The following is a 72,089-nucleotide window of genomic DNA, read 5'->3' on the forward strand; positions in this document are numbered from 1 at the left end:
TTTTTCATGTATTAACACTTTGTACCATGAACCTGTCTGGAGGTACCCCTATATTTTTCCTTTTTGACCTCCTGGGAATTTCAATAAATTCTACAGTTTTATTTTCTTCATCACTACTAGATTGATGTTCTCTTTTTACTCCAGTCATGGAACTAGTCGCTTCATCTGTTTGATTACTAGTGCTAGGTACTTCGTCTGCCTGCCCCCTCTGACTTCTTATTGGAACTTCAAAAGTCTCAGTTTGTTCCTGGTCTTGTGCTATTTCTGGCACATTAGTTTCAGAAATTGATCTTACTTCTCTTTCAATATTAATCTCTTCTTAGTTATTTTCCTCTTGCATGTTATCTACTGGCAAACATACTTCATTACCTTTCTCTATATCCTTTGGGGCTGTCCTGTAATGGTCAATAAACACTTTATTATTTTGGTGAATATGCTCCCAACCCGAGTGTTTCTCAAAGTTAGCATTTCTAGATACTATTACTTTGTTGAAATCTGCATAAAACCTGTACCCTTTGGATTTCTCTTCATACCCAATGAACCTCAATCTCTGCCACTTCTTTTGCCCCTTTCTACGCAACTGACTTGGAATTAAGACATTAGCATAACTTCCAAAAATTCTTAAATATTTTAGATTTGGCCTTCTTTTGTATAACATACAAAATGGTGTTTCATTTACACATGAACTCCATGTTCTATTTATAACATGCGTGGCAGTTAAAATAGCTTCGGCCCACAATCTTCTAGGTGCTTTGGCATCATCCAACATACTATCCATCATTACCTTTAATACTCCTATCTTTCTCTCTGCTACTCCATTTTCAGCAGGAGAATAAGGATTAGTTTTCTGATGACAAATGCCTTTTTCTTTTAACCATTGTTGAAACTGATTACTCATAAATTCACCTCCTCTGTCTGTTCTTATGCAACCTAGCTTAAAAGAAAATGTTCTCTCTATCATTGCCAGCCACTCTTTAAACTTGGCAAAAACTTGTCTGTTCTTATGCAACCTAGCTTAAAAGAAAATGTTCTCTCTATCATTGCCAGCCACTCTTTAAACTTGGCAAAAACTTGATGCTTAGATTTCAATAATATACAATAACAAAACCTTGTAAAATCATCAACAATTACAAAAATGTACTTTGCACCTCCCTCACTTGGAGAAAATGGTCCTGCCAGGTCAGAGTGTATAAGTTCAAATGGCCTTGTGGTAGTTTTAAAACTCCTTTTAGCTATAGGATGTTTTTTTAACTTAGATCTTGAATAAACTGCACAATCCAAAAACTTATTACACTGTTTTAAACTTAAATCTGTAACTGAAGCCAATTTCTGTAAATAAGGAAAACTACAATGCCCAAGTACACGGTGCATGTAGTGCACACAATCCTGGTGTAAAGGCTTGTTTCCCGTTCTAGATAAACTTAACACATTTTCCTTGTCACTTAAAACATAAACTTTGTTCATTAATTTCCCCTCAGCACATAATTTGCCATCGTTCACTACCTCACAACCTTTATCATCCAGGCTTATTTTATAACCTTGCAAACAAAGGCTAGCTGCGCTCACTAGGCAGTACTCTAAATTTGGAACTAATAATACCTCATGAAAACCTTTTCCCAAACTTGGGATAAATGCAGTCCCTTGCATGCTGCATTTGGCTAAAGTTCCATCAGCTAATATAACATGTTCAACTTTAGCTTTACAAGTATTACTTAATAGCTCTATATCATTTACACAATGCTCAGCACTACCAGAATCTAACAACCAAGTCCCTTTGCTCAGTCCCTTAAATTTACTCAAAGTATTTACATTTGAGTATGCTCCTCTTGAGAAGTCCAAACTCTTCCTTTGTTTGAAGCCTCGCCTCTTTTCCTCTTCTTTCTTCTTTCTTCTTTGTGGACAGTCTTTAACCAAATGTTTGGTGCTTTCACATTCAAAACACCTTCTTACAAAAAAAAATGATGCAGCCTTCTCACCAACGTTTTTAACACAAACCTTTCCCTTTTCATGCTCAGCTGATGTTCTTGAACAAATTCCAAACGCTTTTCTTGTTCAATCAGTCTGGCTGAAACATAGTCCAAAGTTAAGTCCTCTTCAGGCACATTTTGCATTGCATAAACAAAATTATCCCAACTTTGGTCTAACGATGACAACAAAATAAATGCCTTGTGGGTCTCAGTAAAAGTCATTTGCCTGTCTTCCAGCTCTACAAACAAATTTCTCAGTTTTTGCAAATGCTCAGAAATACTGTCTCCCCTTTTTAACTTTAAATTATAAAGACGTCTTGTCAAAATAATTTTAATTCCAGGTGTTTCCGACTGATAAACACTCTTCAGACGTTCCCAACATTCTCTCGCTGTTGTAGCATTTCTCAGATAAGTGAGCTGGTTATCTTCAACAGAAAGAATAATATTTGCTTTACACTTTTCATCATTTCTGAGTTCTGCTGCATTCGCCCCAGCTGCCGGAGGATTCTCAACAACATTCCACAAGTTTTCTCTAATGAGAAAATACTTTAGTTTCACTGCCCACGACAAGTAGTTTGAAGAATTTAGTCTCTCCAGTGGCAAACCACCACTTCCGCTCAGAGACATGTTTTCAAAAATCTTTCTTTCAACAAATACAACCTTGACAGTCTTTAGGAGTTCTGGGTTTTAGAGTCCTTCAGGTTCTCCTAAACAACAGGACTGGTGCTGGTTCTTCTGGTGATTCTGGGCCTGATGGTCCTGGGCCCATAACCCATGTCGCAGCTAGCCAATTGGGTTCCAAACTCTCAACCCCTTCTGCGGAAGTTGCACCCTCGTCCAGGGAGAAAAACTCCAAAACAAACTGTCCTTTGGTAAAGAAAGATTTATATAAACAACACATACTAAACATAGTCCTTTGCTTTTATCAGCAGCAAACACAAAGCTTTCTTATCTTCAAGCTTTAACCTCTGTGGTTTCTGGACTCTCCGTCTTCAAACCTCTCTTCGGTTCCACTTCAGTAGCTCTTCAGCAGCAATACCATCTTTGCCACCATCACAGCACACACTACAACACTGCACTTTACAACACTTTAACAACACTAACATAAGACTTACTCAGACTCTATTAATAGCCCTCAATCTAAAGCAGGTGTCTTAATTGCTGCTGGTCAAACACAGATGGGACATGATTCCTGCAAACACTTATTCATTTTCACTTAAGAAATGACCCAAATAATATAAAACTCTGACAAAATCCACTTACTCTTGATGTGGTCTTGATTCCTATTTCTATCCCCAGTAAGATAATTCTTACCTGAAGGTTGTTCAAAACCTGAACAATCATATTCCTGACGCTAGATTCCTTCTGGTTTTGTATGCCTTCGTTTACAGAGTGGTAAACACGATAGCATCGCTTCAGCAACAAAACAGTCATTATTCCAATGACTGTGTTATTGTGCTCCTAATCCTCTGTTTAAAAATCAACAGAAAAAGTTATAGTGATATAAAGAGGAGGAATATCATTTAAAGATAATACCTGGGAGGAGGGGGGGGGATCTTTGGATTGATTGGTGGCTTTGCATTTGATTCCCTCACCTCCTCCTTTCCCCTCAGTTTGATATGCTAAGTCAGTATTGAAAAACATAATTGGAATCCCATTGGCACTTGAAACAATTACAAGTGCCTTCAAAAGAGGGTGTACTTTTCCCTGCCATGCCTCTTTGGCTCCTATTGTTTAGATTACGTTATGAATAATTCAACCGGAACACTTGAGCTGCTGCACTGGGAGCACACCTGAGTTCACAACCAGAGGAAAGACGAGTAAAACTCGCTTTTTCCAAAGAAAAATTAGAAATGAAGTTGGCTTATATGCAAATCCTGAGATGCGTGAATAGGACGGAAGACCCAGCCAGGAGTTGCCATTTTCAGTCCTTTTCTCCAGAACCAATTTGGAGATAGATTTGCATTGTATCCGTCATTTTGCACACTTGGTTGATTTCAGATGTGCTCACTTTAGATTGTGTTTGACTACATCTGGGGTTTACACAATGATGGATTGCGCTGAAAGATGTAAGGAGGCATTTAATAGCAATCGTGTTAGCCGGTTTAGCTTGTGCAGTCAAATGAAAGCATGCTGTTCTCCCAGGGTAATACAATAAGAGATGTAGTCAACGGGGCATGGATACATACATGTTTGCGCCATCAACCAATGCCTCTTAACTGGCTGGCGTTTCTTTACTTTGATTCCTACCTTTTTTAAAAGGAAAGCAAAAACAGCCTCTCAGAGGTCTTGCAGCTGGTAAAGGTGGCTGTGAAGAAAGACTTCTTGACATCTTCAAAACATAGAGGGAAAATGCATCTGTTAGCCAGCAAAAGAAGGCAAAAGAAACTAAGTTGGTGCTTATGAAGCCTGGGGAAGATTCTGAATTTAATGGCCATTACAAAGTGGGACATAACTTTCGAATCAGGATAGATCTGTGGAGGAAATGTATCATCTTTAATGGCATGAGTGCATTTTCTTTCAGAGGACAGAAGTGAACTGTCTGTTTTCTATTTTCTCTAACAGGGGAAATGACTTTGCTTTCTCCCGTGGGAAAGAACATTGATTTAGCTTTCAGAAAGCAAATCTCTAATTTTCGGAAATGTGCACCCACAAACATTCATTTTACAGCCCTTTCTTTCAGAAGCCCAAGCCACATCAAATTCCAGTGTTCCTTCATTACTTCATAGTTCACTTTTCACGGATTTATAAATCATAAAAAATTACAATTTTCAGCCTAAGGAAGGGAGGAAGGAAAAGGTAAAGGTTTCCCCTGACTTTAAGTCCAGTTGTGTCCAACTCTGGAGGTTGGTGCTCATCTCCATTTCTAAGCCAAAGAGCCAGCGTTGTCCATAGACACCTCCAGGTCATGTGGCTGGCATGACTGCATGGAGCGCCGTTAGGAAGAAAGGAAGGAGAAGCCAAAGGGAGAGAAAAGGAGCCCAAGTGGCAATGGGAGGCGAAGGAGGCAATTTATCAACACACGATAAGGGGAGTAATCTTCATTGATTAATGCCAGATGGACATCTGTGTGAACATCCATTAGATGACACTATGGGACATGAAGTTTGTGGGAAGGCATGTGTTCAGAGCCAAGAATGACAATTTTCTTCAGTGCTACAGATTTTTTTTTTAAAGATACAACATAGGTCAGGGTGAATAAAAATAGATTGTTGCTCTAGCAACAAGTCCTCTGCTGTTGTTCAGGATGCTTGGGACTGTTACTAACCTGGACAAACCTTCCTAGGTAGGAACGCCTTCGAGTAAGCAAATGGAACATTATCCTACAAACTCCTATTCAGCTGCAAAAGAGAGAAAGAGAGAGCATTTACGATTTATCCAATTTTATTCCAACTACCTCGTGTTAATGAATCAAGATTACATCTCAGGGAGGAGAACTCTGACAGTTTATGTCACAAAGCTTTGCAATCAAATCCAAACAATTAAGTAATTTTCCATTGACTAAGAAATCACAGCCAAAGTGCATGCTAGGGAGAGAGAAAAAAGATTTCACATCTCCAGGTTGGTTGTTTTTGACTTTGTGCCTAACATTATGAAGACAAAACTCTCCTTTGTTTAATGCACATACTGTATATATTCATGTATGTCTAGATACTTTAGTAAACAAAACAAATCCAAAAATCCTGGGTCAACTTCTACATGAGTTAATGGAGTACTGAACCTTAAATATCATCCAAAAAGGGAATATCCCATTCTCTGTGAAAATTGTGAAAGGCAAGTTTGTCCCAGGGAAACTAAAAGAAGCACTGATTTTATCTATGCTCTCCATCATGGCATTGTTTCTGGCCATTTTGAATGGCTGTGGTGGCGCAATGGGTTACACTCTTGTGCTGCTGAACTGCTGACCTGAAGCTGTTTGAAAACATGCAAATGTGAGTAGATAAATAGGTACTGCTTTGGCAGGAAAAAGCAGAGAGACGCTCCAAGCAATCTTGCCGGCCACATGACCAGGAGGTGACAATGCAGGCTCTTTGTCTTGAAAATGGAGAAAAAAGCCCCTCCCAGAGCCAGAGATGAGCACCGCCTCCAGCTGCCAAAAATGAAAGGAGAAGCCTTGCCTTTGTTTGTGTTTGTATGTCTCATGTGATTTTAAAGGCACTGAATGTTTGCGTATGTATGTAAATGCTGTAATCCACTCTGAGGCCCCTAAGGGAGAAGGATGGAATATAAATAAAGTGTATTATTATTGGGTTGTTGTAAGTTTTCTGGGCTGTATGGCCATGTTCCAGAAGCATTTTCTCCTGACACCTCTGAGGATGCCTGCCATAGATGTGGGTGAAATGACAGGAGAGAATGCTTCTGGAACATGGCCATACAGCCTGGAAAACTCACAACAACCCAGTGATTCCTACCATGAAAGCCTTTAACAATACATTTTATTATCATTATCATTATTATTAATAATAATTGGAAAAACAGTGGCATCTAAAGGAGGCTGGTCCATGGGTCATATTAAAAGCCATCACAACCTGATCTCAGCTTATATAGGAGAGTGACATACATGAATATAAATTGTCTATTAAAAGAAATTTAGGTCCAGCCTCAATATATGCAGACAAAAAAACAGTTGATAACCATATACTGTATGGTATACAGGACTGCTACTTGTTTGCATTGTAAAATACACAACACACATAACTGGAGCAGCACCGACAGGTCTGCAAACTCACACAAAACCCATTCTTTTTCCATGTGGAGGATGATGTTTCACCACTGAAGTTGAACAACAACCCAAAGAAACTTGTTTGAGGGAGAGAAGCAAAATGCTTGAATGGTGCATTAAGGCAAAAATAATAATAAAGTATTAGTAAAATAATGGTCAGCAGTAGTGCAGGAAGGTGGGATTTGAGAATATGTGGAATTATGATTGCAGGATCATGAATTGCTGAATTGGCACAATTGCTAATGAGGGTGCTCAATGCAGCATGTACCAATATCAACAATAACGTAACAGTAACAGTATAGAAGGTTTGTATGATAAAGTCCTGAACCATGAAGCAATATACACAATATACAATGTGTCCCTCAACTGATATGTGCAAATTGTCTTGACTAGCACCCAAGATGATTTTGTGTATGATTTCCAGACCTGCACAGTCAATCCCATGAAGGTGTGTTAAACGAAGCTAGGGAAGCAGCTTTAAGACATAATCATAGGCTATTTGTTATCATGTAACTCTCCTAAGACTTTGATGTTATCCACCTAAATCAATTGATTCAAGGCAACCGCATACTAACATAATCCATTAGCATTCCCATAGGGTACATGAAGACTAACATTTTAATTGCTGCTGGCTAAAGTATCTTATAGCATCAATGGAGACATGTTAGACCAAATTAAGACATAACGACTCTCTACTAGCTACCTCTCGTATCTCTTTTATTTAAAAAAAATTAAAATGTGGTTTTTAGTGGGGTAGTTTTCATTATTAATGAGATAATCCTTTCTAAATGCACAATAGAAATGTCTGTGACAATAAAATCTACTATTTACTGGCCATAAATGTAATGTCCCATCAGAGTCCTTTGTTCGCATTATGTCAATTTCTTTGATGACCCTTTATTACCATTATCAATATCTCTATTTTCTGGAGATTTGCTTGAGAATACTTTCTCTACAAACGGCTTTGCGCAGAGCCACTACACCCCCTAATGCCCAAAAAGAGAACGCATGGCATCTTCAGCACAACACTTTCCTGAAATGCAGTCATGTCTGTCAATAACTTCTACCACTGTTATATTGGCAAGAGACAAGTTGTCAGGACACAGACTCCTCTTAAAGGGCCACACACAATGAGTAAAGATAACAAACGTTTATTAAATGATATTCTGAACCTAGGAACACTTAACTTCACTGTTCCTGGAAAAGGTAAATGTCTTTGCTTCAAGAAAAGGCAAAAATGCAGGAACAGAAAATAATCCGGATTATCCTGCCTGATAATCCGGCTCAACTCCAGCCAAGAGTTCACTGAAACTAAAGTCACGCCAAACTATGGCACAGAAAGCCAGGAAAGGGCCAAACGCACACCCATAGCGAGAGCAGGCGACACTGTTGTCCAAAAGCCAAGCCAAATCCAGAAACCAAAGGAGAGCCAACCTGGAGTAGGAAGTCACCGTAAAAAGTCAAGCCGAATTCAGGAACCAACCGGAGTAGCGATGCCGTTGTCAGGAGCCAAGCCGAATTCAGGAGCCGAAGGGGGAGCCAGGAAACTCCAAGCCAGGAACCAGAGAAGCTGTCGTCAAGAGCCGAACCGAATCCAGGAACACGAAGCTGTACAGCCAGTACCCAAGCCCAAGAGGAGAAAAGGCAGCGACAACCCAATGTCCAAAACAACACCTTGCCTTCTGCAAGGAGTCTGTACTTCCAACTCCACTTTTAACTTACACATCGTTATCTGACGATGATGAGGCCTCCACCCTGTCATCATTATCCGCAGCTGATCTTGATCTCATACATGAACATCGCCCATCATCCCTCCATCTTTGTTCAAGACTTAGATCTCCCCATGTCCCTGGTGTATCAGTAGTTTGCCAATCCCCTGATGCATTCCCAGGAACTGGCTCTGCACACACATTTACTTGAGTCCAATCTGCAGCACTTTCCATCTCACTCCCAGACCCATCATCCCCAGAAAAACCCTCAAATGTTTCATCTTCCGTGGGAGCAGTGAGTAGATCCCGGATCTTCTTCCTTTCCCTTTCCTCATCTGACTCTTGCTCCCAAGTTGACCTTTTAGTTCCTCTACTGTCTGTTAACCTATCTTCTTCCAGCATTGACTCCTCATCACTAGAGAACCCTTCAACCGTTTCATCCTCAGAAGGAGCCATAAGTATTTCCCAGACCCGCTTTGCTTGCTGTTCCTCATCAAACACCTGCTCACCATTAGCCCTTTTCCTCCTGCTAGCAGTTCTACTAGTAGTAGTATTATTGCCTCCTGGCCCAACTACAACAAAAGTTATGTTGTTTTTAAGTTGTTTGAGGCTTCATATTTGAAAAGAAGGCTTCAAATAATAACTAATAATAATAATAATAATAATAATAATAATAATGCTTTATTTATATCCCACTCCCTCTCCCCGAAGGGACTTGGAGTGGCTTGCAAAATAAATTGTGCCCCCCCAGGGGTAAGAAGAGTGGCATAGAAATGCAACAAACAAATAAATGAATAAATAAATAAATAACTGTTTTGAGTTATGGAGGTTTTTCTGATTTTGAGATATCTGTATTTCCTTATACATGCATAATGGATATCTTGGAGATGGTATCCAGGTCTAAACAAGAATTTGGTTATGTTTCATATATACCTTTATACACATACCCTGAAGGTAATTTTATACATTACATTAAATAATTTGGAGCAAGAAGCAAAGTTTGCATACTTTAAACCAGGGGTTCTCAAACATTTTCAGCTGTGGAGCGGCTCAGTATATTTCATGGAGCCCCAAGGGCTCTGCGGAGCACACTTTGAGAACTGCTGCTTTAAACCACCAGAAAGCCAAGTTGTCTCAACCAACCCTGTGGACAATTTTGGATTTTTGGAGGATTTTGGATTTCAGAATTCTAGATAAGAGATGTTCAACCTGTAATTTCCTTCAACTTTCAAGATATTTCCCCAAGGTATACCAGCAGTCAATTAATGATTATTGATAAAGAACCCTCATTAATCATAATGAGATTTCCTTGAGGTTTGAAATATTCAAAACCTGGCTTTCCAACGTGGTATGGTCTACTTTGTAGTCTTTTTCTCATGCTGCTACATTGCAAAATGAATAGACTCCGCCTCATTTTCATCCCAGTCTTCCACCATTAAGGGTTACGGGGAGATAGCACCTCCAAGACAAAGAAGCTGCAACATGTTCAACCTACATCTTTTGGAATAAATGCAACCAGAGCGGTCATTCTGATCAAAACAGTAACTAAATGCAACAACATTCCAAATGGTCATTGGCTGAACTCCCAACCTAAAGATGTAATTTCTCACTTCTATATAATTGAAGCAAATGGCAGAGAGTAATACATTTGGACAACAACCACCATGTAGATAATCTCAAGAAGACCATATTCTTTGTATATGTGATGGGTGGCTACTAACCATATAACGACAGATCACCTTTTTCTTAATAGTAGGAAATGTAATTAGGTTTCCAGCTGTAAGAGGAATCATATTTTCAGTGTGCTTTCAGGCTGCTCTGCGGGTGATAGATTGTTTAATCTGTATAATCAGTTACTTTCAAGGGTTGCTTCAAATTAGCCCTCTCTCCTTTTTTTAATAACTCTCTGTGTCTGTGATTTCTTACAGAAGGATTCTCCACCAATGGGAAGATGTTTACAATTTTTTTGCAGCCAGCACGGTCAATTTGGATTTCTCATTTCCTTATATCTCTTTGTCTTCCGTAATTGTTTTCTCCAGATTATTCTGCTGCTGCCAGTTAACATGGTGAACTTCTCCCTAAATTTCTCTTCACACTTTCATCTTCAGGGAATAGGCTGTCTGTCCATCATGGATTTGGCAAAGGATTGTGCTTGATTTGCTGTTGGAAGAAACAGCAGCAAGGATGTAAGATGAGAAGATAAAATGTAATAAGGATTGTACCTGCAGTTTGCTTGAAATGAGTTTTGATAGAGGCCACATTCAAAATATAACATCTTATGTTAGTAAGTTCAAATTCTGTTTGTTTGTTTTTAAAGGCCTAAATTAGCCTGGGTGAACCCAAACATTTGTCCCTTAAAGGAGGAAGTAGAAAACTTGGGATATTTTCCAAGTTGTAGAGAAAGTGGGATTAACTAATGATGCAATCTACACTGTAGAATTAATGCAGTTTGACAACACCTTATCTTCCATGTCTCAATGCCATGGAATCCTTACAGTTGGAGTTCTGCAGTGTCTTTAGCCTTCTCTACCAAAGAGTGCTAGCGCTTCACCAAATTGCAACTCCCAGGATGCTATAGCACTGAGCCATGGTAGTTAAAGTGCTATCAAAGTGCATTAATTCTTCAGTGTAGATGCACCTTGAAGCTGTCTCTGAGCATATCTACATGACCACTTAGTCCAGTTTAGAACCAGTTTGACAGAAATCATATAATGCAGACCCATATAATGCAATTCAATACCGTTAAACTGCATTATACGAATCTACACCAATATAATGCATTCCCTACTTTGCTTAGTACACTTTACTGGCCTTAATTCATGCTGCACTGTGTATTGGCAGCATTGTTTTGTAGCTGCTGTAGTTTCAAGTCATCTGAAGCTGCATTTAATGGTCAAGGAGCCACAGTGGCGCAATGGGTTAAACCCTTGGGCTGACTGAACTGCTGACCCGAAGGTTGCTGGTTCAAATCCACAAGATAGGGTCTGTCAGCCCCAGCTTGCAGGGACATGGGAGAAGCATCCAGCTAACACATCCGGGCGTCCCCTGGGCAACGCCTCTGTAGACAGCCAATTCTCTCACACTGAAAGCAACTTGCAGTATGTTCTCAAGTCGCTTTTGACACGAAAAAAAATTAAATGGTCAGGGTAAATGCTGTCAAAACAGTTGGATAATATAGGCTTTCGGTACTACCTTGAGGGACTTTGGGGATCCATGCTTCTATTGTTGCATATGTTGTATTCATTTGGGATGTGTTAACTATAATCTTTCCCACCTTTTGGAATTCAAGTAAATATGAAACCCTGTTACATTCAGGATTTCGTTGGTAGTGCAACATAATTGTGTTTTGCTCATTGAAACTGGAAGGTTGTGTGGGTTTATACGTGTATTTACAATCCGTTTCACCGTTTGGGGGTATAATTTAGTTCTCATGCCATTTGATATTTTTTCTTTCTAAATGGGAAATAGAATACTTGAAGTCTTGAATCTAATAAGCAGTATTCTACATGGGGGATGTGATTCTTTGGTACAGTTATAGTTATTGCCTTGAAATACTCACCGATGTGATTCATGCTTGCTTATCCTATATTTCAAGGAGAGAATTTTGCTAAATTATGATCTCTTTTTTCTTTGTGAAATATTTTAATCTGTGTTGGTAAATTTGTCAATAAATTTGGATGATCCACTTGTAGTTCCTTCAGAGCTCATCTCTATGCATCATTAGTCTCTGTTGAATCATTTATCATCAGGATACCGCTTGCCATATACTGTTAGGCGTCTTGTTATCAGTTTGGATTTTTTCCCATTTGCCAGATACGAACTTTTCACAAGTTATTCTCTGCACATGTAGCTGGTAATATACTATCTTGGAGTGAGTGTCACTTACATCTGAGTATACATGAATTGGATTGCTCAGTATTGTGCGTGCTTTTGAGGCAGATGAGATAGCTGATCAAATAAAAATACTCAGAATATTTTCCATGAAATATTCCAGACCAGCTTTTGAATCCTTGTTCAAAGGTAGGGAATAGATATGTTCCCATGCCCAAAGATGCAGACAGACAGTGAGAGATACAAGGCACCTTTAAAAACTTCCAAGTCTATTATTGAAATATTGTAATTAAAAATTATTAGAGGTGTGCAAAATGCCAAAAATTCATTTCATTTTTAAGTGCAAAATTAGGGTCATCCCGTCCCATCCCGTCGCCCCCCCCCCCCGCCCCCTCCCCGTTTCATTTCTAAAGGATTTCTAAACAATTGTAAGGAGCCCATTTAATTTCTAATACAAAGTTCAGAAAAATTTGTTATTTTTTTAATGTTATTTTCTCCCACATTATAGAACTGTTGGGATGAAACTTGTTGCAATTTTAGCACACATTTACCAGTGTAAGCCTTCAAGTTTCAGAAAACTTTGCTCATCCACTGATTTTTTGAAAAATTTTGAAGTTTTTACAAACAATATTTTTTTTAAAAAGCTGCATGAGCTATCCACTTGAATTTTTCTACAATGACACATCACAACCAGGGCGTCATTCCCCCCAAGTTTCAGTAAGATTCACACATCTACTGACTTTTAGGGAATTTTTAAAATTTCACTCAAAATATTTTATTTTAAAAAACCTACAAGATCTATCCCCTTATAGAATCATAGAATCATAGAATAGTAGAGTTGGAAGAGACCTCATGGGCCATCCAGTCCAACCCCCCGCTAAGAAGCAGGAAATCGCATTTAAAGCACCCCCGACAGATGGCCATCCAGCCTCTGCTTAAAAGCTTCCAAAGAAGGAGCCTCCACCACAGTCTGGGGGAGAGAGTTCCACTGCCTTGGATTTCTCTACAGAGAAATAACCACAGCATCATTCCTCCACATTTTGGAAAGGGATTTTCCTCCCAGAAAATAGAAAATAAAGCAAGCACTGCACTTTGTAGATCTGAATTATACCTTTGAAACAATATGGGAAAGGAAAGCAAATTAAGAGATTCGTAGTTGCAGTTGGTACTTGATAGGACTACAATTGGGGCCAGGTTTAGAACAGCAGGCTCAACCACTGTGCTGCAGAAAAACCCTCCCGATTGAAAGGTCAGCAGTTCAAGCCCAGGTCAGGATTGAGCTCCCGCCTTCAGCCCCAGCTCACCTGCCTACCTAGCGGGCCGAAAGCAGAAGTGAGAATAAATACTGTATATACTTGAGTATAAGCCTAGTTTTTCAGCCCTTTTTTAGAACTAAAAAAGCCCCCTCGGCTTATACTCGGGTGAGGGTCCTGGTTGGCTTATATTTGGGTCAGCTTATACTCGAAAATATATGGTACATTTATTATTTTTCTCTATTATTATTGATATTATTACATTTATTATTTTACTCTATTATTGATGCTACTATTACATTTATTTTATTCAATTTTTATTATTATTAATACATTTATTATTTCAAACTGATATTATATTATTATTATTATTACATTTATTATTCTATTCTATTTATTACATGTATTATTTTCCTGTATTTATTATTATTATTATTGCATGTATTATTTTACTCTATCATTATTAAAAGGATACATAAGCACATTTACATTGAAGAAGATGAGAATAATGATTGGATCAGAGTTGGACAGTCTTATCTTAAATTTGAGCTTTGTGTAAATATTCAAAAACATTTAACCTACTGATGCCTCAATTAATGTAATTTTATTGGTATCTATTTTTACTTCTGAAATTCACCACCCTCGACTTATACTTGAGTCAATGATTTCCCAGTTCTTTTGTGGTAAAATTAGATGCCTAGGCTTATATTCGGATCGGCTTATATTCGAGTATATACGGTAGATAGAGCATTTAGTGGGGAGGTAATAAAGGCACCCTTAAAGACATCAATCGGAGGAAAGTTCCTTGGTATGGAAGATGGCACACCCACCCTTCATGGCCAGAGTTGTGTACAGCCTCCAAGATGCTGAAAATAAGATGGGAAAAACTGCCTTTACTTCTGCTTGTGTTGTCTGTCCTGGTTAATTGTATAATTGGAATGAAATGTTTGCCATGTTCTGTAAGCTGCTCTGAGTCCCCTTCAGGGTGAGAAGGGCAGGGTATAAATACTACAAATAAATAAGTAAATAAATAGCCCCAACATATGGCAAACGAAAGGAACAGAATGGTTGGTAGACTAGAATTAGAATAGAATTGAAATAGATTAGAAAATAAAGAAAGCAGTTTGGAGAATTAATTAATTTTAAATTAAAGAGGGGGGACAGAAAACCCCCAAAAATGAATCCTAATTGGACGCACACACACACACACACACACACACACGCGACAAAGGCAATGTGGCTCCTGCATTTAAAGGCAATCGACTGGGCCCTACCTCCTTTCTTCCCCTCTCTCTCAGTCCTGATAGGATGAGGAGACTGTGACATAGTTTTTTGGCTGTGCCTCCCAGGAGAGTTTACTCGTGCTGAAAACAAGCTGACTCACAGAGACCTATGAAAATTAAAGAGTCAGCAATGGAAGTCAGCCACGGAGACAGGAATGATGCCAAGCCGAGTTAAAGAGTGAAGAGATATGCCAAGTCAAGTTCCGGTCCAAGGTCCAAAGGGTGAAGTCGTCACAGCAAGGTCCACGTCACAGGATAACACAAAGAGCCAAGACAACGGAGGCGAGCAGCAGCTAATGAAAAATAGTAATAACAATGCAGTCCAAACAGAAAACCCACACAGTTCCTGCCCTCCATCATAGAATAACCTGGGTCAAGCTTACATCGGTTGCAAAGTCCCAAGCCAGTCTTCGGAGTCAAATACAGGAAACCCAATGGTGCCCAACAACACCTTGCCACACGCAAGAAACAATGGCCCAAAACCCCCCCAATTTATTTAGGTTTCCTTGGGCGTCCAAACAACCAACGCCTTAGGATCAGGTGTCCCAAGCTCCTCATCAGAATCCAAGCTCCAAACAGCCAACGCCTTAGGATCAGGTGTCCCAAGTTCCTCATCAGAGTCAAAATCACTCTGCCTACGCCCAACCCTGTCCACACCTGTGGAATCGCCCTCATTCCTCCAGGCAGAGCATGTGGGGTCTGCTTCTGAAGAAACCCAAGCCTCTCCTGCGTCCTCAGCATCCATGGGCCCAGTTTCCTCCCCAAGATCCTGCGGAGCCCAGTCTATGCCAACCCCTTCCACCACCACTGGGTCCTCAACAGTCATTTCCACCTCAGGATTCCCTTCTAACTCCCCAAATGAATCCGCATCTGAAGATTCCTCATCTATCTCCCTGACTCTCTTCCTATGTAAATCTTCCAGCGAGCCCTCCTCGCGAGGATTCTTCCTTCCCCTCCTGATCCTACCATTATCACTCACAGCCTCAGAAGACTCATTCACAACATAGGGATTTGACAAAACACGACTTATGACCCGTGTCTGATTTTTTGCACATCCCTAATAAATATGCCTCCTTAAATGTGCAATTCACCTTTTTCCAAACAATTCCACTGAACACCATCTTCCCTTGAAATCTAGGACAACTCAAATACCGCAACACAGAATCACCACTTTTTTCCTTGATTCATGCTAGGAATATTATAGATCCTGCTTCTCAGTGAGGTCAGATGGGATTTGAAGCTTGTTTGAGATTCAAGAGAGCCAGGCTTGTGGCTTTGCTAAATCAGCCATCCTGTTTCTCTCTTTGCATTCTTTGCTAGAGGTTTATGCACACTGGTGGAAGCTGTTTATAATCATCTCAGTAAAGCCGCATGCAGGGTTTATGGGTTTGTACTCCTAAGAAGGCCTCAGAATTACAACCATTGTACAACTGTGGTAAATCCTTAGCTTTATTCCCCCACGAAGGGATATTATGGTTTTGGAGGAGCAGTGTGTGGTTATGTCTTTATCAAGGACAGAACTGTAAGTGCAAAAAAGGGATATAAGGCATTGCTTCAATGTTTAATAGAACAATGCCCAAATTGGAAAGAAGGAGACATGTAACATAGTGCTGTTTCAAAGTTCACCTCTGGCCAAGATTAAAGTGTTTGCTATATTTGATTCCACTCATAGACCACAACAACTAAGTTTCCTTTCCCCCCATAAAAATATCACCAAGGGGCTCCTGGGCTCTAGTGGAACAACACCAATGGAAGGAATACACTGTCACAGGACCTGAGAAGGGTCTTTTCTGCTGTGGCACCTCAACTATGACATTTCCTTTCCTTAGAGGTTCTATTGGTGTTAATATGGGCTTCATTCTGGCATCAAAAACATTTATTTAAACATTGAGGGTTTCAATTTCTACCAAAATATGCAGGTACGTGTTTCTAAATTGTTTTGATATTTTATCCTGCTTGAACTTTTTAAAGCTTTCAACTTATTGTATCTTTAAAGTATCTTAAGGAAAAGGTAAAGGTTTCCCCTAACGTTAAGTCCAGTTGTGTCAAACTGGCCAAACAGCCAGCATTGTCCGTAGACACCTCCAAGGTCATGTGGCTGGCATGACTGCATGGAATGCTGTTACCTTCCCGCCGGAGTGGTACCTATTGATCTACTCACATTTGCATGTTTTCAAACTGCTACGTTGGCAGAAGCTGGAGCTAACAGCGGCTGCTCACTCCGCTCCCCGGATTTGAACCTGGGACCTTATGGTCTGCAAGTTCAGCAGCTCAGCGCTTTAACACACTGTGCCACCAGAGGCTCCAAAGTATCTTAAATTGCATTAAATTTGTGATTTAAGAGCTCATAATAAAGATATTTAAGGATAGATATTAAATATTTGGCATATTTTATAACTGAAGGGGAATGCAATGTTGCTATGGGTAATATGATCCCCACCCCCACCCCATGTGATAAATAATATGGTAAAACGGGCAAGACAGAGGTACTCCTGGACAGTCGAAAGGCAGAACAGGGTATAGGGATACAGCCTGTGCTTGACGGGGCCACGCTCCCTCTGAAGGCACAGGTTTGCAGTCTGGAGGTGATTTCGGACTCATTGCTGACCCTAGAACTTCAGGTGTCAGCAGTGGCCAGGAGCAGCTTCACATAGTTTAAACCTGTGCACCAGCTGTGCCTGTACCTTGAGACACCTGACTTGGCTATGGTAGCCCACACCTTAGTTACCATATATACTCTAGTATAAGCCAACCCGAATATAAGCAGAGGCACCTAATTTTACCACAAAAATACTGGGAAAACGTTGACTCCAGTATAAGCCGAGGGTGGTAAATTTCAGAAATAAAAATAGATACCAATATAATTACATTAATTGAGGCATCAATAAATGTTCTTGAATATTTACATAAAGCTCAAATTTAAGATAAGACTGTCCAACTCTGATCAAATCATTATTCTCATCTTCTTCAATGTAAATGTGCTTATGTATTCTTTTAATAATAATAGAGTAAAAATACATGTAATAATAATAATAATAATAATAATAATAATAATAATAATAATAATAATATAGGTAAAGGTAAAGGTTTCCCCTGACATTAAGTCCAGTCGTGACCGACTCTGGGGGGTTGGTGCTCATCTCCATTTCTAAGCCGAAGAGCCGGCGTTGTCCATAGACACCTCCAAGGTCATGTGACCGGCATGACTGCATGGAGCGCTGTTACCTTCCTGCCAGAGCAGTACCTATTGATCTACTAATTTGCATGTTTTCGAACTGCTAGGTTGGCAGGAGCTGGGGCTAACAGCGGGCACTCATTCCGCTCCCGGGATTTGAACCTGGGACCTTTTGGTCTGCAAATTCAGCAGCTCAGCGCTTTAACACACTGTGCCACCAGGGTCCCCTAATAATATTAATATTATTAATATTAATAATATTAATAATAATAATAATAATAAATGCAGGAAAATAATACATGTAATAATAAATAGAGTAAAATAATAAATGCAATAATAATAATAATATCAGAGTGAAATAATAAATGTATTATTAGTAATAAAAATAGAGTAAAATAAATGTAATAGTAGCAACAATCATAGAGAAAAATAATAAATGTAATACCAATAATAATAGAGAAAAATAATAAATGTACCATATATTCTCAAGTATAAGCTGACCCAAATATAAGCCAACTAGAACCCTCACCAGAGTATAAGCCAAAGGGGCTTTTTCAGTCTTAAAAAAGGGCTGAAAAACTAGGCTTATACTCGAGTATATACAGTAAATGTATTTTTATTATCTTAATTGTAATTCTGGGCGATACGTTTTTATATCCTAGTCTGCATTCTTGATGTTGTGTGATTTTAACAATGGCATTGAATACATGCCTTTTATATGTATGCAAACCACCCTGTCCCCACAGGGAGAGAGGGCGGTCTAGAAATAAAGTAGTAGTAGTATTCGTATTAGTATTATTAACAGATTGTTTTAGTGCCAGCCATGGTTTGGTCTTTATTACATTAAATGGATTTCTGGCAGGAAAAGACACTGCATAGAAACAGTGCGTGAAAAAAAAAAAACAATGTGGTGTGGAAATGGTGAATAGATGATGCACCTGATGTGGTCCATGAAAGCTTATGACAAATAAAATGTGTTTGCCTTTAAAGTGTCGAGGGAATCTTTGTGGTTTTTGTTGCAAGAGACAAACACAGCTGGCCTCGTGTTATTTTATTCTTGTGATTTTTTTCAGTCTTCTCTGATACGATGTAATGGGGCAATCTCCTTTTCATATAAAAAGGCAACATTTGAGTCTTGTTTATGAGCTTAAGTGATCCCGCAAGTGGTTATATCAATAAAACATTCTTTCCCTAATAAGATCCACAAAAAGCATGGATAATTTGATGAAATATTCAAGCGATGCTCGAAAGCCCTAATCCCACAAAGGTGCCCTGAGCAACAAACCAAGTCAGGAGACAAAAACGTTGCTTTAAGTCTGCAGAATCCACACAGACAAAACTGCTCTTTTGCCCTTCACTAACCCGCCATTTCCATGCCACACAATCTCACCCCACTTCTCTTTTTTGTTTTTAAAATTATAGCTGCAATAACCTGTCCTTGGAACACTTGGCTCCTTCTAAAACATCCATCCTTCTCACATTTGCAGTTTTTTTCTCTATTGAATATCTGCCATTCCAATGTATTATTATTCAGCAAGGAGCACTTTTGGCCCAGCTGTGTGTGACATTTACAATTGGGGATTTGCAATATTACAGAAGCCCCACATCCAATTTAACTGGCAGGGATCTAGAGCGAGACCTTGGGTTTCATAGGAGCAACACCCCATTATAATATATTTCCCCCCCCCCAAAAAAAAAAGACGTGGCACATTCTTATCGATTCTGTCAGGTTAATTGCTTTCCATTATGGGCGATGAAAAATAAAATGGTGAACACCAAACTGGAATGTGTTTTGAGCAAGTCCTAGAGGTTCAGTTTTGTATTAACTGTGGCAGGAAACACCATTCGTATTGTTAACGGCAGTGGAACAGGTGGTTGGTTTCTAAAGCCTTGGGTTTTCAACTTTGTAATTTTTAATGCAGTTTTGGCTAACTTAAATCTGACACTGAAAATGTGCAGCATCTGAGAGCATTTGTAAAAAAAAATATGTATTTTTAGTATTTTAGTCCAGTGAGCATTTACAGCAAAGACATGCATGCTGCATTAAATACAAAACAGGTGGCTTGGGATCATTCTTTCTCTCTTTTTCTATTCTAGAGAACAGATAGGAAAGATACGACACTCCCAATGTTGCCCAACTATATTGCCCATTGTTCTTATCCAGTACAGCAAATGACAAGAAATGCTGGGCATCATAGTCCAACATCTAGAGTGCAACACATTTTCTAGTAAGGTGCAATTCAAAATGCTAGTTTTGACCTATGCTGGCCATATGTAAACAGGTTAAATAAAGTGGACTCTCCTTGCAACTGCTGCAAGGAGTCCACACAATAAATGGCTGGATTCAACGTAGAGGTGCTCCAGCCATTAGTCTGGTAAAAGAGGAAAGAAGGACACATCTTCACTGACTTCTCAACGTGGATTGAAGGCAGATCAGAAACTCAATGTTTAAGTGATGCACAACACAAATGTGCATAGGTAAATGCATTAGAGGACAAACAAAATCACAGGATACTTCAAAATAGGCCCTTGTGCTTTGCTACTCTGCTGATGAATATGCATGCCCAGTGTGGAATACATCTCACCACATTAAAACAGTGGATGTGACCCTTAATGACACATGCCACATTATCACAGGATGTCTACACTCTACACCACTGGAGAAATTATACTATTTAGTCAGTATTGCACTATCTGACATCTTTTGAGAACTAGCAGCCAGTAATGAAAGGACCAAAGCATTAATGTCTCCGGTCCATCCTCTGTTCGAATATCAGCCAGCAAGCCAATGCCTTAAATCAAGAAACAGCTTCTTAAGATCTACAGAGATACTCGTAGGAACACCTCAGCAAGCAAGTGTCCAAAAGTGGCAGGCTAAAACCCAGAACCTCAATCAGTGGCGGATACCAGATGAGACCCTCTGGGCACACAGAAGACTGGGTGACTTGGAAGGTGCTGAGCAGACTGCTCTCTGGGACCACGAGATGCAGAGCCAATCTGAAGAAATGGGGCTACAAAGTGGAGTCCACGATGTGCGAGTGTGGAGAAGAGCAAACCACAGAACACTTACTACAATGCAGTATGAACCCTGCCACATGCACAAATCTCATCTTCTCACAGTGAGATCAGAAGCATGCCAAGTGGCCAGCTTCTGATCAAAGGAAATCTAATGTAATGCCAAGTTTTTAATTTTGTTTGTGTTTTTAAATATGACTGTATCCTCAATTTGCTTCTGACACGATAAATAAATAAAATAAAAGATTGCCACCAAAGTAATGGAAAGCTTGCGATGTGAAGTTCAGGAAGGTTCAATTATCATCTCACAATGCTGAATCCTTTAAATAAGCTATATTTGATTTTTTTAAAATAACATTTGAATATTTTTATCAGATGGACGGACTAAAAATCAAAGAGGAATTGGTCAGCTGTTCTTAAAACGAGCCTTTTTCATTTGAATATTCTTCTGATAACCCATTTATTCTCAGCAGCTAGAAACCTTCCTGCAAAGGGTCACACAGCAAGAAGAAAAATGATTTGTGCTTACAAGAAAGAGTTACCAAAAATAATTGCTTTCAGATTTTTGAGGAGCCAAAACTGATTTCCCCCCTTGGGCTCAGTCAGTCATGCTGCCTTGCTGCAACAGCATTTAACCCATCAGATAGCATTCCTGACCAGAATAATTGTCTTAAGAATTGTATGTCATTGTAGAGAGGTCATACCAGCAGAAGAACTTTTTTTTCCATTCTGCTACTCTTTGACAGAAACAGCCAAAGAGCTGGTAAAACTATAATTCCCATGTCTAAAGATTTTCTCAAAACTGGACAGACCAATGGGGTGAATATAATATCCCTCCTCACTCATGTTTTCCTTCACTATTACCAAGCATAAGCAGATAAACTAAGGTATCCAAGCTCCACTGACTGTCTATAAGTGCCGAAGGTCCCAAACATTAACATGAACTGCTTTCTAAACATCTGTACTCTTTTCCGCCTACAGCCTTGGCATAACATCACTCCAATGGCATCTGCTGATTTTGCAATGGCAAGACACTGGTATTAATTGCCACTTCTATCCGCACTTAATTGAGTGCCAATTTTATTGATGCCTGGGATTAAAACTGGACCCAAGGTATCAAGATGCAATACATAACTGCCTGCTTTGTGGCAAGAATCTACATGCCTAAAGATGTGCGTGTTTCCAATGAGAACCCACACAGTTGCGCGGTGAAGTCACAATGCACCGTTGCCATAGAAATCTCTAGATATTCCCAGTGACATGGACTATTCTTAGAGATAATCTTACAAGAACAGCCCACACACTCAAGTGGGGCCGGGGTTTAAAACTAAACCCTGGATCCATGAAGAAAAGAAGTCAGCCTATTATGCTTTTGGGTGGATTGAAATCTATTAAGACGTATGCCTTGTGCAAGTTTGTGGATCCGGGCACACGTACACATAGAGAAACACACACGTGATTTATAAAGCACCAAACAACAAGTTTGTTTTAGATTCCATGAGCACACTGAGGAGAGCCGCTTGCGCCAGGAGCTTGGGAGTGATGTTTTACAAACAATTTGTTATATGTGTTGTCGAAGGCTTTCATGGCTGGGATCACAGGGTTGTTGTATGTCTTTCGGGCTGTGTGGCCATGTTCCAGAAGTATTCTCTCCTGACGTTTTGCCCACATCTATGGCAGGCATCCTCAGAGGTTGTGACGTATGGATAAACTAAGTAAGGAAAGGAAAGAATATATATCTGTGTAGAGTCCAGGATGTGGCAAGAGTCCTTTGTCACTGGGAAGCCAGCATTAATGTTTCAGTTAATCACCCTAATTAGCATTGGAAAGGTTTTGTCTCTTGCCTGGGGGCATCCTTTGTTCAGTCATTAGCTGTCCTCTGCCCTCAGAGTATTGGTTCCCATCTACTGTTTTGATTTTAGAGTTTATTCACTGGTAGCCAGATTTTGTTCATTTTCATGGTTTCTTCCTTTCTGTTGAAGTTGTCCACATGCTTGTGGATTTCAATGGCTTCTCTGTGTAGTTTGACATGATAGTTGTTGGAGTGGTCAAGCATTTCTGTGTTCTCAAATAATATCCTGTGTCCAGGCTGGTTCATCAAGTGCTCTGTTATGGCTGATTTCTCTGGTTGAATTAGTCTGCAGTGCCTTTCATGTTCTTTGACTCGTGTTTGGGCAATGCTGCGTTTGGTGGTCCCTATGTAGACTTGTCCACAGCTGCATGGTATCCGGTAGACTCCTGCAGAGGAGAGAGGATCCCTCTTGTCCTTCGCTGACCGTAGCATTTGTTGGATTTTCTTTGTGGTTCTGTAGATAGTTTGTAGGTTGTGCTTCTTCATCAGTTTGCCTATGCGGTCAGTGATTCCTTTGATGTATGGTAAGAACACCTTTCCTCTGGGTGGATCTTTGTCTTGACTCTCATGGCTTGCTCTTGGCCTTGCAGCTCTTCTGATGTCTGTGGTGGAGTATCCATTGGCCTCGAGAGCCCAGTTTAGGTAGTTTAGTTCATCTTGGAGGAGGTGAGGTTCGCAGATTCTTTGTGCACGGTCTGTCAAGGCTTTGATTGTGCTTCTTTTTTGACTAGGGTGATGGTTGGAGTTTTTATGAAGGTATCTATCTGTGTGTGTAGGTTTTCTGTAAACTGTGTGGCCCAATTGTTGATTGGGTTTGTGGATGACCAGAACATCTAGAAATGGCAGTTTTCCTTCCTTTTCTTTTTCCATGGTGAATTGGATGTTTGGGTGGATGCTGTTGAGGTGGTCCAGGAACTTGCTGAGTTCTTCCTCTCCATAGTTCCAAATGGTGAAGGTGTCATCTACATATCTGAACCAAACAGTTGGCTTTTTTGGTGCTGTTTCTAGGGCCTGTTTTTCAAAGTATTCCATATAGAAATTTGCTACTAATGCTAATTAGGGTGATTAACTGAAACATTAATGCTGACAAAGGACTCTTGCCACACCCTGGACTCTACACAGATATATATTATTTCCTTTCCTTACTTAGTTTATCCATACCTCACAATCTCTGAGGATGCCTGCCATAGATGTGGGCGAAACGTCAGGAGAGAATACTTCTGGAACATGGCCACACAGTCCAAAAGACATACAACAACCCAATTTGTTATATGTTGATATAAGAAAACATCACACTTATTTCAATATAGGCAAATCACTTTACATTTACTTACTTACTTATTTTACATAAGGTGGTTACATGAAATGATGGAGGAGGAATATCACACAGTTCAATTGCTGCCATGGGTGCTACTGTGGCTATTAGATAGAAATGGCAAAATATTACTAATTATGAAAGAAACTACTATATTGCTGAAGGTTTTCATGGCCAGAGTCACTGGGTTGCTGTGTGTTCTTCATGCTGTACAGCCATGTTAGGAGAGAATGCTGCTGGAACATCGCCATACAGCCCGAAAAACTCACATCAAGCCAAAGAAAAAATGGTTTGATGAACATGTGGTTGATTGATAGCACCAAGGTAATGACTGTGATCTATTTGAGAGATAACTATCAATAGACTGCAAAACGTAAGAACAAACGAGCCTCGTTTTCTTTATAAATCTATAATCGGTGGTATGTCACATATAGATTTGCATTTATTTCTACAGATCATTGCATGAGTTGACTTGGGTAGGCACCACTTCTCTAAGGGCGCATCCAGACAGTGCCTAACATGTGCGAGTGCCCGCATTTTTATGTGGGAAGTCCAAACAACACCGCAAGTAAAAACGAATTAATTAGGGGCAAAACAGGAAATCCTTGCTTTGTCCTGAATTAATTAGATACCCCATTAGACCCTGGCCTTTCTGAAAGGTGTAATGAGGTATGGACCCTGTCTGGACTGCCCCTTCGGAAGTTCTCGGACTTCTGAGGGAGCAGTCCGCACAGCCCTTTCACGTTTTCTGGGCCCAGAATACCTGAGAGGGTTCTAAACCCCTCCCCAAATCCTACAAAAAAGACTTTAAAAATTAAATAACTTACCCAGCTGCCATTACAGTGCTGCCAGAGCCTCCTTTTAAGCCTGGTTTGCATGGACCTTTCCGCTGTGTAGAACTTCCCTGAGTCACCAGTCTGCATTTGATTCTGTTTGGTGGTCCTTAATGTTTCTTGGGCTCCATAGGTGTAATATATACCCTTGCCTGGCCTAAGGAATATTGTGACCTCCCGTCCTGTGGTATAGGAACAAGTCAGGCCAGAAATTCATTCCAAATGACAACAAATCTGGATTTATTTATTTATTTATTTATTTTCTCACCCCGAAGGGGACTCAGAGCGGCTTACAAATTAAATTTACATACAATATTATATTATTAGTACAATACTGGCAATAAATTACTATATTGTACTATATCAATATATTGTAATATTATTAGTAATATTACATGTAAAATATAATATATAATACAGTACCAACTGTCTACACAATGCATAGCAACATCTGGTGAGTCTCTCATTTTTTCAGTCCTTAACCCAACTTTGCTCCACTTTAGGCAAAGCTGAGATACTCCAGAAGTTGCAGAAACCTCCATAGTATCAATGGGCTTTGCAGCCGCCATTTTGGCCTGATCCACTATCCAGATGGGCACCGCTGCCATGACCCCTTAGATGTGTTGTTCACATGGGTGCCCCATTCTGACACTGGCACATAGGAAAACAATGGCCAAGTCCTCTAAGATCTGGCAACCCTATGTTCAGTCAATCTCCTTCAGAGTATTGACGGTTCTTGATAACTGACACTGTTACAAGAATAAAGGATACAAAGATCATGACCAAAAGCATCTGAAAGTATGACAAAAGCTTTTGAGTGAATTCTTATCCGTTTATGTGAAATCAATATTTGTGGCAATCTGCAGCTCAATCCCTGTCTTTTAGTGTGTATGTTGTTACAACTGTGCACTGTTTCTATTTTTTTCTGAACTGCTCTTCTCCCCTGATGCACAGTAAATATCAATCTGCCCTTCTGACTACTATCCTTCCACATATTTCAAACACTTTAATGGTTTTTCTCACTGAACCATAAAAATTATTTATAAATTCATTTTTCAAAGCATTTACACAAGGAGAAAGTCATAACATGATGTGAAACACAAATTATGATTACTGGAGCATAAAAGGTTCATTGGGTGTATGTATATGTAATGAAGGCAACAGCAAGGGCTGCTGAAAAGTGGACTCTTATTATAGAGCAGTGATTAAACACAAGGTAGAGGGATAATAAATTATTCATATGAAGGTAATTTTTTGAATAAACAGCTTGGCAGGGAAAAGTCATAACTTCCACAACCTAATTTCTACTAAGTATATTTTGTACAGTTTTTCATAGAAAATAAAACTTTTTCTTCATCTGTTGGGGCCTATTCCCAGTAGCTAAAATGCATTCTTTCTATAGGCAGATATCATGATAAATTAATCATCTTCTCTTCTTGCAATACAAAGTACTAGTTGCATACTCGCCATCTGTCCCAGTTTGGCAGGGACAGTCCGGATTAATCATGTTTCATTGTTTCAGTAAAATGCCCCAGTTTCTTTCTTTCTTCCCTTGTCTTTAGTTTACTTCCATTGCTGACTACACAATTCAAAGTGCAAAAGTAGTTTGCATTGCCATTCCCTTAAATTTCAGGCATAAACAAACTGGTTCACCCTCCTGATCAGCATCAGGGGAACTGCCCTGTAAAGATGCACCGCGAGGACCCATCCAAACAGACCCAAAATGCAGGATCTGTCTCAGTTTTTACTGGGGGCATGCAAATGATACAGTCAGTAAAAATTGATTAATTTGGAACAAACCAAGGTCTCCTTGAGCCCCAAAGGTATGGGAAGGTGCCCACCCTCTCCCCCAGCCCCTTATTTTCCACTAATATATGGGGGGCGAGGAGTTTTTCATGCCAGAAATGTTGGATTCTACACAGGAAATGCCCACATGCAAATTTTGTGCATAATATGTCCTGAACTGCAAACATTGGTTTCAGACCAATATTCTTTTTATTGGGATTTGTCACCGCTCAGAAAAGTTTTTTTTCAACTATTTTTCTCTTACTGTAAAATATTTTTCAATCCTGAATAAAGAGGTCACTTTCTTCTCCTGCCTTGGTGACACATACACGGACATTTGCAACTGTTGAATCAATGCATGGGATCAGAATTGGATTGAGCAGCAGCCAGTAAACTAGACTTTCAAGTTCTATGAATAGGTGGTTTTCAGCTTCCAAAACTTAGCTGGAATCCTTTTACAAATGGAATGCATTCCTGCTGATATAGTAGGCTCATACTCCTTGATTTAGACTGACCCTTTGGAAGCTTTGGTGACTTTTGTGACATGGCAGTCCTTTGACTAGTTCTCAGGTCTACATTCCATCCTAAAGAGAGATAACTTCGAAGAATTTGTTTGAAAACTTTTTACTAAATAGTGCAAGTTGAACTTTCAAAAACCTCTTTTTTAGAAAGAAAAAAAATTCCTTTGACCACAGACAGACCAAGGTGCTGAATGGCTAAATCAACCACTAAATGTTCACAGCATGAAAAACAGCAAAATGGAACGGAGATTGGTCTTTAGGGAGCCCCTGTTTCTGATTCACTCTTGCAGATGAAAAGCCATCAATGTAAACAAATTGTTTATGATCTGTTAAAGGACAGGCAGACCAATAGAACGATGCAGAAGTAATTCCAGTCTAGCTTTCAATCTTGCTGAGAAACCATCGTTGTCGGCCTGGTTCTGCAAAACTCGTCAATGATTCATTTCAGGGAAGCTTTCTGAGGTCACAGCACTATGCTGTTGTTTTGACCTTGCACTTACTTTGGAATTCCACCTGGAGACGAAAGGCCCCAAAGCAATGTAACATTTCCTGCCCTGGTAATGCATGCATACATCTCTGGAAGGTCTTTGGCATTCATCTAGAAAATTCATGGCCCCAAACCTAATAAGAAAAAGAAAGGCAAGGCAAAATCAATGTTGGTTTATTTGAGGAGCTGAGAACCGTCTTATATCAGATTAGAGTTTGTATAACTGATGTTGTGTTTGCATGTCTCATTGCTTTGATACATTGAAGTCACCCTGAGCATTGTTTTAATAATTAATTAATTTTCTTAAATTAATGTGAGAAGTACTGGAAGGGGCTCCTTTCAGTAGAATGGTTATAAAGGGCTCCCAAATGCAATGAGAGTGGCTTATCAAATATTGGAGCCAGGCAAAAGATGGGTTGCTGTGAGTTTTCCGGACTGTATGGCCATGTTCCAGAAGCATTCTCTCCTGACGTTTTGCCCACATCTATGGCAGGCATCTGACCATGAAAGCCTTCGACAACACAAGGTAAAAGACATTTACTGCAATCCTGTATGAGGCCTAACTTTGCATACACAGCTATGTAATAGACTCATCTTTCTTAAATGGAAAAGATGCTCCTGACGATACTAGTAAAGGCATCGGATGTGCATTGTTGCCCAATGTGTATCAGGACTAATGCATGGAGACCAGGACCAAAGAGATGCACCTTGATGCGCATCTGTCCAGTTTTGCATCAGTCCCCCAATTTTTTATTTTTTAAATTTTAATTTTAATTGAATGTCTACAATATCATTATACAGACCCCATTGCTTATCAGACAGCAATGCACATCGAGCACTTTGCTGGCTCTGTCATGCAGTAAGGTAACAGCAGCCCTCTCTCAATATGGACATTATGCAACTGCACAATTGTAATTTTCACATACAAGAATCCATTTTTTCACATTGCACAGTGGAAAATTCTAAACAGTATCCCAGACCCAACACTGCTGATATGGCTATTGTTGTTGATTATTGTATTAGGTACCTTTGAGACATTTTTTAAATTTATGGCACCCTATGGCAAACCCGGGAGCCCCCAATGGCACAGTGTGTTAAAGTGCTGAGCTGCTGAACTTGCAGACCGAAAGGTCCCAGGTTCAAATCCGGGGAGCGGAGTGAGCGTGTGCTGTTAGCCCCAGCTTCTGCCAACCTAGCAGTTCGAAAACATACAAATGTGAGTAGATCAATGGGTACTGCTCCGGCGGGAAGGTAACGGCGCTCCATGCAGTCATGCCAGCCACATGACCTTGGAGGTGTCTACGGACATTGCCGGCTCTTTGGCTTAGAAATGGAAATAAGCACCAACCCCCAGAGTCGGACACGACTGGACTTAACTTCAGAGGAAACCTTTATCTTTACCTACGGCAAACCCATCAAAAGGTCTTCTTGGCACAATTTGTTCAGAGTGAATTTTCCTTTGCCTACTTGAAAAAGTAAAATTTGCCCAAGATCAGCAAGTTGCTTTCCATGGTTGCGAGAGGATTCAAACCCTGTTTCCCAGTGTCCTTGTCCATCACTCAAACCACTACACAACACTGATTTTTGCTAACTCTATTGTTGGATAATAAAAAGAACAAAAACAAGAGACAGAGAGAAACCTGTTCTATTTCTTTCTACCACTCCACCCAAGAAAATGTTGGTGAATTTCTTGCTCGGGAGAAATTCCAAGAAGCAGCCTTGCAATGTCTCTGCCCACAGATATATCCTCAAATAGGGTGAACCATTCTGAGCAGCCACATACACAATGCTCCAGGCAACATATGTAGCAGATGCATATTTAAGGACCAGCCAAGGTACGGTTCAAGCAATTCATGCAGATGAGATACATCTTTCCACCTCGCTACCAACTGTCAGGAAGAATGTGCAGCAGAGGTAGGGCATTTGGGTCAAATGATGCATCTCGTGGCTTTTAAGCATTGCAGATGCTGTACGGAGCATATGGTATATATATACAGTTATATTTGGCAGCCTTCCCATAGGAACTGTATTATTTGAATTGGTTCACAGAGCCAAGGAGGGTTTGAAACTGTGGCAACGGCTGGTGTTGTTTTTAGCACAAATTTCTTGGGCTCTTTTTGCTAAACAACCAGTCCCAAGAAATCTTTCAGTAGCATGACTATATTTGACCTGGGATTCCTTGCTGCATCTAGGAAGCTAAGATTTAATTCCAGCCCTGGGCTGACAGCTGTGTGAGAGAAAATTCCATCTGCTTAGATTCTTTATACATGTTAAGGGGACATATGGGTCTCTGCCAAGCAACCTCCAGTGAGCTTTCATTTAAACCTGGATGCCTTTATTACACTAACCTTGCCTCCACTGATTTTTCAAGTCAATAGCCTTTCACCACTCTACTTTTAACAGGTTCATAATCACTGGTAACACGATTAGTAATAAAGCAGCAAAGGGAATCGATATGTAGTCCAGGCATCAGAAAGGGAATTTACAGTAAGCTATAACTGGACATTGGAAGTGAAATAAATGCATCAAACCAAGTCTTCCAGTGCTCACTTAAGTGAAGCTTAATTACTGAAGTCACCCATGAGCTCTAAGAAGCTCATGGACTCTGAAGATGGAATTATTTCTTTAAAAAGTAACTTTTTGCCTTGCCAAAGCCAGGCATATACTGTAAATAAGCATCCAGCACAGCAAAGTTTTCAGGCTCTGCTGACTTTGTATTAAATTATTCCAGAGGATACATTTTGCTAGCATCAGTGTAGACCTAGCATGGGCAAACTTTGGCCCTCCAGGTGTTTTGGACTTCAACTCCCACAATTCCTAACAGATTCCTAATTCCTAACAATTCCTAGATGGCACAGGGTTGGTCTGGATCAGTGGTTCTCAACCTGTGGGTCCCCAGATGTTTTGGCCTTCAACTCCCAGAAATCCTAACATCTGGTAAACTAGCTGGGACTTCTGGGAGTTGTAGGCCAAAACACCTGGGGACTCACAGGTTGAAAGCCACTGGACTAGATAGTCCTTGCACACCCTCCTGACTATGAAAAATTCAGAACATTTTTTCTAGTCTGAAAGCCAATTATTTTCAATGCCTGATGGAGATATTCAGATTGAGGTGTATAAAGTTCACATCCATCTGGAAGAATGAGATGAAATGGCCTCATCTTAAATAGATTTTTTTCTCAGGTTCTTACAAAAGTGAAGTTCTCACAGACATACAAAGCAAAATGGCTTTGTGAACTCTTTGTAACCTGCGGGGGGCAGATGCACTGAAATTCAGATTTTGCCTGGGCATTTCAATTGACTTGACCTCCAGTGACCGAACTATACTGAGTGATAGCATCTAGTTGGATGTAGCCAACCAGAGAGGAATTCTCAAATGTCCTCCACTTTAAACCACCGAAGTAATCAAATCAATCAGAAAAGGTCGTGTGGAATGGACCTTGATTTATGAAATGTAGCATACCTGAAGGAAAATCATGTAATTGGAAGGAAGGAAAAGGCCTCCAACTTTGTCTAGAGTTAGAGGTGTAGAGTTCTCCAAGCTCTCTTCAAAATGTTTCCAAGATTTTTCTGAAAAAGAGAAGAACTCAGACAAATTTTGATTTAGTCTGAGGGAATTGGAAAATTATTATTATTGTTATGTGATCCATGCCAAGATTAGTACACAGCAAGCAAGATCACTATGTTGTATTTGATCACACGTCGGACACTTCCCAAGCATCTAGGACTGTGTAATATATTGGTGAATAATGCATGCAGATCCGAATAGGGTGGCCTTTTGCAGCTGACAGATGGTAATTTTGTCAGTGCCGATTGTTTTTAAGTGCTGGCCAAGATCTTTAGGCACTGCATCCAGTGTGCCGATCACCACTGGGACCATCTTTACTGGCTTGTGCCAGAGTCTTTGCAGTTCGATCTTTAAATCCTCGTATCATGTCAGCTTTTCCAGTTGCTTGTCATCAATTCTACTGTCACCTGGGATTGCAACATTGATGATCCATACTTTGTTTTTTTCCATGATTGTGAGATTAGGAGTATTGTGCTCCAAAACTCTTGTCAGTCTGAATTCAGAAGTCCCAGGGTAGTTTGATGGGTTCATTTTCTGTAACTTATTATTATTATTATTATTATTATTATTATTATTTGCCCACCTCCCACCAAAACCATCTCTCCTGTTCCAAAACAAAGAGGCTTTTCGTCTTGTTCCCATACAATAAGGGAAGTATCAACATTTGGAGAAAATTGATCAAGAGAGGTGAAATAACCATATAAATCCTAGAATCTCACCTTGGGGGGCCATGTGGAACATGGGATGCTCTTGCCATGGAAAGTACTTTCTACCCGACCCCATTCATGTCTTGGTGACAAGAAAATGTGTGTGATACCGATGCAGCTGAATGCCTTCCTTGTTCTTCGAGAATGTCATCTGGTTGCAAAACACAACCTTCCTATTTCCTATCAGAGATAGCGTTCATTCTTCAAACTGAACCATGCATGTCTGCCTTGCAGTCAATGCTTTTGTGTTCCATTTCTCAGTAGGTGTCACAGACCCAGCGACAAATCCCTGTGCCTTTCAAAGAGAAACCCCACTGTGCATTCTATCCCACTTTGTTAGCAACTCCTTGCAGGAGACTTGTGTCATGGTATAACATGGAAAAAGTGGAGGGAACAGAAGTAATTAACCAAATCTAGTAATATCAAGATGTGGGTCTCTTGCAGAATAGCTGCTTACTACTCCCTTTTAGGAAACATAGGACAATAATCAACTCACATTGCTCCTATGGAGCTTCTGTTCTTTTCAATGAGTTGCACAGAGGTCTCCAGCAGAAGAAGACTCATTACGGCTGAGACAGCCTGCAGACTAGCTGTCATTAGAGACACGGAAATCTCTTTCCTTCCCCCTGTGTTTCTCAGAATCCCACCAGCATTTTGCCCCATCTTGTTTTTGTAGCAGCATCCAAAATATTTCTCTTCTATATTTTTGGACTCATTTTCACTATGCTTGCCTCCCCACACTGTTTTAAGACATTCATATCTCACTGATTAAAACATGTTTGTGCAGGTTTAGGAGCTGCCTATGTCACATTTTCCCAAAGCGTATTATGTTTTGCACAGATTTCCCCCCTTTCCTTAATGGCATGACAAGCCTCAGAAATGTATGGATTGCTGAGACAAAAATGCACTTCGGCTTGAGAAGGGGCAAAATCAATGTTTTTACAGCAGATGTCAAGCTCATAGATTATTCTCCATCCCTATCCATCCTTATTCTAAGATGGCTGTTTCCAAAACTTCAGTTATATTAAGCATTTGAGAGCAGAAAGCAGACCAGTATTTTCAAATAGTGTACCTTTTTATTGGCGTTCACCACCTGACATCCGTCAGGAAGCAGCAGCCTGTGATGAAAGGACCAAGGCATTGACATCTCTGGCTCATCCTCTGTTTGAATATCATCCAACATCCCAACACCTTAAATCAAGAAATAGCTTTCTAAAATCTACAGAGATACTCAAAGGAACATCTCAGCAAGCGACAGTTCAAAAGTGGCAGGTTATAACCCAGAATCTCAATCAGTAGCTGATGAGAAACTCTACACCCTATACCACTGGAGAAATTATATTATTTAGTCAGTATTTCACCACCTGACATCCTTTGAGGACTAGCAGCCACTAATGAAAGGAACAAGGCATTGATGTCTCCAGTCCATCCACTGTTTGAATATCAGCCAGTAAGCCAATGCCTTAAATCAAGAAACAGCTTCTTAAGATCCACAGAGAGACTCTAGGGAACACCTCAGCAAGCGAGAGTCCAAAAGTGGCAGGCTAAAACCCAGAACCTCAATCAGTGGCTAATACTGGATGAGTATAATGCCAAGTTTTAAAACTTTATGGTTTTTCTATACATTATAACTGTATTCTCAATTTGCTTCTGACACGATAGACAATATTGGCATTTATATGAGGGCAGCATGGCAATGCACTTTATATTCTGAAATAGCATATTGGAAGTTTCCAAGGTTGGTGTAAAGATGTTAGCTGCCAGTTACGGATCCATAAGTATTCAGGATGGCTTCCTTGTCTTCATCAGCCGGTTGACAAATATGTTTTGTCCATTACTCCATAGATGAATGCTCATGGGAAAAAAATATGCTGCAATATGAAATACACATGGATTTGAACACCAACGGACAGAAACTTCTTGCTTGAAAGTCCTTCTTAAAAAATGCGTGCAGATTTTTGTGTTGTGGTGTAACATTTTCATGTTTTATCCCTCCCCGGGGGCAAACACATACACACACATTAGACTACAATTGGTCCCAAACTAGCATTTACTCTAAAGCTAATTCAGTGGTCATTTGTACTGTGAGAGTCCCACTTGCTCTACTTATTTCACCGAGAGGCAAGATAGAGTGTTGGACTGGGAACTGGGAGATCCAGTTTCACGTCTCCATTCTTCCCATTTCTAGTCCCCACTGAGCCATGAAACTAACTGAGTGACTTTGCACCGGACACACTTTTGTATTGTTTTAATTGGTCTTTCTTTGTTAGTTGTAGTTGTGGGAGCCCTTGTAGGCTGGAAGGCAGTGGAGAAATATTTTAGATAAATAAATAATAAAAGACCCTGCAGAAAGGCCGACAAAACCCATTAATTAGCCCTTGCCCTCAGGCTTAGAGCCTAAGCAACACATGGAGATGGATTGGCAGCGAGCAGGATAAATCTGCATCTCAAAATCTGCCGCAGGTGGCCTTACAGCTGAAAACGACATGGTAGAAAGGACGGATAACTGTTCTCGTCTTCCCACAGTCATCCACTAGAAAATGCCCCCCCCCCCACTCTCGGCCAATGTTATTTCCCCCAAAAATAAGACCTATTCGAGAAATAAGCCGTAGCACAATTTTTCAGGATGCCTATAATATAAGCCCTACCTCAAAAATATGCCCCAGTTGAAATTATCAGCCAAGCGGAACACTGATGAGTAGAACATTTTACATTTTTACATTAACAGCATTTATGTTCTACCCTTCTCACCCTGAAGGGGACTCAGGGTGGATCACAGAACATACATATGCGGCAAACATTCAGTGCCCTTTATACACAGAACAAGACAGACAACTGTATATAGATAGAAGTATATAGGCTTTTCTGATCTTTGGCATTGTGTGCTTCAGCTTGTACTCAGTTCTGGCCATGGGAGAGTGTTGTCGCTCCATCTCCCTGCCGAAGAGATTTGTTTGTAAACTTTCCTTAACTGAATCACCGGCATTTCTTTCATTTCCTTATGAAATTAAAATACCTCCCCACTTTTTTAAAAACAGTACCTATATATTTACTTACATTTAGCTTTTGAACCACTAGGTAGGCGGAAACTGGGCTAAAGGCCAGGAGCTCACCTTGACCCGGGCTTCGAACTGCCAACCTCTTGATTGACAAGATTTACTGAAGCTAGTGGGTTAACCTGTTACAACACATGAAAGACATATAAAATGATAAAATAATAGTATCAATATATAAATAAATAAAAATATTATTGAAATTAATACTTTATAATTATTATCCGGGAGGAGGCCACGGGGTGGGGGGGACCATTTCACCCTGTTTTCCTGCTATTCCTCCCACCCATGTCCCTGTCGTAGAAACAACACTCATTTATGATATGGGGAAGAGGGGAGAGGGAATAACCAGCAAAAATGGGGGAAATGGTTTTCCTCATAGAATCATAGAATAGTAGAGTTGGAAGAGACCTCATGGGCCATCCAGTCCAACCCGCTGCCAAGAAGCAGGAAATCGCATTCAAAGCACCCCTGACAGATGGCCACCCAGCCTCTGTTAAAATGCCTCCAAAGAAGGAGCCTCCACCACAGTCCGGGGCAGAGAGTTCCACTGCTGAACAGCCCTCACAGTGAGGAAGTTCTTCCTGATGTTCAGGTGGAATCTCCTTTCCTGTAGTTTGAAGCCATTGTTCCGCGTCCTAGTCTGCAGGGCAGCAGAAAACAAGCTCGCTCCCTCCTCCCTATGACTTTCCCTCACATATTTGTACATGGCTATCATGTCTCCTCTCAGCCTTCTCTTCTGCAGGCTAAACATACCCAGCTCTTTAAGCCGCTCCTCATAGGGCTTGTTCTCCAGACCTTTGATCATTTTAGTTGCCCTCCTCTGGACACATTCCAGCTTGTCAACATCTCCCTTCAACTGCAGTACCCAGAATTGGACGCAGTATTCCAGGTGTGGTCTGACCAAGGCAGAATAGAGGGGAGCAGGACTTCCCTGGATCTAGACGCTATTCCCCTATTGATGCAGGCCAGAATCCCATTGGCTTTCTTAGCAGCCGCATCACATTGCTGGCTCATGTTTAACTTGTTGTCCACAAGGACTCCAAGATCTTTTTAACATGTACATTCTGTATCTTTGCATTCCATTTTTTCTGCCGAAGTGAAGTATCTTGCATTTGTCCCTGTTGAACTTCATTTTGTTAGTTTCGGCCCATCTCTCTAATCTGTCAAGATCGTTTTGAATTCTGCTCCTGTCTTCTGGAGTGTTAGCTATCCCTCCCAGTTTTGTGTCGTCTGCAAACTTGATGATCGTGCCTTCTAACCCTTCGTCTAAGTCATTAATAAAGATGTTAAACAGAACCGGGCCCAGGACGGAGCCCTGCGGCACTCCACTCGTGACTTCTTTCCATGATGAAGATGACGCATTGGTGAGCACCCTTTGGGTTCGTTCGCTTAGCCAATTACAGATCCACCTAACCGTAGTTTTGTCTAGCCCACATTTTACTAATTTGTTTGCCAGAAGGTCTTGGGGGACTTTGTCGAAGGCCTTGCTGAAATCCAGGTAGGCTACATCCACGGCATTCCCTGTATCGACCCAACTCGTAACTCTATTGAAAAAAGAGATCAGATTAGTCTGGCATGACTTGTTTTTGTTAAATCCGTGTTGACTATTAGCAATGACTGCATTTGTTTCTAAGTGTTCGCAGACCACTTCCTTAATGATCTTTTCCAGAATCTTGCCTGGTATCGATGTGAGGCTGACCGGACGGTAATTGTTTGGGTCGTTCTTTTTTCCCTTCTTGAAGATAGAGACCACATTCGCCCTCCTCCAATCTGCTGGAACTTCTCCCGTTCTCCAAGAACTCTCGAAGATAATTGTCAGTGGTTCTGAAATAACCTCAGCTAGTAGTTGATCTGGCCCTGACGACTTGAATTCCTTTAGAGCGGACAGATGTTCCTGGACAACTTGTTTCCCTATTTGGGGTTGGATTTCCCTGAATCCTTCGTCCATTTCATGTTGCTGAGGTTGAAAATGGCCTTCTTTTTGTGAGAAGACCGAGGCAAAGAAGGCATTAAGTAGTTCTGCCTTTTCCCTGTCCCTTGTCACCATCACCCCATCTTCTCCTTGCAGAGGCCCTATCGCCTCCTTGTTCTTCCTTTTTCTACCAACGTAAGCAAAAAAGCCTTTTTTGTTGTTTTTTATGTCCCTGGCAAGCCTGAGCTCATTTTGAGCTTTAGCCTTGCGAACCTTTTCCCTACAGGAGTTGGCTATACGTTTGAATTCTTCTTTGGTGATTTCGCCCCTTTTCCACTTCTTGTGCATGTCTCTTTTGAGTCTTAGCCCGGTTAGAAGTTCTTTGGACATCCATTCTGGCTTCTTTGCACTTGTCATATTTTTTTCTTTGTTGGCACTGTTTGCATTTGCGCCTTGAGTATTTCACTTTTAAAAAACTCCCATCCATCCTTAACTCCCTTGTCTTTTAATATTGGCGTCCATGGAATGCCACTCAATATTTCCTTCATTTTTTTGGAAGTCAGCTCTCTTAAAGTCCAGAATGCATGTTTGACTTGTCTTAGTTTCAGCCTTCCTTTGTATGGCAAATTGCAGGAGCACATGGTCACTTGCCCCTAAGGATCCGACGACTTCTACTGTATTGATCAGGTCTTCCACATTTGTTAAGATTAGATCAAGAGTTGCTGATCCCCTTGTTGCCTCTTCTACCTTCTGGACCATAAAATTCTCTGCAAGGCAAGTGAGGAATTTGTTGGACTTTGTGCTCTTGGCCGAGCTTGTTTTCCAGCAGATATCAGGATAGTCGCCCATGACTACTATATCTTTTCTTTGTGCCTGTTTGGTTAGCTGCTGACAGAAGGCTTCATCAAGTTCTTCATCCTGGTTCGGAGGTCTGTAGTAGACACCCACGACGAGATCTTTTTGAGTCCTGGTTCCCTTGATTCTTATCCAGATGCTTTCAAGCTGGTTTCCCAGATTACAGTCTTGCATTTCTTCTGCAACGTAACTGTTTTTGACATATAAAGCTACTCCCCCTCCTCTCTCCTTTGTTCTATTTCTGTGAAAGAGGTTATAGCCCTCAATGGTTAAATTCCAGTGATGGGAGTCATCCCACCAGGTTTCAGTGATGCCTATGACGTCGTACGTGTGGTGCTGTGCTATAAGTTGGAGTTCGTCTTGCTTATTTCCCATGCTCTGAGCATTAGTGTAAAGACATGTAAGCCCCTGTGACCTTTCCCCGAGCTGTTTATTTGGGATTATTGTGCTTTCGGTACTTGGTCCTTGCTGTGTTTGTGCAGCCCTCCTCCTTCAACTCCACCCCATAAAATGGGCTTTCTTTCTCTCTCTAGTGCCCCATAGCGGCCTCCTCCTAGATAATGGAACAGTACCAAATCAATGATAATATAAATTATAATTAAGTTTTTGTAAATACCTAAGTCAATGCCTATGGATGAGAGGCCAGAGTTTGGAGTTTTTTAAATGACTATGTCCCAAATCACATGAGTTTTCTTTTATTGCCTCAGAAGCAACTTGAGAACATACTGCAAGTCACTTCTAGTGTGAGAGAATTGGCCGTCTACAGAGATGTTGCCCGGGGACCACCAGATGTGTTACCATCCAGCTGGGAGGCTTCTCTCATGTTCCTGCAAGCTAGAGCTAACAGACGGGAGCAAACCCTATCTCGCAGATTCAAACAGGCAACCTTCAGGTCAGCAGTTCAGCCAGCATGAGGGTTTAACCCATTGCGTCACTGCAGCTCCTGTATTTGAATATATAACTGTGTTTGAATAAATATAGATTGTTGTACATGAAAAAATAAGACCTCCCCTGAAAATATGCCCTTTTTGAGCAAACATTACTATAAGACCTGTCTTATTTTGGGGAAAATATAATAGGCTCAAGTCTCCCTGAGTGCATTCCTACAAAATCCCTACTGACTTTTGCCTTGAGACACTAAACGCTGCACCCATCTTTTGCTTGGTTTTGGAAGATAGCATTTTCAATTAACTGTTTGGAAGAAGCCCTTGAGTGCCCAATAGCAGAAGCAAATGTGTAATTGCACTACATAGCCGACTAGTCTCCTGGTGCCGGGTTGCTGTGTGATAGAAACTCCTATAGAATCTTTAATGAATTCTTTCACTATAGCAAACAAATCATCCCACAAATGCTTTGTGGAGGAAAATATCTTATTCTGCCAGATGACTCTGCAATGCTTAGACATAGTCTCCATCTTCCGTGGTTGATGGTACTGTATAGATTTCTGTACCTGTCTGACTGTACACCACTTAGATAGATTGAATACCGATACTGGCATCATAAACACTCAGAGAGAAACAGAAGATGCCGAGATTAATAAGATGCTGAAAGTGATTTGGAGGTGAGATGCAGGGAATGGTGTCAAAATAAAGACTCCATATATTTAATCAAAGCTATGTTTCCCTGTTTTGGGCAGCAGTATGGAAACTCATTTCCATTTAAATATATATGCCTTCCAAATCCTGCCTACCTTCGACCCTTTTTCTGAAGATATCAGAGATGTGTAGGACGCTCATTGGAATCCTATTGGGTTGGGTTTATTCTTTGGGAGAAAAGGGTTTTAGAAAGAAGTTCTTCCCTGCTGCTAATTAGACACAAGTTGTGTGTCCTTGTGAACCCATGTGGATGCAAAGGACCCTTGGCTTTGTTCTCTTTTCAACATTTGAAGCCATGTGCTGGACAGAGATGTTAGATTTCTCTTTCATTCGAGTCTTGCCAACTGATGCTGGCTGTGCTTTCATATTCCTGTTTTGCATAGCAGATAGCACTTCCAAGGACAATGGGAATGCAACCTTTTAACATCAAATAAAACCTTTCATGTGCTCTCTCTGCTTGCCCAGGAGAATGTTTTCCACTAATGATGCAGACCAAATAAATGAGGGTGGTCTTCTCTCTGGATTTCCACTGCAAAGTTCTGAATCTGATATTCTTCTCGCCATCGGATTTGATCGAGGGAGGCCTTTTGATTGAAACATGCTTCACAGAGTTAGGATTCGCTGGTCAGAATCCGGATGTGATCAAGTTCTTAAATGATCCTCAAAGGCAAGTTTTGAAAATGAAAAGGAACTTTTCAGCCTCCCTTAGAATCTTCCACTTAATATTCAGTTTCTTGGCAATAATGAAATAGCAAGGTTTTAGCTGCTAAAAGTAAAGGCAAAGTTTTTCCCTTGACATTAAGTCTACTCGTGTCCATCTCTGGGAGTTGGTGCTCATCTCCATTTCTAAGCTGAAGAGCCAGTATTCTCCATAGACGCCTCCATGGTCATGTGGCCAGCATGACTTCATGGAGTGCCATCACCTTCCCGCTGGGATGGTACCTATTAATCTACTCACATTTGAACGTTTTCGAACTGCTATGTTGGCAGAAGCTGGAGCTAACAGCGGAAGCTTGCTCCACTCCTGAGATTCGAACCACCAACCTTTCAGTCAGCAAGTTTATCAATTCAGCGGTTTTACCCATTGAGCCATCGGGGTCTCCTAAGTGCTACTTTTCTCCAAAAAAGTTGGCTTAGGTCTTTATTTTTATTATTATTATTATTATTATTATTATTAATAATAATAATAATAATAATAATAATAATCTTTATTTATACCACGCCACCATCTCCCCATGGGGACCCAGGGCGGCTTACGTGAGGCAGAGGCCCAAATGGCATAATTAAACAAAATAAACAACAATATAAACACAAATCACAGTATAAAAGATAAAAACAGTAATACAATATGGAACAAGAATATTATAACAGTTAAAACCAGTCAACTAAAACAGCAATTGCGAGGATAAAATGTTGAATTAAAACACATAGATGGTAAGGACACAATAAATACAGGATAGATTATTAAAACCATCTGGGGCTGATTAGCTAATGACGGTCTCACCAAAGAATAGTGGGTTTATTGTATAAACCCACTATTCTACTTTTTTATTGTGTCAGAAGCAACTAGAAAACATACTGCAAGTTGCTTCTGGTGTGAGAGAATTGGCCGTCCACAGAGATGTTGCCCAGGGAATGCCCCGATGTCTTGCTGGGAGGTTTCGCTCATGTCCCTACAAGCTAGAGCTGACAGATGGGAGCTCATCCCATCTCACAGACTCGAACCAGGTCAGCAACCCAACCTTCAGGTCAGCAGTTCAGCTGGCACAAGGGTTTAACTCATTGGGAGCAGATATATAGTGTTGAACCTCTGTGATATTGCACATCTTTTCAATCACGCAATTGCATGGTCCTGAGAGTCCTTGCATCATAACAGCTCCTTCCTTTTCGTATCTTTCTAAGCTAGGTTTGTGCCTTTAATGTTTCATATAATAGCCTTGAAATAATTCAATGAATAGCACTGGAGATTATCAAAAAGTATTTTCTCTCTTGCAAAGAAGCTTAAATCCAATTGCCATTGTTGGTAAGAATCTGTGGCTTATATAAGCAAAATAGGTTAAACAGCTGCAGGTAATGCTTGGAAAATTATTTTTAAGAACAATGAATATAATGACAGTCATGTTATCTATAACTGTGCAGAGGCAGGATGATGACGGAGAGTCGGAAGAACAGTATCTCATTTTTTAGTTAGGGATGATGGTTTCCACAGAGAATTTGACAGAAAAGTAGTTTTCGGAGCTCATTCCTGCTTTGGTCCTGCATTCGTTCTTACAAAAGGTGTACAGGTTTGCCCTAAAAATATATATTTAATTCAGATCTACTCATATGAATGCATACATCTAAGTGAATAAACCAAAAGCTTCCAAGGAATAGAGACAACAATCTTCAAGTGATGTGAGAGCTGCTATGGTTCATTAAAGAAATATTGATTGATGGATGTTTAATGTTCACAGCTGCATGACAGTGCATTAACATGATCCCCGTGGATATAAGGTCAGCCTCATCAGAATACAGCACTCCTGTGTGTGTGTGTGTGTGTATGTATGTGTGTGTGTGTGTGTGTGTGTGTGTGTGTGTGTGTATGTATGTATGTGTATGTATGTGTGTGTGTGTGTATAACGGCCACGAAAATACCAAGTAGGCAACATCATTGTCACCTTTCCTTAACATACATTGACAAGCAGGTTCCATAACAGTGAGCCAGAACAGTTAAAGTGGTGTCAAGCTGCATTAATTCTATGGCCTATATACACCCTTAAAGGCAGGAATGCTGTGGCATCAAGCCTATTCAGAGGGCTGCCACCTAAAATACTTTACCTGGGTGACAAGGCCATCGTTGGTTGAAGCCAACGTTTTCCTTGGCTCCTGCACAAACCATTGCATTAAGAAAGTGCCAACTTGAGCTAATTAACAGCCTGATCAACTATTTTTTAATTGTTTTCGGTTTACTTCTGGGAGGTTTGGTCATTGCTAGTTGAATATAGTTAGCTCCCTGATGCCTGCCAGGAGTTCATGAGCCAGTTTAAATTGTCTCTAAATTGTTCCTACACTCTGTACATTCTCTTCTGGAATATAGCTTGGACTTTTCTATTGCCGGCAGTGCTGGAACTGAGCATGGCTGATGCCTTTTTAATATGCTATTCAAATTAAATCCATAGCAAGTAAAAAAAATATTTGATTGCAGGTTACCCAGCTTGCTTCATCTATTTTCTATCAAATATACACAAATTGGCCTTTGTTGCATTTCCAGCACTAGGATGATGGCTAGCGCACATGATATCCAGTAACCAGGACTCTACTGTTGACATATGCTGGCATAATCCTGGGACTGGAAATGCAACAATGCTTAGAACTGAAGATCGAGCTGGTCATTGACCATAATAAACGTTTACATACTTACTTACTAGAACTGAAGAATAGGAGTGAAAGTGAGCACTAGTGAGCAGTAGTAATAGGGTTAGATTATTCTCAAAGTGAGCAGTAGTACGAGGGTTGGATGAATAGTAATGCCTCCACCTTTGTTATGTGGGTTTGGATGGCAATATTTTAATAAATCAAATACATAAACAATCCTAGAATGTGCTCTTTAACTACCACTATTCGCTTTTCCACATAATCACCAGACAATTGGATATATTTCTGCCAACGATGAACCAGTTTTCTGAAGCCGTCATGGAAGAAGTCGACACTTTGTTTCCGCAACCAGTATCTCACAGGACCCATCGTGCACAGATCTTCCGATAGCCAAGCAAAGCAATCATGTGACCCACACGTTCTTGGGAAAAGCCAATTATGCTTGAAATTTCTCTCTGAGTGATACGATGATCATCCTGAATCAATCTGTCAACCTTTTGCTTGTGAAACTCGGCAGTTGCTGTCACAGGAGTCCAACTCTTTGTTTGTCATGCAAATCAGATGTTCCAACCTCAACATCCTTAAACTTACTTGCCCAACGATGCATAGTACTCACATCAACACCATCACCATAAATAGCTTGCATGAATCTCCTTTGGGGTGACACCTTCTGCTGCCAAGAATTCAGTGACAGCACGTTGCTTAAGTTGCATTGACTGACCGTCTGCGCAGGGTTCCATACTTCTCACTTTAACAACACAATGTTAAGGCTTCCCTCCAAATGAAACTGTAAAGGAGAGTCTACTAAACAAGCCAGAACCTGCTGCAGACAAGTACTGCCATCTGTTGAGGAGTTACGAAGGTGGAGGCATTACTTTTCATTCAACCCTCGTAACAGGGGTTAGATTATTTAAGAAAGCTCAAGTGTCCTCTCTCTATGTCTACCTATGCTCACCCCTTTGTGATGTAAATTGATACTCCCAGAAATGTTTCTCCATCTCTTCTTCTTTCCATGAGTCTCAATTTTCTAAGATGTAATTAGATCAGCACCCTGAGTTACTATCCTACCATAGAATAGAGTTCTTATAATAAAACTTTGTTTGCTCCTTAAATCAACATCTCTAAATGCTGCATGCACTGTAACAAGTTACACTAGAGCAGTGATTCTCAACCTGTAGGTGTCGAGAAGATTTTCATGTGGGGGTGGGGGCTTCCCGTTTCATGCTCCCAAAGAAACGTAAGACACAAAAGAAATGGTAGAAATGGTAGGAACGAATTCCGTGCACAACTCTAGTGCAAAATACTGCTTTATCCACACTAGTCATTGGAAGAACATATTCAAACAAGGCACGCAATTTAAACCAGATGAAATCTTAAACAAGGATGGGGAGTCCTTAAAACAATGATGGAATGAAGAATGGGTAGAAGTGTGTAAGGAAGGATGTTCAGGAAAACAGATTATAGGTGTTACCTATAGGCCAGTGGTTGTTTATAAGCTCCCCTCAAGTGACCCACAGAAATACTTACTGATATCTTAATTTGACTCATCTCTAATGTGTATAGCAATCCTCAAGTACACATATGGTATCATTTGATCTGGGATGTTATTTCAGAAAGTGGGGTGAAAACAACACAGGCTTGTTCTCCTTGATCTTCTCTTTCAAAGCCTTCTAATCATACTTGTGTGGTCAGAACCCATCACCAAAATATTTCCATGTCTGCTAGTTCCATTTAAAAAAACCCACAGGAAATACATTGCAAGCATGTCCTTCTGTTTTATTTATAGGCTCATTCCAGCTCTCATTCCCACACCCAATTCATCCATCCTAGTCTTTGGCATCTAGGAGGACACTGACACCACTCATTGAAGGCCACCAAACTTGTCCCCATTATCAAATAGCTACATTCGGTTAAAAAGTGGTGAGTGTGTGATTCCAAGCATTTGGCATAGAACAGGTACATCATGACAGGATGTTAAAATTCATTATTCAGCATGCCACCAAAGAGGGAGACATGCTGAACTGACAATTTATACTGTATTTACCTTCAGCTGTGGAAGCTGCTATTAATACAGTCTTGTCAGATTAAGAAATATGACACACCGAGGGACACGCTACTAAGGTGAAATTGCTGAACCATTCAGTCCTCTGTCATCAGATTCCTTCTTAGATGCAGCAACCAGACACTGAATTGTATTAATTTTGTTATTTTCATGGTGTTAGTTTGATTTTGAACCTCACCATTCTGTAGACACCTATGAATATTTGTTGTTAAAATGACTATTCTTATACTATTGCATTTGTGCAGAGATTTGTGTCCTAGATTTATGAGACTTGATCCAAACTAAGTCATACTTGGAGACAATCAGCTGAAGCGAGTTGATCAATTATTATCATCAATTATTTGTTATTAAGAGTTTTATTCCTCACTCTTCCATCTCAAAGTAGCTTACAAATAGTTAATTTGACAATTCTCTTCCATCAAATTAACAATTATGGATGAAAATAACTTAGACTTCCTTTTTTTAATGGGTTTCCTCTAAGCATGTCTAAGCTTGGATCCAATACCATATGTGATACATTTGTACTTCCAAAACGTTTAGGTTTTGGATAGTAAAAATACAGATAATTATAAAATATTGAATAAATTGGTCGCTTAAAATAGGGATATCACGTAAACAAATAAATCTTAAGTGAATGATCATGTGAATTCAACTGCTTAGTCCTTTTACTCAAAAAAGAAGTTCTATTGTGTTCAAGTAGTACAAGGTGTCAGTACAAGGCTGATTTATCATTTAAATGATATATGAGAAGGGACAACCTTGGCACAGAAGAAGCCTTCTCTGAGCCACATGAAGGATGGCTTCCTTTTAAGGTAGAACTTTCCATATGATCTTTTCCTTATCAGGACTTGTATTTCAAATGATTTTTTTAAAAAAAGAATCTATTGACTGATTAATTGGGGTGCATTTGGTGTTAATTAAATTGCTGAACAGTGCAATTCTGCAGCAGTGTAATACAACTAGACTCATAGTATCAGAAAAATTGAAGATTTAAACCTGTTAAAATGTCCTTTCCTATAGGATACAAGCTCTTTAAACTACTTGGTTGATATAGCTCAGTGGTTCCCAACCTTTTCTTGACCAGGGACCACTCTTCAGCATTAGTACCAAAAGGGTTACAAAATATTTTTTGTTCAACTTTAAATTTAGTTTGGTTATTTGAGGTGCTGATTCAGAACATTGCATTGGATAGACCACATCAGCTCTAGTTTCTGATACAGAATATATGCCATCCAGTAGTCACCATCTGCTCACCCACAGAAAACTATATTTAATAATCTAGAGCTGATGTGATTTATCCATTGCAATTTTCTGAATCAGTACCCCAAATAACTCCCAACATCTCCATTGCCTCGACACTATAAGAAGGTTTCGCAAGACCAGTCACTCTCATTGCAAAAGTGCAGTAACTGTGAGGCTGCAGACCATATTTTAGTTCTTGTGGACCACTGGTGGTTCATGGACCACAGGTTGGGAACTACTGATGTAGGTCAACACAGCTGCCTCCATTTTTCAATTCTCCTTAGGATGTGACCTCATGCTGCATGACTCCAAAATAAACCACAAAACCACTGAGTCCTATACATTTTGACTAAGAGAATAGTCCCTTTGAGATAAGTTGCTCTTTGTTCTCCAATAAGTAACAAGTAGCAGTGTCATAGCTTTGAAGTGTGAGCATGCATAAGGAAAGTGCTCATAGCTATGGCCCCAGTGATAGTCTCACAAATTAAACAACTTCAGATAAATCAATTATAGGAGATTTTATCTCCACCAACGAGACCCCTGGTGGTACAGTGTGTTAAAGCACTGAGCTGCTGAACTTGTGGACCAAAAGGTCCCAGGTTCAAATCCCGGGAGCGGAATGAGCGCCCGCTGTTAGCCCCAGCTCCTGCCAACCTAGCAGTTCGAAAACATGCAAATGTGAGTAGATCAATAGGTACCGCTCCGGCAGGAAGGTAAGGGCGCTCCATGCAGTCATGCCGGCCACATGACTTTGGAGGTGTCTATGGACAACGCCGGCTCTTCAGCTTAGAAATGGAGATGAGCACCAACCCCCAGAGTCGGTCACGACTGGACTTAATGTCAGGGGAAACCTTTACCTTTTACTATCTCCACCAAAAGCTGGTCATTTGTAAAGTTGTCTTCACTGCCCATGCAAAACAAAGGTGCTATACAATGTTTTGCATTGCAACAGCTCACAGCAAATTCACTGTTATGTAAATCCATTTTCCCAGCTGCTCGAAGGGTTGCAACTACCTCAGAGGGAACAAGTTATACTAAAAAAAGCTGGCAGAAGAAATCATCTTCCCTGACTATCAGAACATCCTTATGCCTCAACTCTACAAACTTTAATTCTGTTATCATGCTAGGTATAGGACTGAAGATCTTTGTCATGAATGAGCAACCAAGGCACTAGATGCAAAATAGTGAGGAATAAGGTCCCCCTTATAAAGTTTATCCATCAGTATGGATGCTGATTCTTTGCCCATATTTTGTGCCGTTGGTGTAACATCCTCATTTCAATTGGCATTTCACTGAATCCTCTTTCCTGACTTCCAACCCGCTTACATGGCCTCCAATTTGTAGCAACTCCCCAACGCCGCCAGATAGCTCAGGAGAATATTGTTCCCAGCCAGCATTAATTAGACATTGGAGTAGCACAAAAGAGACAAGGTGTTTACAGCTATTTTATGTGACTTAGTCTTCAGTGACAGTACCAGAAATGTTGCCACTGACTTTTGAATGGAAAAAAGGTTCTCAACAGTTATGAAGCCATTCAGTATGGGGTGCAGGGTTCTAAAATGGCTGTTCAAAAAGATAGAATATAGTGCAATCACCCAAATACAAGCCACAACCCATTTATTGTAACAGCATATCCTCCAACATTTCATAAAGGAAATCTGGGACACATGTGGCCAAACTACATCAGAATGAAGTCAAAATGGCAACAAATAAGCAAGTGCAATCAAAACAAAATAATTACTGTATATACTTGAGTACAAACCTAGTTTTTCAGCCCTTTTTTTAAGACTGAAAAAGCCCCCCTCGGCTTATACTCGGGTGAGGGTCCTAGTTGGCTTATATTTGGGTCAGCTTATACTCGAGAATATATGGTACATTTATTATTTTTCTCTATTATTATTGGTATTATTACGTTTATTATTTTTCTTTATTATTGTTGCTACTACAGTAGAGTCTCACTTATCCAACATAAACGGGCCAGCAGAACGTTGCATAAGCAAATATGTTGGATAATAAGGAGGGTTTAAGGAAAAGCCTATTCAACATCAAATTAGGTTATGATTTTACAAATTAAGCACCAAAACATAATGTTATACAACAAATTTGACAGAAAAAGTAGTTCAATATGCAGTAATGCTATGTAGTAATTACTGTATTTATGAATTTAGCACCAAAATATCACGAAGTATTGAAAACATTGTGTTGGATAATCCAGAATGTTGGATAAGCGAGTGTTGGATAAGTGAGACTCTACTGTATTACATTTATTTTACTCTATTTTTATTATTATTATTAATACATTTATTATTTCACTCTGATATTATTGTTATTATTATTATTGCATTTATTATTTTACTCTATTATTACATGTATTATTTTACTGTATTTATTATTATTATTATTACATGTATTTTTACTCTATTATTATTAAAAGGATACATAAGCACATTTACATTGAAAAAGATGAGAATAATGATTTGATCAGAGTTGGACAGTCTTATCTTAAATTAGAGCTTTGTGTAAATATTCAAAAAAAATTATTCTACTCATGCCTCAATTAATGTAATTTTATTGGTATCTATTTCTGAAATGTACCACCCTCAGCTTATACTGGAGTCAATGTTTTCCCAGTTTTTTGTGGTAAAATTAGGTGCCTCGGCTTATATTCGGGTTGGCTTATACTCGAGTAAATACAGTAGGCACTATTGAGATTTCTAGAGGGTTTTTTCCTTTCCGAATATGTGTTCAGAAAAAAATGGACTTTATTGCACGAAGCTACCATCCCATGGCATTCGTGTGATTACAGATTTTTGGTAACTTATTAGGATGATTACCTCTGGTACTATATGCTTTCTGGTTGTGAAATAGCAACTTTGTTGTTCAGTGGTTTCACAGCTAAATTTCCTCTTACGGAGGTAACGGCATGCTTCCACAGTTCTGCTCTTCTATAAGTTTTTTTAATTTTAATTCTTTCTCCAAACAGCTTTGTTGTTAAAGCATAGTTTGGTTTTTTTTAAAAAAGTTTATTTATTCAATCCTGGGAGAAGATGATAATCCCATCCCTTGATGTCACTGCTGTGTCAGCATGCCTTACACATAAATAGCTGGGGAATATTGCACCATGTAAATTGTAGCATCATGGCATGATCATTGATGGGTTTTTCCATCAATAGCATCGGACAGGTTTGACGTGGGAAGAAGGCAAACTAACAACAGGTTGTACACAGCATCATGCAGTAGAAACCGCAGCCATAGGTGATTGTCCTGCTGCTATGTCAGTTTACCACCTTTGTGGGATACAGTTCTTTCACATTTATAGATACTTATCTAATCAGAAAGATGGTAGCACAGTGGGAAATATGCTGGCCAGAGGGTTGGCAGTTTGAAGCCACAAGCAGGGGTGAGCTCCCACTGTCAGCCCTAGCTTCTTCCAATCTAGTAGATCGAAAGCATATAATGTGAGTAGATCAATAGATACTGCCTCTGCAGGAAGGTAAAAGGGTGCCCATGCAGACACGCTGGCAACACAATCAGAGATGTCTACAGCCAACTGGCTCCTTGGCATGGAAAAATGGAACAAGAGCATCTCCCCATGGCCAAAGTTGAGCATCGCCTCCAGACGCCGGAGATGGAAACGGGAAGGCCTTTACCTTGTCTGTGTAATGTATGTCACTGTGTAAAAACACATTGAGTGTTTGCCTTATATGTGTACTGTAATCTGCTCTGAGTCCCTCCGGAGAGATAATTCGGAATATAAACAAAGTGTATTATTTGTGTGATACAGTTCTTTCACAGTTACAGATACTTCATATAAGTCTAATCAGAAAGACACATAGTTTTCCCATCCAGAAAATCAATCTGTATTGGTTAAAAAAAACACTAGCTATAATATAGAGTTTATAGAATCATCAAGTTGGAAAAGACCATGAGAACCATCCAATCTGACCCTATTCTCCAATACAAGAATACACAATCAAAACACTCCTGACAATGACCATCCAGTCAACCTATTTTATTTATTTATTTATTTACAGTATTTATATTCCACCCTTCTCACCCCGAAGAGGACTCAGGACTCACATTATATACATATAGGGCAAACATTCAATACCCGTATACACATAGAACCGAGACAGAGACAGACGCAGAGGCAATTTAACCTTCTCCTGAGGGGATGTTCGATTCTGGCCACAGGGGGGAGCAGCTGCTTCATCATCCACTGTGACCGCACTTCCTCATTCCAACGTCGTAAATTAGTTAAATTTGCCTCCCCACTTTATAAGTGGTACCTTATTTCCTACTTGATAGATGCAACTATCTTTTGGGTTGCTAGGTCAGCAACGAGCAGGAGCTATTTTTTATTTTTTAATTGACAGGTGCTCACCCCACCACGGGCTGGCCTCAAACTCATGACCTCATAGTCAGAGTGATTTATTGCAGCAGGCTGCTCACCAGCCTGCACCACAGCCCAGCCCCCTATGTTTAAAAGCCTCTGAAAAGGGAGGCTCCACCACATGCCCAAGCACAATACTCCACTGTTGAACAGCTCTTTCCATCAGAAAGTTCTTCCCAAAGTTTAAGTGAGATCTCTTTTCTCATAGTTTGAGTTGTACTACTTGGCAACAAGGCTTTGATCCACTCAATGACAGAAGCTCTTCTTGCCCCCTTCTCCTGGAATCCCATGTCTTTCTGTTCCCTTAAGATCTTTTCCACTACAAGAGTAAAATGCTAGGATTCTAAACATGGGAGGTCTAATTGCTGAATAGTACTAATACAATTAGCAGCCTAATTCATGCTGGAGAAAATCCCATACCTAAGACCAGAACAAATATACTTTGAATGACTTGATTCAGCTGTTTCGGTAGCTTAGAGGCATTAATGTAACTGGAGAAAGAAACAGCCTTGCAAGACCACAGGGCAAATTGATACTGAAGGGAAAATTGACTGTACTGGCAAATGAGAAAAAAGAAGGAAACGCTTTTGGCCATAAGGTCTCGCTGAGCGCAGCCAGGGCATTCCTGAGGGCTTACAGCAAAGTCGTCTGCTTCCCTGACAAAGGGAGCAAACTATATCTTTAATGTTGTTAGTAAATGAACGCCTCTCAAATAATTGGGCAGCCTTTTCCCTGCTGAACCAGTTAAGTGCCTGTTAACGTTCCAGAAGGTCTGGAGAAACTTGCACATTCCACTTATTAATTACATTTATCTCTTTCTGCCTTAAGGGGTTTTAGGTCAATGTGTACAATTACATCCCTCCGTCCATTCCATGATTTCAGAGAGCATTGGTAAAACGGTTCTTGCCTTAAGAATGTTGATGGAATGTGTTTACATAAAGATTTTCTAAATGAATAAATAAACATCCGTAGCTAAATTTAGCAGGCAAAGCTTCCACAAGTAATATACTCAATCCTCAGCTCTTTTGATAGCCATGGAATGAAATTTAGGGGCATCACAATGGCAGCTGGAAGCTGAAACTAGCCAATAATGCACCTTCATAAGACACCCTGAAAATCATGGAAGTAGAAATGGAATATTCATATATATGTGTGTGTAAATATTCCATTTCTACTTCAATATGTATTGGAGCCCCAGGTGGCACAGTGTGTTAAAGAGCTCAGCTGCTGAACTTGCAGACTGAAAGGTCGCAGGTTCGAATCCAGGGAGCAGGGTGAGCACCCGCTGTTAGCTCCAGCTTCTGCCAATCTAGCAGTTCAAAATCATGCAAGTGTGAGTCGATTATTAGGTACCGCTCCAGCGGGAAGGTAACAGTGCTCCATGCAGTTATGCCGGCCACATAACCTTGAAGGTGTGTATGGACAATGCCGGCTCTTCAGCTTAAAAATGGAGATGAGCACCAACCCCCAGAGTCGGACATGACTGGACTTAATGTCAGGGGAAACATTTACCTTTACCTACTTCCATACACACACACACACACACATATAGTGTTTCAAGTGTTGTAAAAGTCTGATGGATCTCATACTGATGGCACTCTCATGCACAGAAAAAGGCTGTACCTGGAGTCTTAGTCTATGCAAAATTTCCATGTGGTTACTTGCATAAAATAATGTCAATTCAAAAACATGCTTCCAATTTAGAATAAGCATGTAGATTTGCATGAAAATGAGAGACATTTCAAACCATAAATAATCTGTTTCTTGCTAGGTTTTCCCAGTATAATTCCATATCCATTGACTGGAACCTTGTGGCTTCAAAGTCAGCAAATCCACATTCAAACATTAAGGGAACCGTCCAAGGCGCTGAAGCTTAACAGCAAAATAGATCTGGCACTGTTAGTAGTGCCGTTTACATTCAGGCTAAAACCTGGAATAGAATCTCTATTCAAATAGAACCCACTAACTGTCACTATGGGTGCATCTACACTGCAGAATAAATGCTGTTTGACACCACTTTAACTATAGTGGTTCAATGCAATAGAATCCTGAAATTTGTTATTTGGTGAGGCACCAGCTCTCTTTGGCAGAGAAAGCTAAAGACTTCGGAAAACTTTTTTTTTTATCATGTCAGAAGTGAATTGAGAACATACTGCAATTCGCTTCTGGTGTGAGAAAATCAGCCATCTACAGAAACATTGCCCAGGAAATGCCCAGATGTGTTACCATCCTGCTAAGAGGCTTCTTTCATGTCCCCGCATGGGAAGCTAGGGCTAACATATGGGAGCTCACCCCATTTCGTGGATTTGAACCACCAACCTTCAGGTCAACAGTTCAGCCAGCACAAGGGTTTAACTCATTGCGGCCCTCTGTTTTGGAAAACTACAGCTCCCACAATTACATAGCATTGAACAATGGCAGTCAAACTGATGTCAAGCTGCATTCATTCTACAGTGTAGATGCACCCTGTATCTGCCACAACGACTGAGAAACTGCACTATATTTTTATTTTTTCCCTTTTGCAAAAAATAATAATAATCAGAGAACAAATAGAATGAAAGACATGGTAGAAAAACATTGTGCTACAGGTTTGCTCTCAAAAGAGAAAACCCAACCAATGTTAGGTCACACAATAATTGATCGCTATGACTTGAAGAATTGTGATGCTAGAAAGTTACTTTACTATTACGCTGAAGGTTTTTTCTGTTGTTTGGGAACTAATGTAACCAATCACACACAGCAAATAGCTTCAGCTTCCCCCATTTTTTCTTTCATTCCATCAAATGACTGTCATACAACATTAAATCGACGCTAGATGTAATAAAAATTTAATTTACCATTTACAAAGCTTCCCATTTAGTTAAATCAGTTGCAATTCAACTACATCATCGGCATGATTTTTCATATATTTATTCTTACACACACACACACACACACACACCCAAAGATAACTTGAATAAGGTTCAACCTATTTATTTTAATATGGTTTAGATATTAGGCTTGCTCAAATAATTCGATTTCCCCGTTACCCGTTATTAATTCGTTACTTTCGTTTCTTTTGAAGCAATATACGGCCTTGATTGTCCACACGTCTGGATATCGCGGTTTCGAACCGCGAGAGGCCGTTTTTTGTTATGTCGTCGTTTTTTTTGTTAGGAAAAAAAGCTTTTGCAAATCACCCAAACTCCCACCATTCAGGCCCTTTCCTTTTGCCCCTCAGCAAAAGGGGCGTCACGGGCTCAGCCAATGGGAGGGGGCGAGGGGGAAGGAAGCCAAGGAGGAGGAGGAAGACGGAGGGGGGAAATGGCCGCCGCCGCCACCTCGCCTCAGCTCAGGCCTGGTGTCTGTGAGGCGAGAAGGCGGCAGATGGAGCCGGGAATGGAGAGACCGAGAGAGACAGAGACACGCAGAGATGGAGGCTGGCGTGGGGCCCGGCGGTGAGGAGGAGGAGGCCCGGGATGTGAGGGGGTGTGGGCCAGGCCCGTCCTCGGCTGCTCCCGGGGAGGGAGGGAGGGAGGGAGGACTACGACTCCCAGGGGCCCAGATTCGCACCCTCCCTCCCCCCAATACAGGTCTCCATACGACGCTACATGAACTTGAATGGATACTGTGGTTGTGTTGTCGAAAGCTTTCATGGCCGGGATCACACTGTTGTGGTATGTATTCCGGGCTCTATGGCCATGTGCCAGAAGCATTCTCTCCTGACATTTCACCCACATCTGTGGCAGACATACTCAGAGGTTTTGACGTCTGTGCGAAGCTAGGCAAGTGGGGTTTATATATCTGTGGAAGGTCCAGGGTGGGAGAAAGAACTCTTGTCTGTGGGAGGCAAGTGTGAATGTTGCAATTGGTCACCTTGATTAGCATTGAATAGCCTTGCAGCTTCAAAGCCTGGCTGCTTCCTACCTGGGGGAATCCTTTGTTGGGAGGTATTAACTGGCCCTGATTGTTTCCTGTCTGGAATTCCCATTTTCTGGGTGTTGTTCTTTTACTGTCCTGATTTTAGCTTTTCTGTAGCTAAAAATGCATATAAAATTGATTCTATAGGGAGGATAAATGATTGGATTTCAACTCCTACAGCTTAGCTTTCTCTGCCAATAATGGTACCATATCAAACTAAACCTCCCAAGATTCTGTAGCAGTGAGCCATCTTGGATATTGTAAGGGATTTTTTTATTATTATTATTATTATTATTATTATCAACACAACGACGTTGTATGGCACAGCAAACAAGATAGATATGCTGGATTTCGTTTCGCAAAACCACAAGTCGAACACTTCCCAAGTGTCTAGGACTGTGTGATGTATTTTCTGATGATGTGTGCAGATCCCAGTAGGGTGGCCTTTTGCAGTTGGCAGATGGTGATTTTGTCAATGTCTATTGTTTCCAAATGCCGGCTGAGATCTTTTGGCACAGCACCCAGTGTGCCCATCACCACCGGGACCACCTGTACTGGTTTCTGCCAGAGTCTTTGAAGTTCAATCTTGAGGTCCTGATAGCGGCTGAGTTTTTCCTGTTGTTTTTCATCTATGCGACTGTCACCTGGGATGGCAACATCAATGATCCAAACCTTGTTCTTTTCCACAACTGTGATGTCTGGTGTGTTGTGTTCCAGAACTTTGTCAGTCTGGATTCGGAAGTCCCACAGTATCTTTGCATGTTCATTTTCCAATACTTTTGCAGGTTTGTGATCCCACCAGTTCTTATTGCCTTCGCTGTGGCTCCCAACTTATCTATCTACCTTTCCACATATTCTCCACATTGTGTGTATGTGTATGTATATTATATATACATGAGCCCTGATGGTGAAGTGTGTTAAAGCACTGAGCTGCTGAACTTGCAGACCGAAAGGTCCCAGGTTCAAATCCCGGGAGCAGAATGAGTGCCCGCTGTTAGCTCCAGCTTCTGCCAACCTAGCAGCTTGAAAACATGCCAATGTGAGTAGATCAATAGGTACCGCTCTGGCGGGAAGGTAATGGCACTCCATGTAGTCATGCCGGCCACATGACCTTGGAGGTGTCTATGGACAACACTGGCTCTTGGGCTTAGAAATGGAGATGAGCACCAACCCCCAGAGTCAGATTTGACTGAACTTAACGTCAAGGGATACCTTTACCTTTACCTATACACACACACACACACACACACACATATATGCAGGGACTATATATATATATATATATATATATATATATATATATATATACACAGTATATATCACACACACACCAATTTAACAAAGTTTCAGCCACAAAAACAAAGTTTCTGAAGTAGAACAATGACTTTCACAGTAAAGACAACCCAATTTAACAGGAAATAAGACTTTCAAACCAGGAACAGATTTCTGCAATTATTAAAAAATGGTTTATTATAAAAGCTATGAAAATTCGCCAAAAATCAGAGGATAAGGGAAACGTTCCAAATTTTGGTGAGCTATCAGTGTTAAATGTGTTCTACCACTGTACCAAGTTTGAAGAAGATCACTCAAAAAATGAGGGCGGGAGAGTCCTGTAAAATCTCCCCTCGTGCTGTTTTTTTTTTTTGGCCACTGCGCATGCGCGTCCGCCATTAACGAATTAATTTAGAAAATAACGAATTTTCGTTAATTTCAAATTTTTGGGGGGGCAAAATTCGGAAATGACATCAGAAACGAAACGCTGGCGCCCCCTACTTTTGAAACGAGTTTAGAATCAATTTTTTCATGGATCGCTCAAGCCTATTAGATATGTTTGAAGGTTTCAAAGGCAATTATATTGCCAGACTGCCATCTGCTGTTCAACTGGGCAATTGTCTGCACATCTTGTTTGCAATGTTGTTGTAGCACCGTGACACATCCAATGCGGAAAACTAAAAGGCATTTTTAAAAGGCACTAGGCCAGCAGAAGAAGCAAGCAAACAGAGTTCAAGAGTTGAAGAGAGGTGTTCAAAAAAGAACGAGAATGTCACAGAAGTCGGTGAGGTTTTCTCATCTGGAGTTTAAAACGAAAGCTGAGAAAAAAATGTAACAGGAACAAAAACTAAAAATGGGACCTAGATATAGTCCTGTACAGGCATTCTATAATGAAACAAAAGTGAATAGATAAAAAGAGAAGTGTGCTGATGTAGCTCATTCTATGGACAACCTGTAATTGAATGTTACAGAGACATATACAATGTTCCCTCACTTATCGTGGGGGTTACGTTCCAGGACCACCCGCAATAAGTGAAAATCTGCGAAGTAGGGATTTAGTGTAAATTTAGTATTTATTTTAATATTTATACATTATTTTAGTAGTTATACACTATTTTAAGTCTTTAAGTGTGTTGACATATCGCTTCCTTCTCCTTCCGTTGTTGCTAGGGCTCCTTTTCTCTCCCTTTGGCTTTTCCTTCCTCCCTTCCTTAGGCTGTAAATTGTATTTTTTATGATTTATAATATTCTTTTAGAGTTTATTGAAAAACCGCAAAACAGCAAATGTGCGAAAAGTAGTGGTGGAACACTGTACACATAATAAAAGTGAAAATATGTATGTGTGTATGTGGCTGGGGTGTCCACTTACACAGACAGGATTGAAAAAGTTACTTATTTGGACTACAACTTCTAAAATCTTCCAGCCAGCATAGATACTGGTGGCAAGGAAGGGAGAATGGGGTCTTTCAAAACAATTCTGATACATATCCCTTTGTGATATTTATAATGCAGAAAGGATATACCGTATTTACTCGAGTATAAGATGACCTGAATATAAGCCGAGGCACCTAATTTTACCACAAAAAACTGGGAAAACATTGACTCCAGTATAAGTCGAGGGTGGTAAATTTCAGAAGTAAAAATAGATACCAATAAAATTACATTAATTGAGACATCAGTAGGTTAAATGTTTTTGAATATTTACAAAAAGCTCAAATTTAAGATAAGACTGTCCAACTCTGATCAAATCATTATTCTCATCTTCTTCAATGTAAATGTGCTTATGTAACCTTTTAATAATAATAGAGTAAAATAATACATGTAATAATAATAATAAATACAGGAAAATAATACAAGTAATAATAAATAGAGTAAAATAATAAATGCAATAATAATAATAATATCAGAGTGAAATAATAAATGTAATAATAATAATAATAATAATAATAATGTAAAATTAATGTAATAGTAGCAACAATAATAGAGAAAAATAATAAATGTAATAATGCCAATAATAATAGAGAAAAATAATAAATGTACCATATATTATTAAGTATAAGCTGACCCAAATATAAGCCAACCAGGACCCTCACCCGAGTATAAGCTGAGGGGGCTTTTTCAGTCTTAAAAAAAGAGCTGAAAAACTAGGCTTATACTCGAGTATATACAGTAAATAAAATAGATCAGCAGGTATTATTCATTTTGTGATTTTTAATTTTGCCTTTATCCCTAATGCAATAGCAACTTCCTACCCCGTCCACAAAGGGTTATTCGTTTTTTGTAAGGAAATAAGTATTGATTGCTTGCCTTGTTGATTGAATACTGTTATTCAAAAAATGTGCAAAATGTTGTCTTACTCCACATAAAAGCAAAGGAAAAAAACATATTTCCAAAGTACTGTGAATGTGAAGGTCATTGCCCATACTACACAGAGTGATATTTAAGATTGATTAGTCATTGTAGAAGTCCTTACTCAGCATAATGTACTAATGAATATTCCGTCCCTGTTGGGTAATATTTTAAAACATCTTTACATTTCGAGTAGATCGATCAAAAGTTCGGCATTTCTCCATCACACATTTATTATGAGAGGGAAAAGAACATCTCTTCAGTTTATTATGAAGGGAAAATATGAATTGAGAAGCATTCTTTATGACATGTGGAATTATGCCATGCAATTTTAGTATCATTAGCTTTTAGCAGACTCAGCCTATGACTTTATACATAAAGAGTCAATCGGGTAGGCACAATCCGATCAATTGGTAGCTGAGATAACAAATGGCCATCACAAACATTTTGATTGCATTAAAACAAGCCAACATATTCACTTTGCTCTGGTAGAGTCTCTATTCTCCATTTTCAATTAGAAAGCACTTTAAGCAAGAGGAGCAAATATACTGTGTACTATGGTTGCTTGAGAATCAGTGAAAGATCTCTCAGAGGGGATCATGGAATTATTCTTCTTATTCTTATTCTTCTTATTCTTCTTATTTGTTAGCTCTCTCTCTCTCCTCAAGGATTGAGGTGGGGTACAACATAATTAAAATATATAGACAAAAACATAACTCATTAAAACACATATATAGACCTAGACCTTGGAGTAAAACACATAAATATTGTTTATATCTCCAAAATGTAAGGTTAAGTTGAATTAAACACCAGTAGACCAGTAACAAGCAATGGAAGGCATAGGATGCCACAATCATTTCCATATAAGTCTAAAGTTGCAGTTTAACCATCTACCCATGACTAACCATCAGGAGTAGGAACCCATTTGAAATGTTGAAGGAAACCCAAGTTTATACATAACTAGCTGTGCCCGGCCACGCGTTGCTGTGGCGAAGTCTGGTGGTATGGGAAATAAAGTATTGAGGAATTGGTGGTAGTTAAGGTAAAGGGTAAATGATTTCCCCTGACATTAAGTGCAGAGATGGTGCTCATCTCCATTTCTAAGCCGAAGAGCCGGCGTTGTCCGTAGACTCCTCCAAGGTCATGTGGGATGACTACATGGAGCAGCGTTACCTTCCCGCCGGAGCAGTACCTATTAATGCACTCACATTTGCATGTTTTCGAACTTCTGGGTTGGCAGAAGCTGGAGCTAACAGTGGGGGCTCTCTCCGCTCCCCCAATTCAAACCTGTGGCCTTTCGGTCCAGAAGTTCAGCAGCTCAGCGCTTTAACACGCTGCGCCATCAGGGGATATTATTTCCTAAAGGTTGTGAATATACAATATTTCTGATTGGTTTTTTTTTGTTTGTTGGAGGCAAGTATGAATGCTGCAATTAGGAAAAATGCTTAGGATGTAATGGCCTTGCAGCTTTAAAGCCTGGCTGTTTCCTCCCTGAGTGAATTTTTTGTTGGGAGGTGTTAGCTGGCCCTGATTGTTTCCTGTCTGGAATACCCTTGTTTTCAGAGTGATGTTGTTTGCGATATTTTATGTGCTTCTACTGTCTGTGGCCCTGAGAAAACAGGATTTGCCAGACTTTGATGATGGGAATACTTTGTTGGGAGGTGTTAGCTGGCCCCGATTGTTTCCTGTGTGGAATTCCCCTGTTTATTTACTGTCCTGGTTTTAGAGATTATATTATTCTGCATTATTCTATCCCAGTAATTATTTCATATTAAAGAAGAATCTCACTTATCCAACATTCCCTTATACAATGTTCTGGATTATCCAACGCAGTCTGCCTTTTCATAATCAATGTTTTTGTAGTCAGTGTTTTAAATTCATTGTGATATTTTAGTGGTAAATTTGTAAATACAGTACAGTAGAGTCTCACTTATCCAAGATAAACGGGCCGGCAGAACGTTGGATAAGCGAATATGTTGGATAATGAGGAATTAAGGATAACCCTATTAAACATCAAATTAAGTTATGATTTTACAAATTAAGCACCAAAACATCATGTTAGACAACAAATTTGTCAGAAAAAGTAGTTCAATACACAGTAATGCTATGTAGTAATTACTGTATTTATGAATTTAGCACCAAAATATCACGATATATTGAAAACATTGACTACAAAAATGTGTTGGATAATCCAGAACATTGGATAAGCGAGTGTTGGATAAGTGAGACTCTACTGTAAATACTACATAGCATTAATGCGCATGGAACTACTTTTTCTGTCAAATTTGTTGTATAATATGATGTTTTGGTGCTTAATTTGTATAACGATTACCTAATTTGATGTTTAATTGGCTTTTCCTGAATCCCTTCTTATTATCCAACATATTCACTTATCCTGCCGGCCTGTTTACGTTGGATAAGTGAGACTCTACTGTATATTTCTAATCTTATATTATCTCCTCAGAACTGGATTATCTGAGGCCCCTTCTTCACAGCTGTATAAAATGCACACTGAAGTGGATTATATGGTAGTGTGGAGTCAAGATAATCCAGTGCAAAGCAGATAATATAAGATTATAAATGGGTTATATAGCTGTGTGGAAGGGCCTTGAGTCTACACTGCCATATAATCCAGTGCAAATTAGATAATCTGTGGAAGAAGTCTAAGTGAGGCCTAAATCGGCCTGTCCCCTAACTGAAACCTGGCTGTCCCTTGGTTGCTAGGCAACCAAGTGGGCAGAGATTAGCCCTCTAAACTGGCAGCAATTGGATAAAAAAAATTATTGCTCTCCCTCTAATTAGGACTTTATTTTTCTTTTCTTTTTGTTGTATCAACCTTGAGGCATGGATGATGGGTTGTGTTGTCAAATTTTGAGGTTGAGGGGCCTGTACTTTTGTTGTTTTGTGAATTGCCGTGATGCCATCACTCTTTTATATATATAGATTATGAGCAGAAACATTGTAACAAAGAGAGAGGTAAACAGTCCTGAGCAGAGTCCAAAGCTGAGAAACTACGTTAAAACTGTGGATGTGTCCCTTAATGAGACATGCCACATTATCACAGGATGTCTACGCCCCACACTGTTGGAGAAATTATACTGCTTAGCCAGTATTGCACCACCTGACATCCATAGGAAAATACCAGCCTGTAATGAAAGGACCAAGGCATTGACATCACCAGCCCATCCTCTGTTCGGATATCAGCCGGCATGCTAACGCCTTAAATTAAGAAACAGCTTCCTAAGATCTACAGAGATATACACAGGAACACCTCAGCAAGCAAGAGTCCAGAAGTGGCAGGCTAAAATGCATTACCTCAATCAGTAGCTGATACCAGATAGGAAACTCCCGCCTGGGGCATACAGAAGACTGGGTAACTTGGAAGGTGCTGAATAGACTGCATTCTGGCGCCACGAGATGCAGAGCTAACCTTAAGAAATGGGGCTACAAAGTGGAGTCCATGACATGCGAGTGTGGAGAAGAGCAAACCACAGACCACTTACTACCATGCAACCTGAGCCCTGCCACATGAACAATGGAGGACCTTCTCACAGTAACACCAGAGGCACTCCAAGTGGTCAGCTTCTGGTTAAAGAAAATCTAGTATAATGCCAAATTTGTAACTTTGTGTTTTTAAATACATTATAGCTGTATCCTCAATTTGCTTTTGACATGATAAATAAATAAATAAATAAATAGCAACAGAGTGCCCTAAACTGAGCTAATTTATAGACAGCAGTTAATCAGCCCAACTGGCCTTTTTAGTTCAGCATCCTGTATTTAAAGTGGGACAGAGCCTTGCCTGACTCTTTGCTTCCAGCTTTTTAATTTACATTAATCCGAACGGAGAAGCATTTTGACCTTCCAATCTACAGCTTCTGGTTGGGGTAAACCAGGACCTGTCTCTTGCAGTGTGTTGGCAGAATTGCCAGTCTTTTCCAGATGGTGCCTGCCATCTTGGATTTCTCTTTTCCTTCCTCCTCCAGGTACGACTTGACATTGCCATCGTAATGGTTAAATTAAAAGGAACAGACTGTCTAATAGAGTAGCACGTTCCACAAGTAAAATCAGTTGTAAAACAACATCTGAATGATACCATTGCAGATCTGACAACTGTAGCACCAAGTATCTACCCTATCACCATATCAAATGTCATTTTTGCATACTTTAAAGGCTCGTGGCATAGGCAACACTAAAAACTCTATCTACGCTGTTCAAAAATAGAAGCACTTTGCTTTAAATGGTTTGTACTAAGCTAGATGCCAAATGTACAAATGCTTAAAGAACAATTACTGCATCTGTTGATACGGTGGGAAGCAATGTCAAAATTATTCGCCAGAGGTGCATAGAAGTACATGGATGGAATTAATTCCAAAGTTCAGGCAAGTTTAGGCAGAATTATATGCTGCATCTGTAGGAGTTTGGGAAGCAAAACATGATTGTTATACAATTGAGGTTGGAGGAATTGTTTGCTACTTTGGGATAGTAAAAGCATTTCGCAGTTATTAAGATGAGTCACTTCTTCTGCAATCTTATGAATTCATTCCCCCATCTAAATTTACTTCTTAACTACAGATGAGTAAATTGTTTGTGTCTTTTGCTTATTGATAAGGACATTTCAAAATACATTTTTTTTTGTAAATCTGATGGAAACAACTTCAGATTTTGAAACTTGAACAGAAAGTCTTTAACAGCTCTGAGGCAGACAAGTAAAATGTGTTTCTCTGTGCTGTGTTGAAATGTATTTTGATTTGTGCTTCTTCTTGTTGTTAACTGCCATCAGATTTGACTTATGGTGACCCAGTGAGTGGAAGGCCCTACAGCACTGCTTGCATGTCTGATTCAATCCACCTCTTTGCCTATGTCCTTCCATTTTAAGACCTTTCCATTATTCAACCTTTTTTTCCATAAATGGGATGAAAAGGAGACAAGGAACTATTTTTGAACAAGCAATGCATGGAAGTGGAAGAAGACAATAGGATAGGAAGGACAAGAGATCTCTTCCAGAAAATCAGAAACATCGGAGGCAAATTTCAGGCAAAAATGGGCATGATCAAAAACAAAGATGGCAGGGACCTAACAGAAGCTGAATAGATCAAGAATAGGTGGTGAGAATATAAAGAAGATCTGTATAGGAAGGATAATAATATAGAGGATAGCTTTGACGGTGTGGTGAGTGAATTAGAACCAGACATCCTGAGGAGTGAGGTTGAATGGGCCTTAAGAAGCATTGCTAACAACAAGGCAGCAGAAGATTACGGGATCCCAGCTGAGCTGTTTAAAATCTTGGAAGGTGATGCATGCCATATGCCAGCAAATATGGAAAACACAAGATTGGCCATCAGATTGGAAAAAATCCATTTATATCCCCATACCAAAAAAGGGAAACGCTAAAGAATGCTCAAACTTCCGTACAGTGGCACTTATTTCCCATGCCAGTAAGGTAATGCTCAAGATCCTGCAAGGCAGACTCCAGCAATACATGGAGCGAGAATTGCCAGATGTCCAAGCTGGGTTCAGAAAAGTTAAGCTCCAGAGAGGCCTAATGGCGGTCTGGTAAAGTTTTCTTTATTTTTAAGGCTTTGGCGGGGTTAGTAAAGGGGCTTGCTATCTCACATCTTTGAGTTCCGGAAGCCCAAAAGGTACAAGATGGGTATGTCGCAAGACTACCCATAAGTCTGTCCCCACAGGGCCTATAGCCCATTAAAACTGGGTCTTTCAGAAAGGCTCGGATCTATTGGACTATCTAATTAATTCGGGACAAAGCAAGGTTTTTCTGCTTTGTCTCAAATTAATTTGATTTTGCCAGAGGCACCATTTGGACGCCTCCACTAAAAGCACAAAAGCTCTCGCATTTTAGGCTCTGTCTGGATGGGCCCAAAGGGATGGGCCAGTTGAACGAGTGAGGGTGTTCTATTCCCCGAGTTAATTCTCCCCAGGTGCCTTATTCTCGGCAGGAACAGAGTTGGAAACTCACAACAAAAGGTGTAACAGTAACTTAATTGTATCGAAGATGAGCCTCCTAACTCCTCTCAGGGACAGTTACGTGATGTAACAGATAGAAGCTTAGAACTTAACTGGGTTTCTCTTGATTTCTTCCCAAGAGATCCTCTTTCTAACTTCCTTTCTGTGTCCTTTATCTGTCCTTTATCTGGATCTGACTTTTGTCAAAACTACCTGTTTGTCTTTTCTTTTCAAACTGTTGACTTGGTTCCTTAATACTTCAAATTTGTTTCTCCAATTCTAAAATTTAGTTTCCTCAACCTTTGACGTGGAAGATATTGCAGCCTCTAAGCTCCCTGGCACCGTCAGACTGACTAGCTGCAAAGGAATTGCTGAGGAAGACTGTGAGGTCCGCCTCGGAGGGGATTCTTAATGGGACAGGGTCTAAGGTTCCCTCCCACAGAAACTATACAAAAAGAAACTAAACCCATTCTTAATAAAGTGACAACTGAGGTTCAACAAAGAAAACAATAAAAGTGCCTGGGGGGATTACAGAGGGGCTAGACTGACTTGACAGCTATGCAGAATTGCAGAAGATTCGGCCTACTGAGTGTGGCTGCCATCATGGTCAATCTGGTGCCATTCTGGAGCATAATGCTCTGAACTGACCCTGGGTTAAGTGGTCAATGAAGACATGGACTCAAACGACAGGGAACAGGAAAGCCGAGGAGTTGGCTGTGATGACACCATCCCTGCAAGTCAAAGCATACCAGCCTTTGAACCCTACAAACACTGTCTCTACAGTGACCCCTACAACTTACATAACAAAACCATTCTAGGTTATGTATTCTGGATGGCCTCATTGCCTCCGGGTTTAATCTTCAAAAAAGAAACGTGGTACAATCTATCTTAAACGTTTCTGTGAGTCCAAAAAAGATATATCATTGGCAAATACACTTTCCTGTCCACAGTGTTTGGTTCAGCATAATTAACATGAATAATGCAAGACGATTTCCTCATACTTATTATATTAGAAGGTTCGCCTGGCTCATAACTGTCCCTATGACATATCCAGAATGTAAATTACTTTGAGGAAAGGAGAGATAGGCCTCCTTTCATAAAAGTGTTACAAAGATTTTGAATTAAAAATATGCAAGGTCTTGCAAAAGTGACCCTAATAGTATTTCTACATAATCTACATAATTGCTCTGCTGACTTCTTCTCCTTGCACTCCTATTTCGTCTTTCTCATTGTATCAAGGAAATTGATATTTGTTTTGGTTAATTGTTGTTCTTTTGACAAATAAACACACTGAAATATGACATGGCATGACAGGACATGGCCTATTGAGTTATATGCTCTGATTAATAGCACAATTTTATTGTCAGATTCTGGTTCATTCACAACACTGTAGCCTGATCATCAGCCTGTATTGGTTAAATGATGCATTAGGGATATTTTCATTATTCCTGAACTCTTGTGGCTTCAAGATAGAAGATATAAAACAGAGGCAGGTAAATGCTGCCCCTTAGCTTTATTCCAAACCCTTTTTCTGAACGACTTGACTAAATTTTGCCAAGAGTGGCCTGAGTGCATATGTCCACACAACACATTCAGGCTGATACAAGTTAACTTGGGATAAAGCTGCTTAATATGGCTACTCTATTGGTTAAAAAGACATAGAGGAAGATCCATATCCTGCATCAGAACTGGGACCTTTCCATGTGTCAGGGCAGTGAGGACACCACTCCCGGTTCCCTTCATAGGATCCCTGATTGCTGTACCCACAACTATTGTACACCTCCTGAGCTCAGGCAGCCTGGGAAGGTGGGATGACTGTTTCCCCTGCTCCCCAGTACCTCACCCCACCCCAAAGACAAAAAATTGCCACTTACCTGAGCTCTGAGCTGTTTACTACCTTCTGACTGCCATGTGACTGAGCAAAGTAACTCCTCGAGCTGCTTTGCTCAGTCACATGGAAGTAAGTAACCAAGTAGTAAGCAGTCCAGCGCTCAAGTAATTGGCAATTTCCTATTATTATTACTATCACAACAACATTGTATGACACAGCAAACAAGATAGATATGCTGGATTTCGTATCACAAAATCACAAGTCGAACACTTCCCAAGTGTCTAGGACTGTGTGATGTATTTTCGGATGATGCGTGCAGATCCCAGTAGGGTGGCTTTTTGCAGTTGGCAGATCGTGATTTTGTCAATGTCTATTGTTTCCAAATGCCGGCTGAGATCTTTTGGCACGGCACCCAGTGTGCCCATCACCACCAGGACCACCTGCACTGGTTTCTGCCAGAGTCTTTGAAGTTCAATCTTGAAGTCCTGATAGTGGCTGAGTTTTTCCTGTTGTTTTTTGTCAATGCGACTGTCACCTGGTATGGTGACAACAATAATCCAACCCTTTTTCTTTTCCACAACTGTGATGTCTGGTGTGTTGTGTTCCAGAACTTTGTCAGTCTGGATTTGGAAGTCCCACAGTATCTTTGCGTGTTCATTTTCCAATACTTTTGCAGTTTTGTGATCTCACCAGTTCTTTTCTGCTGGGAGGTGGTAATTGAGGCATAAGTTTCAATTAATCATTTGGGCCACATAGTTGTGCCTCTGTTTGTAGTCTGTCTGTGCGATTTTCTTACAGCAGCTGAGGATATGCTCAATGGTTTCGTCAGCTTCCTTGCATAGTCTGCATTTTGGATCATTTTTCGATCTTGGCCTTAATTGCCTTTGTTCTGATGGCTTGCTCCTGGGCTGCAAGGATCAGGCCTTCTGTCTCCTTCTTCAGGGTCCCATTCGTGAACCATAGCCAGGTCTTCTCCTTGTCAGCTTTTCCTTCAATTTTGTCAAGGAACTTTCCATGCAATGTTTTGTTGTGCCAGCTGTCAGCTCTAGTTTGTAGTGCAGTTTTCTTGACTGCTGTGCTTTGAGGAGTTTCTGATTTTTGACTTCAATCAAAGCAGGTTCTTCACTTTGCTTTACATATTCTGCCAGGGCATGTTCTTCTTCTTCTTCTTCTTCTTCTTCTTATTATTATTATTATTATTATTATTATTATTATTATTATTATTATTATTAGGTGGGATTCTTCCACCATTTCCAGCCATGTTGAACTGGCTTCAGCAAGGCTTGGCTGAGGGGTTGCTGTCCTGCCATGGAGGTAGTTGACAGCACCTGTGTGGCCATTACGCAGCCCCAAGTCAACCTGTTTCATACCAATTCAGGATTGCATTCTCTACCTGTATAGATCTGCCCATAGTAACAGGACAGCAGCTCCTTACTAGATATAGATGTTATGTAACCGCCCAGTTCTAATTCCTGCAGATTTTACTCCATTAATAAATATGTAGGTCCTCAACTGAATTTCAGTTATGTTTAGTACTTCTTTAATCAGCACTACAGAATTGTAACCTTTGGTGCAGCTGCCTAAATTTTAAGATGTATTTTGAGGGGTCAGGTTGGGATATGAATTGTAACCATAGTGTTGTATCTTTATGTGTGTGATGCAGGATCTCAGACAGAGTTTGGAAATGTTAATATTGGACTATATTTTCCAGAATCCTCCAGCCACACTCCCAATGGCCATGCTGCCTGGATTATTGTCGAATAGTAGTCTAAAAAGGAATATCCCCGAGCTTTGTTGAAATAAAATTTCTTTCCTATCTCAAATACACACAGCATATTTAAAACCTCATCCCTTTGGAGTTTAAGGGTGTTCAATATTTCACTGGCTCCTATTTTGATATCCCAAACAGGATGAAAAGCAAACACATTGATAAGAATCAGATGGACAGAGACTTAATAAGCTATATGTTTAGTTATTGTGACTATTATTCCTCAGTGAAATAAATGCTAAATAAGCTTATGGAAAAGGAACAAAGCGAAGAGACCCAGCAGAGTGATACATACTCTTTGTTTCGAAAGTGGTTTTGTTCTTACTTATCTTTGATCTGCTAGGGAAGGATCAAGCAAGGAAGGCAGATATATGAGTGCTGATGCTATCATTTCATCCCCATCCCATTTTGCGCCATAGATTCTAAAAGCTCTCTAGAACCCCATTAAGATGGTATCCTTGAGACTGTCTGACATAAAAGCAAATTACCTCCCATTGGAGGTGGGGACCTGAGTGTAGCCATTGGCAGATTTATGGCTGCGCTGTAAATGCAAGCTCTCCTGTTCTAGTTAAAATCTGTGGTCAGTTAAACAGATTGATGCTCAGAAGACACTTAACCCTAAAGGGCAGGAGGACAATACTTACCGTCTCTCTTCTTTATTGCCACCATTCAGAATGTATGCTTTACATAATTATAATTGGACTTACTGGCAAAGGTTTAATCTGACAGGCTTACACCCAGAAGAACAATAGAGAATGAGATGCTGCCAGATTCTTTATGCCAAGAGTCTGGGGACCAAACCTGGACTTGACATTTATCAGGGGGTTTGCCCTTGTCTGACTCTTTCTTTAAATATGTATGTGTATATATTGATTAGATAGATAGATAGATAGATAGATAGATAGATAGATAGATAGATAGATGATAGATAGATAGATAGATAGATAGATAGATAGATAGATAGATAGATAGATAGACTAGCTGTGCCCGGCCACACGTTGCTGTGGCGAAGTATGGTGGTATGGGAAATAAAGTACTGAGGAATTGGTGGTAGTTAAGGTAAAGGGTAAAGGTTTTACCTTACATTAAGTCCATTATAAATGGGTAATATAGCTGTGTGGAAGGGCCTTGAGTCTACACTGCCATATAATCCAGGTCAAATCTGATAATCTGTATTTTATAGGCAGTGTGGAAGAGGCCTAAGTGAGGCCTAACTCTGCCTGTCCCCTGGGCCGAGCGGGTTGCTAGGAGACCAAGTGGGCGGAGCTCAGCCTTGTAACTGGCAGCAATTGGATAAAAACAATTATTCCTCTCCCTCTAATTAGGACTTTATTTTTCTTTTCTTTTTGTTGTATGAACGTAGAGGCATGGATGAGGGGTTGTGCTGCCAAGTTTAGTGTTTCTGGGATGTGTAGTTTTGTTGTTTTGTCCTAGGCCGAAATTTCATTACCCTTTTATATATATAGATACACACACACATACATACATACATATTTATCGTATATACGGCATTCCATGCAGTCATGCCGGCCACATGACCTTGGAGGTGTCTACGGACAACGCCAGCTCTTCGGCTTAGAACTGGAGATGAGCACCAACCCCCAAAGTCAGTCACGACTGGACTTAACGTCAGGGGAAAACCTTTACCTTTACCTATATATATACATATACATATATACATATATACATATATACATATAACTACATATATACATATAACTAGCTTATATATATATATATATATATATATATATATATATATATATATATATATCAAAAAGAGCTAGTTCCAATGTGGAGCTGGATTGGGACCATGACACAAGAAAGCATTTTTAAAATGTGTTTTCGAAGGCTTTCATTGCCAGAATCACTGGGTTGCTGTGACTTTTCCAGGCTGTATGGCCACATTCTAGACGCATTCTCTCCGGACGTTTCGCCCACATCTATGACAGGCATCCTCAGAGGTTGTGAGGTCTGTTGGAAACTATGCAGTTAAGGTTTATATATCTGTGGAATGTGCAGGGTGGGAGACTCTGCAGGAGTCTACCATATACCATGCAGCTGTGAATAAGTCTACATAGGGACCACCAAACGCAGAATTGCCCAAACATGAATCAAGGAACATGGAAGGTAGTACAGACACAGTCAACCAGAGAAGTCAGCCATAGCAGTGCACTTGTTGAACCAACCTGGACACAGCATATTATTTGAGAACACAGAAATGCTGGACCACTCTCACAACCACCATGTCAGACGACACAGAGAAGCCAATAAAATCCACAAGCATGTGGGCAATTTCTACAGAAAGGAGGAAACTATGAAAATGACAAAACCTGACTACATGTATTTAAAAAAACTCTAGAATCAGGACAGTAAATAAAGAGCAACACTCAAAAAACAGTGGACAACCAGACAAGAAGCAATCAGGGCCAACTAACATGTCCCAACAAATGATTTCCCCAGGCAGGAAGCAACCAGGTTTTGAAGCTGCAAGGCTATTTGGCACTAATCAAGCTTGCCAAGAGCAACATTCACAATTGCCTCAAACAGACAAAGAGTTATTTCTCCCTCCCTGGCCATTCCACAGATATATAAACCCCACTTGCCTAGTTTCCAAGAGATCTCACAACCTCTGAGGATCCCTGCCATAGATGTGGGTGAAACGTCAGGAGAGAATGCTTCTGGAAAATGGTCATACAGACTGGAAAACTCACAGCAACCCATTTCTAAAAAAAAATTGCCTTTCCAATGATGCCAATCAGAATATCTCTATCCCCTTCCCAGTATCTGTTCTTTATGATAGAAGGACAATTCCCATTATTAGAATTTTCCTGCTCTTGTGAATTGCAGGCATGGGAGTTTGTTGGGGCAAGGGATTTTTAAAAATATGTTTTGCACATCATAGTCCTAAACATATGCATCTTTAATTGAAACTAAAAAAAAAAAATCATAGCTCTATTATTCCACTTAAACTGCTCCCGGTGGTGCAATGGGTTAAAACCCTTGTGCCGGTAGGACTGTTGAACAAAAGATCAGTGGTTTGAATCTGGAGAGCAGGGTGAGCTCCCACATGTCAACTCCAGCTTCCCATGAAGGGACATGAGAGAAGCCTCCCACAGGATGGTAAAACATCCAAGCGTTCCCTGGGCAACGTCCTTGCAGATGGCCAATTATCTCACACCAGAAGCAACTTGCAGTTTCTCAAGTTGCTCCTGACAAGAAAATAATAATGCTATAATCCAACTTGGTGCTCTTCCCATGTTTTGCTCTCAATCTGAAGTTGAAGAAGCCTGTGTTGAGCAGGAAGGGCAATCCAAATTATGCGATTAACATTGCACCTAAATCAGCCCTAGAGACATCTAGTCTGTTTTATTATTCACACCAAACATGGGTAACTCATGATATGAACCTTTTGCAAGCAAGGATAAAATATTGTTGGTATTTGAAACCAGAAAAATGGCTGAAACATCTTCTGATCAACCAGTTGTCTACCTTAACTTTTTAAACAAAACAAAACAAAAACCATCACTGGGAAACCTACAAAGTTCTGTTGAAAATCATCAGAGGCTGGATGTGGTTTCTCTTGGCTTCTGAATGAATTCAGCATTTTTGTCCACTTTCCCCTCCTGATTATAATTATCTTTCGACTCTTATTGAAATTTATATTGAAATGGTGGTAAAGTGCCTTTGTAATACAGAGATATGCAGACAGAAACAGACATAGACAGAGACATTGTGTAGATACATAATCCATGTCCAAGTTTATATCTCTGAATGTCATTCAGTACAATTATCTCTTCAAAGAAACAATGATACCAATTATCAGGTCAACTAGAGACACAGTAATTCTTCTTAAGCACTTAAATAACCTTTTACCTGCTAAATATGTAAAAGAAGGTCAACCGGTATAATTTAAATATAGCTTGGGTCCCTGCAGCAAGAGGCAACTGCTGAACAGAGATCATTAATAAGCTAATAATGTCATCATTAATTGTTTCATAGGACAACCTCCATCAATTATAGAGCAGTAAGCACCGCCATGTGCTTTAAAAAAAGTAACAGCATTAAAAGTTTATTGTGCTATCTCCAGTGCTTGATAAATGTGTTTTACAGAGACATGGTCCAAGTGATAGATGACACATCACATGAAAAGAAATACTGAAATGGAAGGAAAACTTTTGGCAGTTCATATCTATATGGGGACTTGGTTTCATTTCAGAGCAAACCACAGACCACTTACTACAATGCAGCCTGAGCCCTGCCACATGCACAATGGAGGACCTTCTCACAGTGACACCGAGGTATTGTGGATTGATGATGATAAATGGAAGCTCTTACGTGTGCCCATGAACTAGAGTCACCCGCAGAACAATAACATGCCACTCAGGTTTGCAGAATAAAAATACAGAAACTTTAATGATTCCAGGAAATCAAAAGAAAAACAGTAATATTTACAATGGTCCCTCTGATCACTTACAGAAGTCAACAGTCATAAACAGTCCTTTCTCAGTC

This window comes from Anolis carolinensis, unplaced genomic scaffold (assembly GCF_035594765.1).
Source record: "Anolis carolinensis isolate JA03-04 unplaced genomic scaffold, rAnoCar3.1.pri scaffold_8, whole genome shotgun sequence".
NCBI classification, from domain to species: domain Eukaryota; kingdom Metazoa; phylum Chordata; class Lepidosauria; order Squamata; family Dactyloidae; genus Anolis; species Anolis carolinensis.